The sequence below is a fragment of the Ziziphus jujuba genome, chromosome 4 (assembly GCF_031755915.1).
Source record: "Ziziphus jujuba cultivar Dongzao chromosome 4, ASM3175591v1".
Classification (NCBI taxonomy): Eukaryota; Viridiplantae; Streptophyta; class Magnoliopsida; order Rosales; family Rhamnaceae; genus Ziziphus; species Ziziphus jujuba.
The window spans coordinates 1,763,847-1,835,935 of record NC_083382.1 but is presented as its reverse complement, the minus strand read 5'-3'; the positions used below and the strand labels follow the sequence as shown (position 1 = coordinate 1,835,935).

Here is a 72,089-nt window from a genome sequence, read left to right as displayed (position 1 = left end):
ATAAAATTTTTTTTGCCACTTAGGTGCTTGGTAAACAAATAATTTTGGCTGTTAAGTATTTTATCTTAAAATTAAGATTTGGAAAAAAAAAAATCAAAAATCATATATTGTATATTATTTTTTTAGTATAAAAGTATCATAACATAATTATATATAAATTATTGTATTTTTATAAAAACAATAATAATAATAATAACTTATATATTTTATGTCCATTTAGTTAATTATAAAATTTTTAGCAATTAAATTTTATAAGTTACTAAACATTTATTTTTAACTTTTATATTTTATAATATTTTTATTAATATAGTTAATACTTTATGGATTTTTTTTTTAGCACAGTAAAAGCTAATTCTTTAGTTAGTATAACTAAAACTGATTTTTTTTTTTTTAAATTTAAGTATTACCAAATCAAGCCTTAATGTTACATGTATATCGTGCTGATCCAAACATACCATTCACCTTTGTATGGGTACTGATTAATTCTGATCCGAAGAGAGAACAAAAAAGAGCGGCAAAGTCAAAAAATACTATCAAATTAAAAATAGTCAACCCATGCATGCAGTCAAAAACCACCGATTGGAAAAGTTTATTGATTAATCAAAATTTGTTATAATCTATTTTTAGTTATTCCCCTACTAATCCAACTTTTTTCCACATGATTATTTTTTTAAAAAAATTTTACAGAGAGCTATGGAGATCTTCTCTCTCATTGGCTTAAGATAAATGGTTATTAAAATTCAATTTATTTGTACATGGAATGAGATACACAATAAAGATAAATTAAAATATGATTTGTCAAAGAAAAGTCTCTGATTGTTTTTGTTTCAGAAAAATTGGCATTGATATGATTTCTTCATAAATTATCTTGGTAAAAATTTGAATTGGAATGGTTGCTTACATAAATAATGATTTTTTACCACTAGGTTAAACAGGACTTGCAATGGAAATTGTCTTTCAGGTCACAAGTTAAAGGAACATAGGAATGGTATCAACAACTAGCTCAATACCCATCTTTCTTCAACCCAATAAAAAAAAATTAAAAAAAAAATAAGAAAGAAAAAGAAAAAAAACACCCATCTTCTTGGTATCCTTAGAGAATTTAGAAATAAAATAAAGATAGGATGATACACTTTTCAGATGTGACAACAAAATTTTAAATATTCTTTAAATAAAAATGGGTGAATTTTATTCTTAACTCTTAAAATATATTTTAAAAAAAGGTTATTTCATTTATTTATTTGTTAAAAAAAAAAAGGACAAAACTTTAAGGCTGCGTTTGGAAGCGACCACGTTATTTCTTTTTTCCAACGGTGTTACAAGATTGGTGGTGAAACTGTAAAACGTAAAGAGAGAGCGCGCGCGAGAGAGATAGAGAGAGAGAGAAAGAGAGAGAGAGAAGAAATCAGCGGATGGCAATGGCGAGGCGAGCTGGGAGCAGGAGCAAGAACGAGTCAGCAATCACTAGAGGTGTCAACAAGATTTTCAGATTCGTCAGAGCGGCTGAATTTGAGATCCTCTGCGTTCTCTTCATTGTCATCGCCTTTATCATCTTCAAAGATCTGCTCCGTTTTCTCATCCTTCATTCTTTTTTTCTTTTTTCTTTTTTTTATTTATTAATTTGATACTGCGTTTTAGTTCTTGCTAGGGAAGATTTTTTTTTATTTTTTATTTTTTATTTTTTATTTTTGTTTTTTGTATTGATCTCTCAATGTCAAATGGTAGTGATTCCTTAACGTTGATAATAGCTAAACAATTGTACAAACAAGCTCCAAGAAGGAAACTGAAATCTCTCTCTTTCTTTCTTTTTTTTTTTTTTTTTTTTGGGGTAATAAACTGAAATTTGGATTTGGTAGCTAGCAATGAAAATGTACTTTTTTCTGTCCAACAATTTAATATGAGGATCGAGAGAGCCTGCAAAGTTTGAGAAGAGAATACCCAAGTCCTCTGGAAAGAAAAAGTTCAAAGAGGAAGAACTTGTTACAAAGCACACTATGGACAAAAAGGATGAGATTCTTGGAACCTTAGATTGAATGAATTTAGGAATTTAGAAATCTTATTTTGGTTGGAATTGGATAGAACTACATAGAAGATTTCTTTAGGGGAAAAAGTAGTGCTCATACATATTAAGCTTTGATAGTTGGTTCGAGTTTGATTGCATGAAGGTGGGTGAACCTCAGTGATTACAAGTAGAGCCTAAATTCAATTTTTTTGATTAAGCTTTATCTCAATTATGTTATATCATATATGTCTTGTTTGAAATTATCTAGGTGTCTTTTTGTCCTATTGAAAGCAATATTTTACCAAGTTTCTCAATCATGTGTGTCTTAGCTCTTTTTGTCCTATTGAAAGCAATATTTTACCAAGTTTCTCAATCATGTGTGTCTTAGCTCCTTGGACTTTTTAATTAAAATTTTGTGTTTTTCATTCATTTTGCTCCAAAAAATTCTTTCCATCATGCTCAACTTTCCCTCATCTTTTTCAGTTAGTGCTGCTCCCAACATGGAATAAGCTTGAACGTACTACTTTTGAACCCATCTGTTACTTTGTAGAATAGGGGATGGTTAACTTGATGGTGGTACATAGAACCTTTCTTTACTATTCCTCCACTTCGTCCATCTTGCTTTGTCCAAGGATAACATCCTGCACAATGTAGTAATTCCTAGGAATCTTGATTCTACATATACAAAATAATCATTCTTTCGCAACTATTTAAGTATTCATCATTTATATTATGATCCCATTATCTTTAGTCTTAGTCTAGTTAACGTAGTTCCATTTGTATTTGATCTTAATTTTACTTAGTAATATAGGATATTCCTCAAATTTAGAGTTTGGGAGCATGATCAATGTAGCTTATGGGTGGTTCGTGGTTCAGAATTATATATATGTATAAAGCTTTGAGAGAGAACTTGTAGTTACTAATTCATTTGAACTAAGCATAACTAGCTCAACCCAGCCATGAGGAAGTAGCCCCAAACTAACTGTTATTAGCCTTATCCTATGGCCCTTGGCACAAGTTAACTAAACTATGACGAAGCAACATCAAGTAACTGCTGCTTACCTGGTCCAAGGTCCCTGGTTACAAGAAAGGAAAGAAATCAATAGAGGAAGTTGGGGCCAAAAATCATTGTTTGTTGATTATCGAGTCTTAAATGGAAATTTCCTATCCTAAGTCCTTTTGGCACCAGCACTAAAGTTCAAGAAGTGACATGTTAAATTGGACTTCTTGTCTTTTATGGTACTTTTTTTGTATAGAAGGAACAGGGATCCAAGATGTGAAATGCTTTCAGTTAAGAACTTTGGTCATTTTTCCTTTTCAAACTTTTGCCTGATTCTTACTCCAATGTCCTTTTAATCGTCTCAATTTGTCACTCTGTTTTAGTAGGCTTTGCATCATAGCCATGTAGTAACACTTGGTCATCATGGGCAAAATGAGCATCAAGAATGAGCATCTACTAGAATTGGCTAGTATTCTTCTAAACCATAATTTCTTATAAGTTATTCCATGATTGTTTTTGGGAACTCAGAAAATGTAATTTGTCATCAATAAGTATAAAAAACAAGAAAAAATAGTAATCATGCCTACTGTAAGAGTGTTCATCTCGGTAATTTTCGTTGGCATTGAAGCAATTTCTAGGTCAAAATGTCTTCCTGTAAATTGGTTTACTTTGTGATTATTGAAAAAGAGGCTTACCTTTCTCCATTTGGGATATGTAGGTTTTGAAATATTCTTTAATAAGTTTGTTATTGTATATTCATGTTTTCTTCAACCATATTATAAGTGCTTTGTATAATTGAGAATATTTTATTTAAGCATGTTTTTCACTATTTTGATGATTAAGATAAGCACTTCTTGATTTGAATCCCATCACGCACTTATAATATGGTTCCCTTCTGAGAGAAATGGTTCTTATTTCTTCTTTTAGCTGACAAGTTTGGATAATCTGAATTTTATCAACTTTATTAATTGTTGAATGAATGATTTCGCTTGCAGGCATCAAGGCCAGAGTACAATCAAAGCCTTGTAAAGAGGCAAGAGGGAGGTTTTTGGTCTTACTAGCGAGAAGGAGACTCTTTCTTGGGGTTTCCATGAATATTTTTGTGTATGGTTATTGAATATATTGTGGCTCTAACAGAGTGTTCCTGTTATCCAGATGCTTGTATTTCTAGATGTAGTTATACAATTTAACACCTACCAATTTGAGATATGGATACAAAGTTGACAAATTTTGGATAATATTTGTGAATGTTTCTTTTCTGTTCTCTTGTCTTGGTTTCGAACACAAGTTTATAGTTTAGTAATCTTTTAGTTCAAAATTAATTTTTTCAGATCACTATGGTTTCATAAACAATGGTGTAGACTTTGCGATGTATTGCAAAACAAGCTTTATGGTGATAGATACCATAAATTTAAGCAGAAGTTTGCAAATAGTATTTTTCTTTGCTATTACTTTCATTACTATCTTTCTCATTCTGCAGCAACTCACAATTGCTACTTTTACAGGTTTGGCTGCCAGGTGTTTTGGCTTATATTGTTTTTATAGATTCGGTTCTGACATCGCAGTACGTCCTAATGTTATTAAAGTAGATCAAGTACAGAGATTGCCTGATGTTGATGAGAAAGTATCTTCTACTTATTCGGGCTTCCAACTTATTCAATCCCTAATTGACCTTTTTATAGCATTGCTGATGGCTCATTTGAATTTTCAATTGCTAATAAGAGTAATGTGGTCTGACACTCTTCAACGGCAGTCTGAAACTCCATGAGAGGTCTTAACCCTAGCATGCATCATATTTTTCTACTTGGCAGTATTACAAAAAGTAATATTTAAGAACTTGTTTTCAAACAACAATTATAATTCTCCTCGTTAGATTTTGTGAAAAGGATGTGTTGGTTGATAAATAAATAAAACTGTAACTGTTGTTTATAAAAGAATTTGTTTGTAATATATGGATAAAGCTAAAAGATTAGAAGTGTCATTTTTGACAGAGTTCAAAAATTGTGTTTAGGCTTTGAAGGTTAGTGTTTGGCAAGAAAGAAAGATGAGAGAAAAGTAAGAAAAGGCTGAGAAAAATGAACAAGAAAAACCAGAGAGAATTTCAAAAAGAAAAATCGATAAAATGATTACATTAACTGAAAAGTAGTTTAGGAGCAGTTAATATAGCTCATTACAGTCTAACTAACCAAAACCACTTGCAAGGATTGCTACGAGTTTTTACACAGGTGGAAAGATTAAAACTAGCTTAATAACAACTAACTAACTATGTAAATGAAAGCCACGTGCAATTGTAAAACAAGCACATGATTGTGAACATGACTGTTAAAACAAACTCTAACATTCCCCCTCAGATGCAACCTCATCTTCTTTCTTTAGAAACTTCAATTATTTTTGTTGCAAGGGCAGAATCCTGCTTTTAATATCTTCCACATGCAATTTGTCAGGACTCGTCCAGAATTCCTCCCCGGAACCCTAGACAAGCCCTGATCCCAGGGAAATACCACCGAACCTTCCAACGGAAAATCCGACAGCACTTCCCCTAAGGGTAGGACTTACCAAAAATTACCTGCACTGAAAACACACTTCTATATTCACCCCCTTATTCCTCCCGCAAAACTACAAGTTGTTCTACAAATTACAGCACTTCACAACAATAGCGGTAAACCAGTGCATAAATAAAACATAAGTGTCCAAATAGTATACAGAGCTTTATGTAGTGCTAGTCAACAGAAATACAACAAAGATGAAAGAAATAATACACTGAAATGAATGAGTACAAAGGTACTTCTCGAAACACGATAGCAGCGGAAAATTGGTTTGCTCCGGAAGAACGTCTACCACCTTTTGCACCTAAGGGAACGGAACTTAAAAATGTGAGATGCTAATCATCTCAATGAGTGACCCTAACTACTGAACACTTTTAATGATAATAATAATAATAATAATACAAATAAGGGAATTGAATTAATACCAACAATTAATAAATAAATAATAACAGTTGGAAATGATAATTTTCCCTCAAAACTCTCACCAATCACTCCGTTGGAAATGTTCCCTTTTTAAAACAATTTCACAAAACCCGACATTCGTACTTCCCGAAAACCAAGGGATCAAACCATTTGAGAAACAGTAAATAAATAAATACCCCAATATATAATTAAAATGTAATAAATTATAATAAATAATTTTTGAACACCTTTGGGGTTTGAAACTTTATTTAAAAACTACACTTGAAGCACCACAACATATACCAGTGACGCCCTCCGTTACCCAGCATTTGGAGCACCGACTGGCGGGGAGATTAAAGAGAGGAACTTACAAACGGCACTTCGGCGTCCCAACAGTACCATTGCTGAACCATCATCCCGGCCAAGGAGGGGGGCGGCTATGGCCAATAACAAACTTGCCTGCCCACGGTCCAATGGCAACTCACGGGTGAAATAATAATACTTGCGCTGAACCACATATACATATACCAGAACACCAATACTGTATGAATGCGTCTAAAATAATTATTAAACCAACTGTATCGTTTTCCAAAATCACCGTGGGAAATATACCAAAATTTCTCAATTACCATCCCACATATTTTTATTTAACAACCGGTACGGAAATATCGATAACAGATAAACCATAATTTTCTCGTAACACGAAGTTCAACAATTAAAATACTGCAGGCATAATTTATACAATTTAAACAAATATTTTCATAAAATAATTAACCCAATTATACCCGAAAATAATACTTAAAATCTCGTACGATTATTACCGAAATATACTTTGCTCATGCATAATAAATAAATGAAATCACAATAAAACCATAATTAAATTGTACCACATGAGCATAATTTAAATACCAATTAAACATAATTAATTGCCCAAAATATTTTTGAAGGTGGGTCACTCACCTTAAGTGCGTAAATCAGCTAAGATCCTCCGTAGGATCAACTCCACTACTCGTACGCGCACCTAAAACATCCATAGTATACCAACCAAATATATTAATATTTTATTCGGGTAATTCCCAAATGGGTACCCGGGGAGCGAACACAACAACAACTAAAAGTTACAAGTTATATACCGAATCGAAGCTCGAGTGATGAGGATCACGGATTCGGTCTTAATTTCCGGTGATCGGACCCGAGGTGGCCGGAATCTCGCCGAAAAGCTTTCGGGTTTTGACTCCTCAATTCTCCCAAACCGTCACGAATTGGCAGAAAAGGATGTCGGATTCTGGTTCAGGAGGTCGAACACAGTGGACAAGGACCGGCGGTTCGACTGGGTACTCGCTGGAACAGTAACTTCAGGCGAGCAGCCGCAGTCACCGGCAACCGTCGCCGGCTGCGGCGCGTGCAGTGGCCGTTGGCTGAGATTTTTTTGTAGATTTGTAGATCGAGGGGAGAGGAATCCGACGGGACCGGCGGTAAGGCAAACGGAGGCCGGACAGCGGAGAAATCGGGGTATGAAGAATTTCGGCCCCTCGCCGGAAAAAGCTCCGATCCCGACGCGTCGGAGGTCCGGTGGCCATGAAATTTGGTGGGTAGGCCGGACTTGAGGAGGTGGTGAGGGGTGGTTGGCGCGTGTGGCCTGAAAATGGCCGAAAAGGGGTCAAACGGCGGTGGCCGGCGGTAGAGGGAAAAATCGCCACCGATCTTCGCCGCCTCGATCCGGGCACGTCCCGCGACCAACGGCCGTGAAATTTCAGGGTTTGGCCAGAAATGGGGAGAGGATTCTGTCTGGCCGGTCGGTTTCTCTCTCTCTCTCTCTCTCTCTCCTCTCTCTCTTTCTCTCTCTTCCCCGAGATTTTTGTCAAATAAAAGCAACCGTGTGACACTGTTCATTCCACGTGGACCAATAAGGTGCTGACACGTGGCGTTACTATGCACTTAAGCCAGATATAATAAAATATTACGGTATCCGGTGAATTTCAAACGTCCATAGCTTTTTAACCAAATATCCGATTTAAGCGTGCCGCTAGTCTATGAACTCGTATCGATGAGTACTTTACAACCATATAAGAGTCAAAACAAAATTACACTACAAGAAAAGGTCAACTCCCAGCACCTTTTGGACTGTTTGCACCTCAACTTGTTTTGCCCATAACTTTCAAACCGTAGCTCCGTTTTCGACGTGCTATTAATCTACGAACTCGGGGCATCATGCACTTCGCCACGGTACCCTGGTCAACTAGAAATTCCAACTGGGACAAAAAGTCAACTTTTGACCCGCTCGGTCAACGGTCAACCTCGATCAATGTGCACGGATTCTGGTGTGATTTGGGACAGGGTGTTACACAATTTGCCCCGTAGTAGTTGAAAACGTAGAGTACCAAAAGGTTTAGTGAAGATATCTGGTACTTGGTCAAGTGTTGAAACATAACGCACTTCTAAGCTTTTCTAAAGAACTTTATCTCTCACAAAATGAAGAACAATCTCAATGTGCTTCACTCTTTGATGTAAAACTGGATTGACAGCAAGAGCAGCAGCTCCGGTATTGTCACTCCATACTATAGAACAATCAATATGATGATCAAGTTCTTTTGTTAAATTTTGGAGCCAACAAATTTCTGAGGATATATGTGCTAGAGCACGATACTTTGCTTCTATGCTTGACCTTGCAATCACTTGCTATTTTCTTAAGCTCTAGGATACCAAATTTGAGCCAAAATAAATGCAATGTCCATTTACAGATCTTTGATCATCTATATTTCCTGTTCAATCTGAGTCTGCAAAACCTTGAACTTGAAGAATAGGATTTGCAGTGAGTTTTAAACCATAAGATAAAGTTCCTTTGAGATATCTAAGAACACGTTTGCAAGCTTCCCAGTGCTGAGTTGTAGGAGCTATTAGGAACTGACTTAAAGAGCTTACTGTGAAGGATATATCAGGCTTAGTAAGTGAGAGATATTGAAAAGCACCAACAAGGCTTCGATAAGCAACATGCTCATGGAAATGATCTCCAACATATTTAGAAAGCTTTGTACTTGAGCACATAGGAGTTAAGATTGGTTTTGCACCATCTAAGTTTGACTTCTTTAAAAAATCAGGGATGTACTTAGCTTGACTTAAGAACATTGAAGAATCAGTTCTAGTCACTTCAATGCCCAGAAAATAGTGCAAAGCCCCTAAATCTTTTAGAGAGAAGATATCATGTAATTGATTGATCAGCTAAGTAACAAAGACTGAATTATTTCCAGTGATGAGAATATCATCAACATAAACAAGAAGAAGAACATAAGCTTGAGGTGTCTTGAGAATGAACAACGAAGAATCTGAGACTGAAATCTTAAAACCAAAAATGTAGGAGAACTATTCTTAATTTTTCAAACCAAGCTCGAGGAGCCTGCTTGAGTCCATAAAGAGCTTTTGTAAGCTTGCAAACATAATTGGGTTTCTGCAAGTCTTCAAACCCTTGAGGTTGCTCCATAAAAATAACTTCAGTTAAGTCACCATTAAGGAAGGCACTATTAAAATCAAACTACTTTACTTCCTAATGATTTGACAATGCTAATGATAACACAATAAGAATTGTAGCTGGTTTAATCACAGGACTAAAGGTTTTTGTATAATCTATCCCAAGAGTTTGATGAAAGCCCTTTGCTACAAGTCTTGGCTTTGAGTCTCTTAACAATGCCATCAGCTTTATACTTAGTTCAAAAGACTCATTTATGTCGAACCAAATGCATGCTAGGATCATAAGACACCAATGTCCAAGTATTATTTTGAAGAAGAGCATTATACTCTTGAGTCATAGCTTGTTTCCAAGCAGGAACAGCTAAAGCGTGCTTAACGTTTGAAGGTTCTTGTATGGAAGCAAAAGAAACTAAAGGTAGAGGATACTTAGTAGAGAGAAAAATTTTAGGTTTGAGAGATCCAGTTTTAGATCTAGTAATCATTGGATGAACTGAAGAGTTACTGGTAAAGAAGAAAGATTATGAGGCAAAGGACAAGAAGAAGTAGAAGATAGAACAACAGCTAATTGAACAGGAGAAGAATGAGTAATAGGAGAAGAAGATGTTGGAATGGATTGAGAATATGGTATAAGTGGTAAACTATGAGGTGTAGAAATAGAAGGTCGATGATAAATGAAGAGAGAAGCAGAAAGAGTATTAGTAGTGTTAGAAACTGAAGACGAAGAAGAAGAGTACATTGAAACAAAATTTGGATCAGTAGTAAAAGGAAACACAAATTCATTAAACTTGACACTTTTGGTAATATAAATTCTACCAGTATGATGAAGACATCGATACCCTTTTATGGTCAGGACTATACCCAAGAAAAACACATTTTTGGATATGATACTCAAATTTATGAGCATTATAGAGTCGAAGGAAAGGATAATAAGTGCAGCCAAAAAATCTCAGGAAGTTAAAATCTGGTGGTTCCTTGAATAAAAGTTGGAAAGGGATTTGATTGTTGGGTAGGAAGCCTAGTAATGAGATAAACTGAGCACCTAAAAGCATCCCACCACAGTTTTAAGGGCATATGTGCTTCAGCTAATAAACTCAGACCTACTTCAACAATGTGTCTGTGTTTGCATTCAACTCTCCCATTTTGTGAATGTAAATAAGGAAAAGAATGATGAAAAAGTATGCCTTGAGAAGTAAGGTAAGGTAAAAAGGTTCTAAACTCTCCTCCCCAATCCAATTGAACTAATTTAATTTTATGACCAAAAAGCAATTCAACCATTTTCTAAAACTTAAGAAAAGTGGGAAGAGCTTCAGATTTAAGTTTCAAGGGATAAATCCAAACATATCTAGAAAAGTCATTAATAAACTGAATATAGTATCTAAAGCCTTCTAAGGAAACTACAGGTGAAGGTCCCTATAAGTCTGTGTTAATTAACTCCAATGGAACAGTAGCTCGAGAAGAGGAACTGGGAAAGGAGATCAAGGGTTGTTTACCAAGTTGGCAGGCATCACAAAAATGAAGAGGAACTGAATTGGATTTAAAATTGCATAAAGTAAGAACCTTAGTAAGAACATTAGAGGAAGGATGACCAAGTCTTTTGTGAAGTATATTAACATCTACTGTGTTGGCAGCAACACGAGACAATGAGTTAGATGACAAAGAAGAAAAATTGCTAACTGGTGTGCCTTTATTATTATTAATGACAGAAAAAGTAGGTACAATAGCTGAAGTAGAAGAACTAGGAATACAAACACTGCTATCATGATGCAAATAGGAATCGAAGCTAGAACATTTACAAGTGGAAACTGAAATACAAGGGGATACTGAAGTAGAAATACAAGAAGGAAATACAAGAACACTAAAAGTCTACTTCTAGCACTTAACAGCAGAACTAACTAAATGATCATGAGCTCTTGAAAAAGAAGGCTGCGCCAAAGAATTATGGCTGGAAGAAAAACTTTGTGTATTGGCTGAGTTGAGACCAGTGGCTAAGATGACATTGTGTTTGGAAGCTAGAGAGGAAGGAAGCAACAGCTTATAAAGCCCTCCTTCTCTTAATCCTTTAAGAATTGGCTTCCCTTGATGATCTTTTAGCATGCAATGAAAGGAATAAAATTCAACAGACATATTATTGTCATGAGTCAGTTTCGAAGTACTAAGTAAATTTTTAGCAATATAAGGCACAACTAACACATGTAATAGTTTGCTAGTAGAATGATGGGAATAAAACTTTTACCAATATGTGTAATGTCCATGTGTGCTCCACTTCCAACCATCAATTTATTGGCCCCTTACATTCAACTTGATTAAGTAAAGAGGTACCATCAGCTACAACATGATATATTGCTCCACTATCAAGATACCAGGAAGAATCAGCCAGAGTCATAGGAGTGGCCACTTGACAAGCCCCTGCAAACATCTCAGAAAGAGTGACAACAGGTGAAATTGTATTGTGTTCTTCTGAATTTTGATAGGCATCATTAGTATAGACCAAGTGTCCTTGAATCTGAGAGTTTAAAGGTTGAGAGTAAGCAGGCAAATCCTTGTTATAACCAGAGGAAGCCACTGGAGAAGGATGGTTGCTATTGTTACTATAGGCCTGGGACCAGGGAGTTGGAAGATGTGAAACAGGTAAAGAAAAAGTGGAATTATGAGATTAAACGTCAAACGACTGATTGATAGCTTGCTTTGGTCTATGAAATTGAGAAGGAACAAACAACTGAGTATTAAACTGAAAATTGGAGTTATAACCAGAATTGACATTGGGATTACCCACATATTGACTATCAAATTTTTTGTAGCAGTGAGCAGCATAATGACCATAAGTTTGACATATCTGACAAGTTGGCTTGGAATTTCTACCACCACCTCTAGCAAAATTCCTACCTCTACCTCTTCCTCAACCAAGTATTTGCTGGACAGCATGAAAAGCTTGATTCTCAAATGTTGGTCCTTGAAAACCAAAAGCATGATATTGATTTGGACTCTGAAAGGCTTGACATTGATTATGTAAACCACCATTATTAGGAAAACCACCATTAGATCTAAAGTCATTATCATATCCACGATTAGCACCAGATGGTGTAACAACACAATTTGTGGAGACCAAACTAGAATCACAAGCAATATAAGCAGCCTTATGTGACACTTCATAGTTAAGAGCAATATTTTCCTCCTCAAGTTGAGCTTCAAAAGATAAAAGATGATATTGAATTTCATCCAAGGTGTATTGTTCTGGTCTAACTTGTAAAACTGTGGAGATTGGCTTAAAATCATATCCTAATCCCCAAGGATATACAACACTAGATCTCTCTCAGTGACAGTGCCTCCAGTAGCTACTAGTGTATCAACTAGATTTTTCATTTACAGTATATAAGCATCTACAGCAAGACCATGCTTTTTGGTACTTTGGATCAATTGTCGGTAATGAAAGATTCTAGTGGGAGATTGAGCAGCATACCTATTATCAATAGCATTCCAAAGACTGAATGAGGTATCTTTTCCATGAAATGCCCTAAAACTTCTTTCTCAATTGTGCTTCGTAGCCATCCAACAAGAAATTGGTCCTGAATTTCCTAATCTTCTTTATTCAGTTGAACGGAACTAATCGATGAGCTTGGTGAAATCGCTTCTGGTTGAGTCGAATCAGATCTCTAATCTTTCAAATAATCTTCACAATAAGAGAAGTGCAGGAATTTAAGAAATCTATGACCTTTGATAATAGGTAAAATTTACGTTTTCCAAATGAAGAAATTAGAATCATCAAGCTTGATGATATTATTTGGAATAGGAGAGATAGTTAGGATCGGATTTTGCAATTCCGCCATGGAATAAGGCTCTGATACCACGACAGAGTTCAGAAATTGTGTTTAGGCTTTGAAGGTTAGTGTTTGGTAAGAAAGAAAGATGAAAGAAAAGCAAGAAAAGGCTGAGAAAAATGAACAAGAAAAACCAAAGAGAATTTCAGAAAGAAAAATCGATAAAATGATTGCATTAATTGAAAAGTAGCTTAGGAGCAATTAATATGGCTCATTACAGTCTAACTAACCAAAACCACTTGCCAGAATTGCTACGAGTATTTACACAGGTGGAAAGATTAAAACCAGCTTAATAACAACTAACTAACTGTGTAAATGAAAGCCACGTGCAATTGTAAAACAAGCACATGACTGTGTACATGACTGTTAAAACAAACTCTAACAATTTTTGAGTAAAATACATAAGTGGACTACTATAAGAAAGGAAACAAATGTACATTTCTTCAAATGGAGAGAAGTATAATGAAATTGACCCCTTTTTTAATGAAATGAATTAAATTACTAAATTTTTTGATGTTCAATATCCAGAGGATGCTTTCGAACAACATATATAAGAGGCAAATGAAGCCCGGAGACCACATTTACACATGGAGACGCAACTCCTGCAGTATCTACACCCATCACGGTGATTTCTTCATCTCCATATTTCTTTCTTCTTATATTCAAATTTTAACAAGGATTATATTCATTCTTTACACTGTGCTTTGATTTTGATTCATTAAGGCCATGTTTGGTATTTGTGAACAGATGAGGAGACAAAAGAGAAGGAAAAAATGTATAGATCCTAAGTATGTTTGGCACGGACCTGAAGAAAATCCTATATGAGACAGTGTACCACTTGGTTAAATGGTATATGTTAAAATACTTGCCATGGTTCACCATCCCAAACGTTGTTGCAAAGCTTTTCTTCCTCCATGGCATAGCTTCTCCTTTCTTTATGACCACTGTGAACAAGAGTTTGAAGGTTAAAAAAAAAAAAAAAAAAGGAAAACAAAATCAAAATCAAAAAACGAAAAATAATATTGTAACAAAAGAATGTGAATCACCATGGGAGATTTCAAGCTCTCTTAAAACTCCATTCTAGAAGCATTAGAGATAGAAAGTGTTAGAAAATTGAGATATAGAACACACAATTAAAACTGCTAAAATAGAAATTATAAAAATATTTGAAAAATTCATACAAAATAATTAACAATCCTTAAAAAAATTAATAATTATAAACAACTTTATTACTGTAGAAAAGAATATAATAATTTCTTATTATTTAAAATAAAATATATATAATTGAAAATATCCTCTACTTTATAATTAAAAAAATAAATAAAAAACACTTTTTTTTATAGAATAAAAACACACATTCTCTTTTTTATGCTCTCTCTAATAAACTCTCCTTCTTTCCCTCTGCTTTCTAATTTTTTTTTTCTTTTTTTTTTCTTCTTAAAATGGGATCGGCCTTCCTTCAAATGGAATGGTGAATTGAAGTATGAAAGTAGGTATATATATGTGAACAGTGGCGATGTAGGAGGCGGTGGACTTGTACAGATTGAATTGGTATTCTCCGGTAACTAGTTGTAGATGACAGCTTGATTTAATTGATTTTAATTTTTAACCTTTCACCACCATAGTAAAAGGGAGAGAAAGCTTGCCGCCTACAAGTGGTAGCAATAAATACTTGCACTGCCAATTTGACTTTGTCAACATCATTTATGGCCAAAACGTGGCTTTATCTGCCACGACAGAACGTGAACATCACGATAGATTTCAAATCCAAATCATATGAGCATTGAAGGATGCAGATAGAATGCGTTTATGGTAGTGGACACACTTATGCAAGATCTAGGGTTGGATGCATCCACATCTCAGGCGTTGTTCGTATACTCTGTCCAACTAACTCCAAACACAAATTGGGAATGGTTAAAACTGACGAAGGGTGAGTCCATGAATGAGTATCTATTTCAAAAGTTGGAGCTTTGTGATCCATATTATAGAGTTGCAGAGGAAGAAAGGGTTTCCATGGAAGGAAAGGTCAAAGGTATTCTTTGGAATAAGAGAAGGATTTTCATAAATTTTACTTTTTTGAAAAATGAAAAATCAATTGAAATTATGAGCTGGCAATGACATGGCAAGTTTTTAATATATTACAGTAAGGTTACGTTTGGTATAGAGAATACGTATTTTTTTAAAAATAGAAATAGTTATCCATAGGAATAGAAAATGGAAAAAAGATTCATAATTCCTATTTATATGTTTGGTAAAAATATTGACTTAAAATTAAGGTTTAGATTTTATAAATATTTTTTTTCAAAAAATTTTAATTTGGTAAAAATTAATTAAAAATTAAATTTTATATTTATTTATATATTTTTAGTATGTGATAATCAATTTAAATTTAAATGTAATAAGGATATTTTAAAATTTATCCAAATCAAAATATAAGAACAAGAATTCTAAGATTTTAATAAGGAATTGTTATTATTTTAAATGAAGGCATATCTATTTCTATAGAATAGCTATTGCAAAATTCAAAAACTTACCAAATATAGGAAAAACACAATCTATGAAATATAAATTCTATTGCTATGTTTATTTCATAAACCAAACATGCCATAAGCCATTTAAAGTGGTAAGAGATGAGTTGGTACCAATGTTTCATACAAGTTTTTCGCCATGAGATGAGAAGAGAGTGAGGCCAATCGCCATTAGGTGAGAAGAGAGTGGGGCCAATCAAATTCAAGTGAAAGATGAGAAAGAAGAAGGCGGACCCTGTAATGAAAAAAAAGAAAAAGAAAAAGAAAACAAAGTAGGTGGGCAGCTGTAGTCGCTTTTTGCTTCTTTGAGAATTTTTTCTTTTAAATATTATGAGTTTGTTTATTTATATATATATATATATAATTTCATGAGATAATTTTATAGAATTTTTGTAAATTATTTTATATATTTAGTTAATACATCCTCATAGAATCCACAATCAACCTCAAAGTTGCAACCTTTCTTTAATTGCCATCAATTCAGTGGCTAAGGGAGACAATTGTTTTGTAATTGGCCTTGATAAGGCTTCAAGGCTTCCTAGCAATTCACCACAGCTTTTTCGAATGATAACTCCAATTCTTGACTTATCCTTGTTCCTTATCCACATTAAATCAATATATCCACAGGGGATCAAGCAATTGTGAAATTGTACCAATCCTTTAACCATGCACCATTAAATTCCTTTGCCTCCAAATTTCACAAGCAATAAGTACAAAAAGCTCCATATTGAAAGCGGAAAATAAACAAGTGGCCATTACACAAATGCCTGTAGAAGTGCCAAAGGCAAAATATACTTCATTGAAAATGTGATATCCCACATCGGTTGGAAAGGGGAACGAAGCATGCCTTAAAAGAGGATGTGGATACCTTTCCCTTGCGATGCGTTTTGACAAAACCGTACGGGCTGGACCCAAAGCGGACAATATTGCATGCGGGTGGACTGGGCTGTTACAGATGGTATCAGAGCCAGTACCTAGATCGGTGTGCTAGTGAGTATGCTGGGCCCCAAGGGGGGAGGATTGTGAGATCCCACATCGGTTGGAAAAGGAAACAAAGCGTACCTTAAAAGAGGGTGTGGATATCTTTCCCTTGTGACGCGTTTTGACAAAACCGTGCTGGCTGGGCCCAAAGCGGACAATATCCCATGCGGATGGACTGGGCTGTTACAGAAAATCTGATCAAAATATACGTTTTTCAGTTGCTTTGGAGGCAGGGGTAGATTCTATATTCTAGTTTCAAAATTTAATACGTTTTACCCACTTTGCCCTCACACTACGAGTTTGATAAGTTAATTGTGAAGGTTGAAAGTGTCAAATAAGCTCTAAATTTTTGAATTACTTATAATATACCTATTTTTGCATAGCCAAACTTAAATTCTCTTTAAATAGCACATTAAAAATGCTCTATATATTATCATAATTAATTTATCAAATGATATAGAAAATAATATTGTAATATTTAATTAATTAATTTTTTCATTTGTTTATCCATTTAATATTTAAATAGTATAAATATATACTTATCAATAATATATTAATACATATCATTTGATAAATTTTGATGGATATTTTAGTTCTTATAATATTACTATACTAAAAATAAATATCTTCATTTCTTTTTTTTTTAGCAAAACTCATAATCACAATAAATGATAGCAATAAATGTTAAAAGAATTTAATATATTATTTAATCTCTTTCATTTTCCTTATGTTTACTGTTAAACAAAAGTTCTCTTTAATTGTTTATGATAATATATAACCTTCTCTACTTAAAACAAGTTCTCTTTATTATTTATTTTATACAATTCTTTACTCACAACAAACTTTTAGAAGAATTTTATTAGATTTATATTCAGTTATTTTGAATTTAAACCATATTTCTATTACTAGGTGCCCAAACTTTGAAAAAAAAAAAAGGCTAAAATTTTCATTTTGCTTGAAGCATTTGCTTATCCAAATTAAGTTATAAAGATTTTTTTTCCCCGCTGTAAACTAATTAATTTGTATAGGTACTCTGTATTACTATTTTAAAAAAATATATATATATTATGTAAGTACTGGCGTATGATTAGAATTGATTTATAGTTTATACTCTTTTTATAATTTTTTAAAATTTATAATATTATTGTTATTTTTTCTTTTTCGCCTCCACCATCCTAAAATCTTGGTTCTGCCCTTTGGAGAAGAGATTCCTTGGAGCTAGTTGGGATTGATTTCAGACCTATAAAATCCATGCTCCCATAATTTTAGGAGACATTTATATTTGATAAAACTAATTCCAACCTAATTATTAATAATTTTGGCAATTATGAAGCTGATTTGAAAATCAAATTGATCAGAGCTTCTTTAATAATTATGATTCTTTCATAATCAAGATAAACAATTTTAAATTTATAAAACATCTTTGATTTGTCATCAAAATTACATTTATATTTATGCTTATCCTATATTTTAATATATATATATATAATTATAAATTTCCTTATATGTTTTAATATATAAATTTAATTATGAATTTAATATAGTTGTTGATAATATTTATATATAATTAACAATATATTTGAACCTGTACCCACACAGCTAAAACTGTTATATATATATATATATATTTATAGACATATGAATAAGAATACAAGTATCATGTTTCCAAAAAAAAAAAAAAAAAGAATACTAATATCTATATGTATGCTTTATTGACAAAAAAAAGTGTGTTCAAGGGTGCCATGTGGCTAGTTCTTGTATTTTGATACTCATGGCTATATACTTGAATAAAGTTTATATCTTTGGCTTTTCAAAATATATATATATATATATATAGTCAGATTAATATCACGTAATGGTTTTAATATTGGATTTTCGTTTATTAACCATTTTGATCATATCAATGGTTAATATTAAATTTCAATTAGTAGTTAAATATAAATTTAATGACATATTAAAATCCTATTTAAAAAAATAAATCATGTTAGGATTGATAAATAATAAATTATATTTTTTAAAAATTCAATCTTAATACCATATAAGAATTAAAAAAGAAAGTTATGGTAGGAGAGATCATTTAATAAGCCTATCCTACCATGAAGACCCAGCCAATTAAAAATTGTCATGTCAGTTATTTTTAAATCCACCTAATTAAAACTATCCACCTAATATTCACAGCATTATGCTCACAATATGTAATGGCCTGCCACTCTCTCTCCACTGTTATTGTTCCTTATTATTTATCCAATTAGGATTTAAATTCCAACTTGTAGTCAAATATGAGTTAAAATTGCCATGTCAGCTACTTTTAAATCCACATAATTAAAACTATCCACCTAAATACTCGCACCATAACGTTTATGTTATGTGATGCCCTGCCATTCTCTTTCCAGCACTATTATTCTCCATTTAGCCACTACACTTCAAATAGTATGAGATTTTGTTCAAACTTTCTAAGAATGGAGAGAAGGGGGGAGGGGGGTGCGGGTGGGGGTGGGAAGGGGCGGGGGGTGATAAGAAAAAAAAAGGTATGAAATTTTTTTCTTATTTAAATAGGAAATAATTTTGAAAAAAAAAAAGTAACAATTTTAATTATTTTTGAAAGATAACTAATGACTTTAATTGGAAGATAATTTAATTAAAAAGAATATATATATATATATATATATATATATCCCTTAAACTAATCTCCCTTTTAATCCAAAGTAATTTTTTGAATTAATCCATTCATGGCATGATATTTTTATATTATTTAAATTGGAAAACAATTTAGAAAAAAAATAACAATATTTTTATTTTTTGGATAACTAATAATTTCAATTGCTATTATCTTTCTTTTTATAAAGTAACAATATCCCAAAAAAAAAAACTTTATTTTTAAAATTATAATCCAATGACTCTTTAAAATGTTACAAAATAATATCTTTAATGATATTTAATAAATCAGTGACACTCATAAAAATGACATAAATACTATGTAACTAAAGGGTTTATGAATACATTAGAAAAGAAAAAAAAATTAAAGGATTGATGAATAAATAGACAAATTGAAAATAAAATTTTAGACAAATTGAAAATAAAATTTTAGGAGAAAATATTGAGGTAGAAATAAAATATGTAGAATGCTTGTGACAAAAAATATGAATAATGTATATATGGTCTTATGCTGTTTCATTAGGATTCGACTTACAAACTAAATGTATGAATATTTACTATTTATTCCTTGTATATTTTTACTCATTTTATTTTCCTCCCAAGTGATATTACTCCTTAATTTCTTGTTTAATATATAAATCAATCTAGAGATGAATTATTATCAGTTTTGAAACTTTAAAATTAATGTGGACTCATTTTTTTTGTTGTTGAATAAAAAATTAGTTTGGACTCATTCGTATTTCTTTATGGCTTATGCACCTTAGTTACTAATTATTTAATTTGTGGCATTTTGGATTAAATTGACACTAAAATAAATGTCACTATATTAAAATTTTCTTATATAGTAATTCAATTATAGCAATTTTAACTGTTATGTTAAATATATTCATAGCATTTGAAAATGCTATAAATTTTTATAGCACTTGGAAATGTTATTGAACAGTAAAATTCTATTCAATATATTTTAATATATAAAAAGTTGATTAAAAATACTATTGTTTTATATTAATAATTATATTTTTTTTAATGCTATAACCGTATGCTATAAAATCTTGTATTTGCTGTAGGGGTGCTGCCATATATATGGGCTTCCCCTTCTGTCAGCCAATTCAATCGTTTCTGCATTACTGTCCAAGCCCTTTATTAACCCTGTGTACTGGTTATTAGGGTATTCAGTATTGGCATTGCATCTCTACTGGGGGTTCTCCCATCTTCTAAAACACAAATTTGAAGAGCAGAGAGAGAAACGTATCACAGTTGTAAGATGAATGAGCTGCAGAACAAGATCTGGAAGGTGCTTCTCAAGGAAACAAAGAAAGAAAACCTGCGGCATGGAGATCACATCTACACATGGACACGAGCCAATACAAAAGACCACGGTAACCTTCCTCTTCTTCTCCATTTCTTTTGAATTCATGCCTGACCGTACTTTTGTGCTTCACAGACTTTTTTTTTTCTTTCTTATGAATGAGAATCTGAGTTCTTCACCACCATGAAATTTACTTAATGATTTGCCTGATATATATGACTTCAGGAATATATCTGGATGAATAAAACGTGATCCACTTCACTCAAGGTCGACGAGGAGAAAGGTCAGATGATCGCTATGGTACATGTCCAAATTGCAGCGGCCATGATCAATCAAGTCCTGGTGTGGTCTCTTCCTGCATAGATTGTTTCCTTTCTGGTGGAGATAATCCGTATCTCTTTGAATATGGTGTTAAACCAGATCTCATCCTCACCAAACTCGCAGGAGGTGCAACTCTTGCGCCTGCTGATCCAGCTAAAGATGTGAAGAACCGTGCATCTAGTTTCCTACAAATTAGTAGCAATGACTCCAGCAGCCACTACCGTTTCATAAACAATGGTACAGACTTTGCAATGTATTGCAAAACGGGCTTGCTAGTGATAGATAACATAAATTTCAGCAGAAGTTGGCAAGCTGCAGCATTTTTCTTGTCTGTTACTGTCACATTCTTTCTTTGTCTGCAGCGAATCACAGATGCAACTTTTACTGGTGTGATAGCTACATGTTTTGGCTTATACTGTATTTATAGATTTGGTTCTGATATCGGAGCCCGTCCTAATGTTATTAAAGTGGATCAAGTAGAGACATTGCCTCGTGTTGCAAAGGAATTGTCTTCTGCTGCGTCGGGTGTCCGACCTATTCAATCCTTAATTGACCTGTTCATAGTATTGCTGATGAGTTATTTCAATATTCAGTTGCTATTAACAGTACGAACGTGGTCTGAGCCGCTTCAACTGCTGTCCCAGACTCCTCGAGTGGTCTGGATTCTAGCATATATCATACTTTTCTACCTAGGAATATTACAAAAAGTAATATTTTCAGCATTATTATTATTATTATTATTTATGTGGAAACAAAATAGATACTCGGTGAATAAATTTAGTGATATTTAAATCCTTAAATTAAGTGATATGTAAATCTTGTTTGACAACGCTTGTGAGAAGTTACTTCTAATTTTTAAAGTTTAAAAATTGTTTATAAAAATATTTGGATAATTTTTTAAAAATATTTCATACCTTCAAAGCTTCTGAGAGCTTTTAACCAAAGTCAATAGAAAATAAATTTTTAGTAAGCACTTTTGGAAAAACAAAAACTATGCCAAATGAGACCTTATTATAAGTGTTCTTTTTTTTTTTTTTTTTTAATGTTAATCTTATATGCATTGTTTATAGTAAATTATGTAAGTGGACAACTAACAAAAGGGAACAAATATACATTTCTTCAAGATAAAACACAAAATTGAAGAACTATATATGATGAAATTTACCCTTTTTATTTATGAAATAAATTACTTACTAATCAGACATTCAATGTCCAGAGGCTGCTTTCCAACAAGATACATAAAAAGCAGTTGAAGCTTGGAGATCACATCTATACATGGAGGCACGATGCTGGCTACACCTATGCCCATCATGGTGATGATCTTCTTGATCTCCATATTTCTTTCTTCTTATGTTAAAACTATGGTATTTAACATGGATTCTAACTTATGTGTATTGTTTTTTTACTATTGTGATTTTATTTTGACACCCAAAATCCAATTCTTTTAACTATATATCATTGTCTTTTACCTAACTCAAGTACTTGAACAACGATAAAGTTTTAAGAAATCCATTTATTAAGAAATAGTTTCCACAGAATTATTATTTCTTTCTAGTCTTTATCAGTAGTTGGAAATGTTCAAAAGGAGGGTAAGATTGCCATTTAAATAAATAAAATGTGAAAAAACATCTATATATTTTTATGAAACCACTTTCATCTCAATTTTTTCAAATTAATTTGTCGCAAACCAAACATGGCCATAAGAATCCACTTTAGTTGTTTTAAGGTTATGGCTTAGTAAGTCGACAATCCTAAATTGTTAGTCTTATTAAATTCAGGTGACAACTGAGATTAGCATTACATTATACTTTGGCAAAGAACTACATTCTTTGTTACTTTGTTTGTTCTTTTTCTTTTCATTTCTTCAACTAGTGCTTATTTTTCATGTTTATACAAGGTTGCTTGTTGTGATTTATGCAACAATTAAAAAATAAATATTTGTCAATTGCAATCATTTGCTTTGTTGATATTTTCTGTGTTTGATGTATCATATATAATGTATATAGCTCGGTTGAATACTACTCTATGAATGGCAGTTTTTGACAATCTCGGTTGTAACATCTTCCTTTTATTTCTCTTTCCATTATTGAAAAGAGGAGGGTAAAAAAAAAATGTTTTTATCTATATATATATAATTTGAGTAATTGACTATCTTTGTTTCATTTGTGTTCATGTTTGCATGAGAAACCTCTAAGTTAGTGTAGGAATATTATGTAGTTTTGAACTTTATTGAATAAGAAATCTACCTATTATTTGGAGCAGAGAATTGCTTTTAGAGAATCAATTAGGATTAGGTATTTAGTTTTAAATATAATAGGTAATAAATTTAAATATATATGAATATATGTATTTGCACTTACACATGTGTTGTCTTTTCCTGAAGCAGTTATTGCCTTCCCCTCAAATGTAGGAAGTGTTTGAACAGAATCTGATAGTAATATTTTACAAGTTCTTTAATTAGAAGCTAGACTACTTCACCAAGTTTGGGAAGAAAAAAAAATGTTTGTTGTACATAAGCAAAGTTTATGGTCATATATATCTGTTCAATATCTCTATTTAATTTGTAATTCAATAATATAAATACAATGATCAATATATATATATATACATATTCAAACAACTTAAGCTTGTGGAAGAGTGATAAGCAATTTAACAGCATTTTAGGAAGGTTTTCACTTATACATTCGTTTAATCTCTTGCACTTTGTGACAAATCATGTTTATGATAGGATAAGAATCCTACTTCCTTCTCTTATAGTAAAAAAATTATACAATCATGATCATATCAACATATGCTAACTTTATAAAATTATATATGTCATGGTGAATTTGGCCACCATGGTGTTAGCTTATTCTGCCTGCTATTCATGTGACTTGGCCAGGTATATATGTCGAATGCCGTGTCGTCGAAGTGATCGAACTTGTTCGTGGAGGAGACCCTATTTTACCTAGCTCAGCTTCATCCCATTCATCAGATATTCCTGTAAGCACTAGCTCCACTACCAGTAATCAAGCAAAGACAAGTCGTGTAGGATACCGCAGCCTAGATAGTTTTCTTAATGGTGATGAATTCTATCTCTATAAATATGGTGTTAGTCTTGCTTTCTTTATCGCCAAATTCCTAGGTGGTACGTGTACCCTTGGCTCTACTGATCTGCCCAAAACTATCATCTACCGTTCCCGCCAAGAGCTGAACAATGATTCTGGAACTGGTGCCTACAACCTTCTCAACAACAATTGTGAAGACTTTGCAATATATTGCAAAACGGGGTTGCCCTCGAGAAAAGTAATTATTAACCATGGCAGGAATGGGTAGATAGTAACTTATTTTGGTGTGCTTTTTGCTACCATCATTTTCATAATTGCATTCCGGCCTAGCAATCTTATTGGTGTGGCAGCTACAGTTTATTTCATCTACTCTATGTTTGGATTTGTTGCTGATGCTACACACTGTGGGAAAGCTTATGAAATTAGACTTAAAATATTGCCATCTTGGATGCGTAATGGTCGTTTTCCGATAGTGCCTCAACTCATGCATCATGAGAATTTGGTATTCTGAAAGAGAATCAATGCAAGAAAAATCGTGGATTAATTTATGATTTATGTAGGATTTATATGGCGATATTGGTTGAGTTTTAATTTTTAATTAATGATACTTGCTGTTTTGGATGTTAAACATATAAACTTGAAATTTTGTTGTGATTTAGTATGCAAGTATTTATTCTGAAACAGCCCTGCCTTTTGTTAGGCTCACCTTAAACTAGTATTATATTTTTAGAGGAATTTTGAATTTTTATTTCCGAATGGTAATGAATCTAATTATAAAATCATATGTTTAGAAATTTTAGCATCTTGTTCAATTATACATTTACTAATATATCTAAGCCTTACTTTAGTAATGATTCTGGCAACCCTAGAATCAATTATAAAAGAATTTTTTGCCACTTAGGTGCTTGATAAACAAATAATTTTGGTTATTAAGTATTTTATTTTAAAATAAAGATTTGAAAATAAGAATAAAAAAATCATATATTATGTATATTATATTTTTAATATAAAAATTTCATAACATAATTACATATAAATTATTGTATTCTTGTTATTAAAAAAAAAAAAACACTTATATACATTTATGTCCACTTTAGTAATTTTAAAATTTACAGTAATTAAATTTTATAAGTTATCAAATATTTATTTACAACTTATATGTTTTGTGGCATTTTTATTTATACAAGTTGTTAAACATTTTACTGATATTTTTTCTTCAACATAATAGAAGTTGATCCTTTATTTAGCATAAATACAGCTGATTATTTTAAAATCTATATATTATGAAACCAAGACTAAATGTTGCATGTATAATGTACTAATCCAAACATACCATTCACCTTTGTACGGGCGCTGATAAATTCTAATCCAAAGATAGAACTAAAAAGAGAGGCAAAGTCAAATAATACTATCAAATTAAAAATAGTCAACCTATACACGCAGTCAAAAACCACAACTGGAAAAGTTTATTGATTAATCAAAAATTTTTTATAATCTATCTTTCATTACCCCCCTACTAATCCAATTTTTTTCCACATGATTATTTAAAAAAAAAATTAATTACAGAGAGCTATAGGGGATCCTCTCTCTTTCTGTGGCTTTAGATAAATTTCGTACGATTGTATCAAAATTCAACTTATTTGTATGATGAACGAGATACACAGTCAAGGTAAATTAAAATATTCTCCAAGTTGCCAAAAAGAACTCTTTGGTTGTTTTTGTTTTATAAAAATGGACGTTGATATGATTTCTTCATAAATTATATTGGTAAAAATTTAAATTGGAATCGTTGTTTACATAAACAAATAATTTTTTACCACTACGTTAAACAGAACTTGCAATGGAAATTGTCTTTCAGGTCACAAATTAAAAGAACATAGGAATGGTATCAATAACTAGCTCAATACCCATCTTTCCTCACCCCAACCAAAAAAAAAAAAAAAAAGGCCCACCTTCTTGGTATTATATGTATATATAATAAGCTTTTCTTATCAAGTCAACTTTGATATTCAGGGATATATGTGGGTGATGGAGAGGTGATTCACCTCGATCGAGGAGAAGACCTTATTGGTGGTGGTGGTCAATCAATGGAATGTCGTGTAGAGTCTTGCAGCGTAAATAGTTTTCTTGATGGAGGGGAATTGTATCTGTATAAATATGGTGTTAATCTTGCTTTCTTTATAGCCAAAACTCAAGGGGTACCTGTACCCTTGCCTCTACCAGTCCAACAGAAGATGTCCTGCACCGTGCTCATTTCCTCAGAAAGCATGATGGTTTTGGTGCCTACAAACGTTTCAACAACTGTGAAGACTTTGCAATATATTGCAAAACTGGCTTGCTGGCAAGGAATGTCATTGATCTTGGCACGAACGGGCAGATAGCAACCCCATTTGCTGTTATTTATGCAATCCTTCTTTTTCCACGAGGATTCCCAGCTAGTAATTTTTTTGTTGTGTCAGCCATGTGTTATGTTATATACTCCATCTTGCGATTTATTTATGATGCCAAATATTGTGGGAATGCTTGTAAAGTTTCTGTTGAGAGATTGGCCGCACTTTGGAGAGTTGGTAACTTTTGTGATAGTTGTATTGATTCGTTTTGAAAGGAGATAGATTTTGAGGTTTTGAGTGAGGATTAAGATAAGTAAATGCGTAGCTAAATTTATGATTTACAAGATTGATAACGGTTATTGGTTGAGTTCTTAATTAATGAAAGATCATTGATACATTATTTACATGTTAAAGATAAGTTCTAGAATTTTTGCAGTAGTTGTCTACGATAAGATATTTTCTCAGATACAGTCTGCAAAACAAACTAAATTGATAAGAATTGATAAGTCATTCCCCCTCCCTACAAAATTGGAAAGACTTGAAATATATGATTGCATTCTCAACATAAATGCACCAAAATTGTATGACTACTTAAAAAGAGGATTGTAAAGTAAAATATAAAAAGAAATTGAAAAAAAAAAAGTTTTTAAGTTAGCTCATGATCAAGCAATTGTCCAAATTAATTTAGCTGAACCTAGAGTCACATCAACATGTTGATTTTAGCCTCATCATAGTGCTTTATCATATTCTTAATTCATTTGGACTTTTTTTCTTTCATTTTTACCCCCATTAGTCTTGTGCTTATCATTCATGATTGTGCAAGATTGCTTGTAGGATTTCTTTAACAATAAAAGAAAAAAAAAATTCAATTAAAAAAATTAGACCAATTAAATATATATGTCACTGTAATCGTAGGTATGTTTAAGCATATTGTATTTTTAATAATACTACAATTACTAAAATATTTATTAAATTAATTTCCTAAATAACACATATTAAAAAATTATTAATAAATATATTCATATAATATAAATATAAAAAAAATAAACTTTTAAATTAATAAGTAAATTAAAGAAATAAACTGATTAAATATTAATATATCATCGTCATATCATTTGATAATATTTTGATAACTCTAATATTATTGTTATTTTTTATACCCTACTTTTGAATGAACATTAGCTCTCTTTGTCTCTCCCATATATGCGTAATAATTAAACATATTGTAAAGAGCAATTAAAGGGTCAAAGCTTAACCCTAATTGATATTCATTCACGCATATATATAGTACATCAAGCAATTCTAATTAAAGTAAAACTCTAAGTTTAGGAAACAATCCTAAACAATAGTAACTACGCTCCTAAAACATATCATAATATCTTCCTAAAACATATCATAATATCTTAACACCCTCCCTCAAGTTGGAGCATGGGGTGCAAAAATGCCCAACTTGGCAAGAAGATAATCAAATTGTTTCTTTCCAAGAGCCTTTGTAAGAATATCCGCCAATTGTGTAACAGTAGGAACATATGACGGAGCAATCAAACCATCTGTTATCGCATCCCGAACAAAGTGACAATCAACCTCAATGTGTTTGGTGCGTTCATGAAATATTGGATTTTTGGCCATATGAAGGGCTGACTGACTATCACAAAAGAGCTTGATTGCCTTTGGGTTGTGCACACCCAAGCTCAGAAGCAACCCCTTCAACCATTTGAGCTCACAAGTAACTGCTGCCATAGCTCGGTATTCCGCTTTTGCAAGAAATAGGAGATTGACCAAGAAACACAAGCCATCCGGACAAAGAGCGTCTAGTGACTAGACATGCTGCCCAATCAGAATCACATCAACCATGCAGGGACAGATCACTATCTGCACGTAACAAGATACCCTGACTCAGAGTACCTTTCAAATAACGAACGACTCTCAAAGCCGCCTCCCAATGCTCAATTCTAGGCTCCTGCATAAACTGAGATAATATATGAACCGAGTAGGCCAAATCTGGACGGGTCACTATCAAATAAACGAGTCGACCTACTAATCTGCGATAGGACTCAGGGTTCGACAAGAGCTCCCCATTTACGAGTCCTAATCTGTGATTTTGCTCGATCGGGAAGCCACACGGTTTGGCTCCCAGTAATCCGGCCTCCGATACAATGTCAAGTGTGTACTTAAGTTGACACAAGAACAAACCAGCCAAACTCCTTACCACCTCAATTCCGAGGAAATACTTCAAAGCACCAAGATCTTTCATCTTAAAACAATCACTGAGATAGGCTTTAAAGGTTTTAAGTGCAGCGGAATCATTTCCAGAAATAATAAGATCGTCAACATACACTAGCACATTTATTTGAATATTGCCCTTAGTGTAAGTAAAAAGAGAATAACCAGAGTAGGATTGTAAGAAATCATACCCTTTAAGAGCCATGACCAACTTTGCAAACCAACATCTCGGAGCCTGTTTCAACCCATAAAGAGATTTTCGTAACTTGCAGACCAAGTTCGGATCAGAACGCTCAAATCCTGGGGGTCGCTTCATATACACTTCCTCCTCGAGATCTCCATGCAAAAAGGCATTGTGAACATCCATCTAATGAAGTTCCCAATTTTTTGAAGCCGCAACAGCCAAGAAAACATGCACCGTAGTCATTTTGGCAACTGGAGAAAATGTCTCATTATAATCAATATCGGCTTCTTGATGATTCCCCATAACTACTAATCTGGATTTGAGCCTTTCAATATCACTGTTTGAGAAGTACTTGGTTCTGTAAACCCACTGACTTCCCAAAGCACATTTACCCTTTGGAAGAGGTTCAAAAGTCCACGTACCATTTTCCTCCAAAGCCCGAATCTCCTCCTGCATTGACTTTTGCCAACCCACATCTTTCATGGCCTCTTTAAACGACTTAGGATCATTGCTCGAAATAATAGCGGCAAGAAACTTTCGATAATGTACAGAAAAATTGTCACAATTTATATAATGTGCGATGGGATAAGGAGTACCTGAGGGATGCTGTGGAGACGAAGTGGCGGGAGATGGACTTTCAGCAACCACCATATGAGTAAAAAAATCTCGTAATAAAACCGAAGGAAATTTATCCCTCATGCCCTTTCCCATAGGAGCAGACTGCCCATTGATTGTATTGTCAAGCCCAGGAGAATCGGGTCTAGCTGTGGAAACAACTTCCGGCCCAGGTGAAAGAGGCGCTGAAGAAGCCTCTGTTTGTGGCGCTGATGAAGCCTCGGTGTGGGCCGGCCCACCCTCCCTCAAGCCCAAGTCTAGATCTGTATCAAAATGGGGCACCGGATCTTGGTGGGTTTGGGGTTCAGGTTGGATGAGATTGGGAGTTTGTGTTTGGGCTTGTGGGTTAGGCAAATCAGCATCATCATCAACAAAATCAGCAAAATCACTATCAATTCCAACATTTACCGTAGGCACAATATTGTCCTGAATAATATTCACAGCACCCGGGTTACCAAACGGAAAGACATCCTCAAAGAACCTGACATCACGAGAAACAAAAAATTCCTTTTTGTCCAAATCAAACAACTTCCACCCCTTCTTTCCAAATGGGTAACCCAAAAACACACATTTTCGACTTCGACTCGCAAATTTGTCACCTTTGGATTTTTGATCATGAGTAAAACTAAGACAAACAAAGGTGTGAATTGCCTCATATGAAGGAGGGGTGCCAAATAGGATTTTGAATGGTGTTTTATTGTGTAACAAAGGAGAGGGAGTGCGGTTGATTAAATGAGCGGCGGCAAGAACACGTTCTCCCCAAAAATAAATAGGCAAATTTGCTTGAAAGCGTAATGCCCGCCCCACATTTAAAATATGCTTGTGTTTTCTCTCAACCCTCCCATTTTGTTGCGGGGTTCCCACAAATGAAGTTTGGAATAAAATACCAGTTGCAGAAAAATAGTCAAGTAGGCATTGAAATTCCGTACCATTATCACTTTGAACAACTTTCAATGTTTGAGAAAATTGTCGATCTACCATTGCAATAAAAGACATAAACATCCGAAAAACTTCTGTTTTATCGACCAGCAAATAAATCCACACAGCTCTTGAGAAATCATCAACAATAGTTAAAAACAAAAATGAGCTCCACAAGAAGAAACATGTTTATAAGGACCCCACAAATCACTATGTATTTTCTCAAAAATTCTATTTGCCTTATTGTCACTTAAAGGAAATTTGTCTCTAGGATGCTTAGCATGAAAACATATTTCACAAGCATTATTTAAACTACCCTTAAGATTGCTAACTGGAGGAAGTAACTTCACTACTTTCTCTGAAGGGTGTCCCATCCTTTTGTGCCACAACTCCAAAGTCGATGCTGCGTTGTGGACAGAAACATGTTGTACCAAATCACCTTCAGCTCCGCCGAAGTAGTAAAGTCCATTTCGCCTAACTCTCGTTCCAATCAGCTCCCTGGTGTGGTCCTGTATAGCACATATATAAAAGTTTAATTGGACAATACAATGTAAGTCATCATTCAATTGTGAAACCGAAAGTAAATTGCAATTGAGTTTCGGCACATAAAGAATGTTTTTAAGAGTGATTTTATCCGATAATCGAACTGAACCGGATTGGGTCGCAACAGCAGATTCACCATTAGGAAGTCTAACCGGACACTCAAACAATGCCATAGTATCAAATAACCAAGACAAATCACCGGTCACATGATGAATTGCCCCGGTGTCAATGATCCATGACTTCGTTTCAAACTTACCATTCAACCTGTCATCCGGAACTTAAGCATTACCAATTAAGCCCGCAAGAGCTTGCTATTGTTCGGGTGTGAAGAGTTGATCGGGAGAACTTTTAGTAGAGGATGCTCCAACTGTACTATTGGCCGCATTGGCACGAGCTGAACCACGCCCACGACCATCCTGCTGACGACTACAGCCAGCACCCCCATCAGCCTTGTTTTGATCCGACCACCCCTCGGGATATCCCACTATTTCATAGCAATGATTTTTGTCATGGCCATGCTTGTGACAGTGAGGACAAGCAACAAAGGACCAACAAGTTGAAGACTCATGCCCCGTCTTCCTGCAATGGCTACACACGGGCCTCTCCGTTTTTCCTCGTCCTCGTCCAGCGCCGTTACGGACAGCAAAGCCAAGAACCTCTGCTGGCTTGTCTTTTGTGACTGTCTTGGCAAGCCGCACACGCTCATCCTGTATCACCAGTTGGTATGCTCGATCAAGCGAAGGCAAGGGATCTTGAGAAAGGATATTGGTTCGTAATTGAGCGTACAAATCAGTGTTGAGTCCCATCAAGAAGTCATGTAATTTTCCTTGTTCACGTCTTGCTTGGTGCAGTGATGCGGCAGTACAAGACGAACAAAAATTGCAAGAAATTAGCTGTTCATGCTTAAATAATTCCTCCCATAATACATTCAATTTGCCATAGCAAGTTGTAACAGACATAGATTTTGGTTGCTCACACTTAGCAATTGAAGTTTTAACTGGTGAATTCTTGGGCCATTAACCATAGCATATCGTTGCTTAAGGTGCTCCCATAAGCGTTTCGCATCACGAAATTTAGATAGGGTACTTTTTACCTCTGGATCAATTGTGTTTGTAATCCAAGAAACCAACATTGCATTGACGGTGTTCCAATCAGATTGAGTATATGGAGGTTGCGGTCCGGTGATAGTGCCTTCCAGAAATTCGAACTTGCGGCGTGCCTCCAATGCCAACTGAATATCTGAAGCCCAATCATCATAATTGTCTCCGCGTAAGCGAGTGGGAGTGATGAAGTCCCCTGGTCAGTCTCCTGTGCCAAGAAAAAAAGGTGAATTCATCTCCATTTTAGGTGGTAGCGATGGTGGTTGTTCATCATCGCTGGCCATTGTTTTATTGTGTGTGTATGTCTTGCTCTGATACCATGTAAAGAGTAATTAAAGGGTCAAAGCTTAACCCTAATTGATATTCATTCACGCATATATATAGTACATCAAGCAATTCTAATTAAGGTAAAACTCTAAGTTTAGGAAACAATCCTAAACAATAGCAACTACATTCCTAAAACATATCATAATATCTTCCTAAAACATATCATAATATCTCAACACATATACATAATAGTTTGTGAGGTGTTGCATCAGAATATAATATTATATAGTGGATTAGTAGAAAAATATTAGCAATGATATTTTGGCGTTATCGACTAATTGCTTGACGGGATACAAAATATATAGTATTATATTAAGCAAATCATAGCCATAAATATTACCACTTACAATTCCTCTTATAAATTCCTTATATATATATATATATATATATATCATTAGAGACCTTATTTAAAACGTCCAAAATCTTCTACATGGAGAAGAAGTGTGAACATTGCGATAGGCTATCCCCACATAGAGATTTCTTTATATTTTTTGTTGGTTTAATTATTCTGATCTGTTTAAGAGTTTAGAAATGGATTTACAATAAAATATTTAATTCTCAACAAATCATTTCTACGTCACGGACAAAGCCCAGTATTGACTCCATGCCCCTAATTTAATATATGCAGTTGTCTTACATGACTCTGCTTTGGAGCAAAATCCCTAGGAATGAACTGGAGCCAGCTGGGTCTCACATATACACAAGGAGATGAAGAAAAGAATCCCATCAAGGTGATCTTCTTCTTCTTCCTTCTTTCTTCTTCATCCCTCTGAATGCTTGGCAGTCTTTTTGTGGTTTCACAAACTTCTTTTTTTTCCTTTTTATTTTTTTTAGTAGTATATATAAATAAATTATATATATAGGGATATACTTCGATGATGGAAACGTGATCCACTTCACTCTAGGGGGATTAAGCTCAAATCGTCGTATATGTCAAAACTGCGGTAATCACCCGTGCCGATCCAAATTATGAAAATGTCAGACACCGTGCATTTTGCCTTCTCATGAATGGATTTGTTAGCTACCACCTCTACATAAGAAACAGTTATGACTTTGCAATATATTGCAAAACAGGGCTGACACTGTTCACTCTCATGGACTTGGGCAGGAATGAGTCAGCAGCATCCTTCTGGATTATTGTTGCTTTTGTGTTTTTTGCTTTTGTGTTTTTTGCTTTTCACTGTAGGCTTTGCATCATAGCCATGTAATAACACTTGGTCATCATGGGCAAAATGAGCATCAACAATGAGCATCTATCAAAATTGGCTAGTATTCTTCTTAACCGTAATTTCTTTTAAGTTATTCCATGATTGTGTTTGGGACCTCAGACAATGTAATGTGTCATCATTAAGTATAAAATAAAAAAAAATAGTAATCATGCGTACGATAAGAGTATTCATCTCGGTAATTTTAGTAGGCATTGTCTAAGTCAAAATTTCTTCCTGTAAATTGGCTTACTTTGTGAGTACTGAAAAAGAGGCCTACCTTTCTCCGTTTGGGATATGTAGGCTTTGAAATATTCTTTAATAAGTTTGTTATTGTATATTCATGTTTTCTTCAACCATATTATGAGTGCTTTGTATAATTGAGAATATTTTATTTAAGCATGTTTTTCACTATTTTGATGATTAAGATAAACACTTCTTGATTCGAATCCCAACATGAACTTATAATATGGTTCTCTTCTAAGAGAAATGGTTCTTATTTCTTCTGACAAGTTTGGATAATCTGAATTTTATCAAACTTATTAATAGTTGAATGAATGATTTCATTTGCAAACATCAAGACCAGAGTACAATCAGAACCTTGTAAAGAGGCAAGATGCAGGTTTTTGGCCTTAGTAGCTAGAAGGAGATTCTTTCTTGGGGTTTCCATGAATATTTTTGTGTATGGTTATTGAATATATTGTGGCTCTAACAGAGTGTTCCTGTTATCCATATGCTTGTATTTCTAGATGTAGTTATATAATTTAACACCTGCCAATTTGAGATATGGATACAAAGTTTACAAATTTTGGATAATATTTGTGAATGTTTCTTTTCTGTTCTCTTCTCTTGGTTTCAAAAACAAGTTTAAAGTTTAGTAATCTTTTAGTTCAAAATTAATCTTTTCAGACTATATTTTTTCATTATTTGTTACATTGCTCTTCCATTTCATCTCTCAAAAGACACAATAGTCTTCACATGATCTTAATATTTTATCCCAAAAAAAAAAAAAAAAAAAGGGTCTTCACACTATCTTTAATGATATATATTTTTCATATCATATTATCCAGTCGAACGTTTGATAATGCTTAGTTAAATCGACAGGAATTATCAAATCATATAAAATAAATGACAAAAGATATTCAATTTTGTTTCAAGAAACAAATATATTAAATTAAAACTACGTTTCTCTAAATTTTAATTTTAATTTTATTATAAAAAAATAATATTTAGAATCATTTTCAAAATGTTACTAAAATGTATTATTATTATAATAATAATAATTTAAATCAATATTATGCAGTGAAATTAATTAATAAAAATAATTTCATTTATTTATATGAGATTTCAAATTTTAATTTTAATAATAATTTTATTACTTATTATTAATTTAATTTATAGTACTATTTTTTTTTTAAATGAAAGTTATCTTAAATTTAAAGTTGATAATAGTTAAAACAATAATCACAAAAGTAATATATTTAAAAACAAATAATAAAAATTTAAAACTAATTTCTTTAATAGATTGATATCAACCATTCAAAAATAACGGATGGTACATATGATAATCAAAATTATCTACACATAAAAAGAGCCAAAAAAAAAAAAAGTTTGCACAATCAAATTTCTTTCCTATATTTGCTACAATTACAAAAAGGATCTTTAAATCTTGATCTAGAAACCAAATGACAGCAACAATTCCAAAACCATAATACCCATTCATGATTCCACCTCTTATTGTTCTTGTTCAAAAACCAGCAAGTAACCCAGAAATTTTTTTTTTAAAAAAAATCTCCATTTTAGATTAGTCAACTAATCTATTAATGCATCGTTAAATAGTCAACTCTATTAACGTATAGCTAAATAGGCGATTCTATTAATGCGTCGCTAAATAGTCAACTCTATTAATACGTTGCTAAATAAGCTACTCTATTAATGCGTCGCTAAATAGTCAACTCCACACCATCGGACCAAATGACTTGGATGTAATAATACAACAAAAAGTAGCTAATATAGTGTTAGGCCACGCATTATTTTAAGAATGCATCACCAAATAGATGAAAAGACCACACATTCTTCAACAAATGCGTCGCCTTTTCCTTTTTTTTTCAATTTTTTGTTTAAACATTTAGAAACCCATAAAAAAATAAAATTAAAATAGGACCATAACAAGAATTGAACCCAGGACCTCCTACATTCTCAAAAAATCACCACAACACTAGGCCAAATGACTTGGATATAAAACTACAATGAAAACTAGCTAATATAGTGTTAGGTGACGCACTATTTTAAGAATGCATCACCAAATAGATGAAAAGGCGATGCATTCTTCAACAAATGCAACGCTGTTTCTTTTTTTTTTTTCAATTTTTTTGTTTAAACATTTAGAAACACGTAAAAAAAAAAATCAACGACCTCCTACACTCTTAAGAAATCACCACACCATCAGGTCAAATAACTTGGGTGTAATAATATAATAAGAAATAACTAATATAGTTTTAGGCGAAGCAGTCTTTTAAGAAAGAGTCATTAAATAGACTAGAAGGCGACGCATTTGTCAACAACTGCATTGCAGTTTCACCCAACTAATTTCTAACTTTTTTTCAATTTGAAAGTTGTCTTCAGTAATTTTTTAGTTTTACAAATATGCTTTTTTTTTTTTTAATATTTGTAGATGAGCAATCAACAAAACTAATTAAAGATTGAAAAAAAAATGGAATAGGCGACACGTTTTAATGGAATTGCATCGCCTATTCCTTCAATTTTATTTTTTTTAAAAGAAAAAGCAATTTAATAGACTTTCAATTTCTAAAAACAACTAAACTATCATTAACCACAAACACATGAAAGTTAAGCTCATTTAACATACTTATATAGATAAATTGGTCAATAAATGCTTGTTGAATTAGAATTCTATATTCGCTACCCTATCTCAAATTAGGTCTTGAGATATTTTGTGTCTCGTCTATACACATATATGTGAATAACTGAGAAGACCATTGACAAAACTATTTTCTATTTTCAAATCAATGGAATTTCTGTTCATTGGATTGCTACATGAATATATTTGTAGATGAACAATTAAAAAATTATCTAAAGATTATTATAAAGAAAATATAAAAAATGAAACAAGCGACACTTTCTGATCATAATGCTTCATTTGACCCCACAATTCAAGAACAAGTGACCCTTCTTGAAGAGAATGCATTGCTTGTTCTCTCAATTAAAAAAAAAACAAAAATTATAGAAGACATGCAAATTTTATAAATAATAAAGGTGTACTTGAAAAATAGAATAATAAATAGCAATCTTGGATATTTTGCTTCGTATTTTTTAGAAATATTTTCAGTTTTTATTTGTAAATAAAAAATAAAAAATTAATCAAAGAAAAAAATGCAATTGGGAGAAAAGGCGTGTTTTTATCATTTTTTGAAAATTTTTGGTGCATTTTAAAATTTTTATACGCTCCTTTGAATCCCTTTTTTTTTTTAAAACTACATCAAGTACACTATCTAATAGATATTAGATTTCGATGCAATCTAAGAGAGACTTAAAGAGTAATATTTCGGATTTCATTTTTCATTTGCCTACGTTGTTGTCGGTTGGGAAGTTGGATTTCTCTATGTCGCCCTCGTGATTTTCTGGGTTTCTTTCTTTGTCTCCATCGTTTAGGTTTTCTTTTTTCTTTGTGGTTGGCGGAGACATGAGTGGGTTTTTTTTTTTTTCTTTCGTTTTAACCGTAGGTTAGGTTCGTTGGGTTTTATTAATCTTGTTTTTGTAGAAATTTTGTTTATGATATTGCTTGACATTGTTTTGCTAAGTTCAACAAGTATTTTATGTTTAAGATCAACTTGATTCAAGATGGTCTATTGTTTTAACTTCACCACAACATCGTATTTTTGTGGAAGACAATGTTCTTAGAAATTCTACGATGGCTTACAATCCATTTGTCATATAGTTGCCGAGTATCGATGAAAATGATAACCAGGATGAATGTGAGAGTGACTATGTTTGTAATGACTGTGGGGAGAGAAATGTACCTCACCAAATCTTAAGAACAATTGTAATATTCTTTAAATTTTCATTTACTAAATTACAAATTTAATAATGATTAATATTTTATTTTTTTTGCATAAGTGTTAATAACTTTTTTAATTTTTCCATATGTATTATGAGGGTGTAATATTGTCAACAAGAGAATGTCAACTTCCATCTCAATGAGTATGCATTCATGGAAGCTTAATTAATATTAAATTTGTTATAAAAAATATAATAGTTTACAAATTATGTGAAAATATATCAATGAGATGATATTTAATTTATTTGATAATTAATTTGTTATGACAAAATAGTTATTTTAAATTTTTTATTCTAATTATTTTAGATGAAGCTAATTTTCATTTTTTTGTATTTTAATTATTTTTATATTTTTACTGTTTTAATCACCTTTCACAAAATTTAAAAAAATTATAAAACAAAAGGAGGGGCAACATATTAACAAATAATGCATCGCTAAAAGTGTCGATGCGTCACTAAATACGCGACTATATTAATGCATCGCTAAAGAGGTGACTCTACTAATGCGTCGCTAAATAGTCAACTTTATTAATGTGTCGCTAAATAGACGACTCTATTAATGCATCCCTAAATAGGCGACTCATTAGTGACTAATATATTTAGCGCCGCTATATAAAACAGTTACTAATATATTTTTAGCGACAATGTGGTGAAGCGTTGCCAAATAATGCGTGCTATAAGTGGATTAATAGAATGCGTCGTTAAAAGTCAATATGCGTAGCTAAAAACTAAAAGATTGGCGACTCTCATACTGCGTCCCTTGTTATCTTATGGATTTAGCGACATGACTTTAGACGACGCCATAGGATGCATCGTTGTTTATTTTGTGCGACACATTTATTGCGTTATTTATCAATGCGATTCTAGTAGTGAGCTGACAAGTTTGGATGTTATGAATTTTATCAACTTTATTAATAGTTGAATGAATGATTTCATTTGCAGACATCAAGGCCAGAGTACAATCAGATCCTTGTAAAGAGGCAAGATGGAGGTTTTTGGCCTTACTAGCTAGAAGGAGATTCTTTCTTGGGGTTTCCATGAATATTTTTGTGTATGGTTATTGAATATATTGTGGCTCTAACAAAGTGTTCCTATTATCCATATGTTTGTATTTCTAGATGTAGTTATATAATTTAACACCTACCAATTTAAGATATGGATACGAAGTTTGCAAATTTTGGATAATATTTGTGAATGTTTCTTTTCTGTTCTCTTGTCTTGGTTTCAAAAACAAGTTTATAGGTTAGTAATCTTTTAGTTCAAAATTAATTTTTTCATTATTTGTTACATTGCTCTTTCATTTCATCTCCCAAACGACACAATAGTCTTTGTCAAGACCCGTCTAAAATTACTCATCGGAACCCTAGACAAGCCCTGATCCTAGGAAAACCCTACTGGATCCTCCAATCAAAATCTGGTAGAACCTTCCCTAAAGGTTGGACTTATCACAATTTTCCTGCACTAAAAATACACTTCTATATACACCACCTTATTCCTCCCACATTACTACAATTTAATTCCACAAATTTGCAGCACTCCAAATGAATAATAGGAAACCAGTGCATAATTAATAAATAAATGTCCAAGACAGTATACAGAGCTTCATAGAGTACAATTAAGTATGGAAGTTATACAACAAGGATGAAAGAAATATTACCATAGAAATAAATGAAAATAAAAAGAACTCCTCGAAATACGACAGCAACGAAGATTAAGCTCGCTCCGGACGAACGTCTACCAATCCTTGTACCTAGGTGAATGGAATTTAAAAATATGAGATGCTAATCATCTTAGTGAGTGACCCTATTTACTGTACAATTATAATAGTAATGATAATTATAGTACATTTGATTAATTAAGAATAAATAAGTAAATAAATAATAATTAATTGAAAATAATATTTTCTCTCAAAGCCCCCACCATTCATTCCGTTGGAAAGGTTCCCCTTTTAAAACATTTTCGCAAAATCCAATCTTTTATGCCCCAAAAATCAAGTAATAATTAATTTAATAAAATTTAAATAATCCAAATACGAATAAAATATAATGAAATATAATAAAATAAATTCAGGATACTTGCATTAAAGAAATATAACATAAAAGTGAAATTCAATATATAATTTATAAAATTTGATTTAATAAACTAAAATAAACAGTATCAAAAATATAATTTAAATAATTACAAACAATCCTTTAAAATAAGTGATAAAAATATTATAAAAATTCATTTTAAAATATTCAACCAATCTATATAATAAAAATACGGCAAGATGCATTTTAAAAACATTGATTTAAAATAAGTGACATAAAATATGAATAATTATATTTTAGAAAATACTAATTGGAAATAGATGATAAAACAAATTAAATACATTTAATTTAAATACGCTTTTAAAGCATCTTGGTTTGAAATTCGTATCGAGAAAATAACTTGACGCACCACACTATATACCAGTGATGCTCTATGATACCCAGCGTCCCGAGCACCATTTGGTGGGAGGTTAAAGAAAGAAACTTGCATACGGTCGCTTTAGCGTCCCAATAGCTCCACTGCTTAAACCGTCAACTCGGCCATGGAGGGGGGCAGCTTATGTGCACTAGATAAAACTTGTCTGCCCTCGGTCCGATCGCAACTCACGGGAGACATTATAACTTGTGTACTCATCCACATATACAGTACAGAACACCAGTACTGTATGAGTGTGTCTAAAACAAATAACCAATTTTATTATTAAAATACACAATTTTTTCCAAAATTCACCGTGGAAATTATACCATTTTTCAAACTCACATTCCCACATTTTTCTTCAATCCTCATCATAAATCCATCACTTTAAAATCCATCAAGTTCAAATCCATCAATTTGAATATACAAATTTTTCATTGGCATAAGGTCAAGCCATTAATATTTCAATGCATAAATATTTTTAAAACATAATAATTTAAATTCATATTTTTCTCAATTTCTCAAAAATCAATTTAAATCAGTAATATGAAAACCACATAAATTCCATATATAATGAATTCATATAACTGTGCACAATAATTGAATAATAACCATAGCAATAATTAAAATAAATCAAAACCACAATTTCTTTAAATTCCCAAATATATTCTTTTGGCACCAAAACATATATTAAAAACATTATAAATTGGCAATACAATTCTAGATAGAAATTCTCATAATATTAAACACATAAACATATTTTTGAAATATTCCATTACGAAATATTCCAACAATGAAATTTTTTAATAATTACCAGAATCTTAAATTCCTTAAAACCAAAATATTTTATAATGTACAAATATTTAATTCCATTCAATTTTGGCATCAAAATTCCAAATATAAATTTACTAAATATTCAACACATCAAACATATTTTTCAAATAACCAAATTAACACAAAATATATATATTTTAACATCCCAAGATCTTCTATGGGATCAATTCCACGATGCACACGTGCTCCTAAAACAACAATATTACACAATGTCAAATAAATTAATATTTTATTAGGATAAATAATACCCGGTATCCGGGGGGGTTTAACACAAACATTAACCAAAATTTGTGAGTAATATACAGAAACAAAGCTTATGAAACGAGGATCGCGGATTGAGGCTTACCTCTCGGAGATCGGACCCGTGGTGGCCGGGATGTCACCAGGAATCTCTCGCAACTCAAGTCCTCGATTCTCTCAATCTGTCGCGGATTGGAGGAAAATGACCTCGGATTTGGGTTTAGGGAGGTTGAATTAGTGGGGAAGGATAGGTGGGATGATCGGAAACTCACCGGAATTGGGTTTTCCGATGAGCCGGCATGGTCACCAGAATCCACCACCGCTGGCGGCGCATCCGACGGGACCGGCGGTGAGGCAAACGAAGGTCGGAATAGGGAGAAATCTGGATTTGAAGTAATCTGGGTTTGGCTGGCCAGTCGATTTTCAGGTGGGCTTCAAGCTAGAGTGGCGCCTATACTATTCTGGTGGCCAGAAATGGGTGAACGGCGGTTGGTCGGTTGGGTTTCTCTCTCTAGCTCTCTCTCTCTCTCTCTCTCTCTCCTCCTTCTCCTTCTCTCTCCTCCCTCCCTTTCTCAGCCAGTCAAAACGACCATGGGTGCCACTGTGCACTCACGGGTGGGTCCATTTTTTTGACGTGTGGCACCACTGTTCACACACATACAGATCCATGAATAGTAAATGCTATCTCGGAAAAACCTCACAGCTCCGTAACTTTCAAACCACATGTCCAAATCGGATATGCCGCTAGTCTATAAACTCGTATTGACGATTACTTCACAACTGTGCATGAGTCAAAGCTCAACTTTGCATGAACAAAAAGTCAACTCCGGTACCCCTTGGATAGTTTGGACCTCAACTTGTTTTGCTCATAACTTTCAAACCGTAGCTCCGTTTTCAATGTACTACTAGTCTATGGACTCGTGACAACGTGTACTTTTTAACGATACCTCTGTCAATGTGAAATTCCATCGGGAGCAAAAAGTCAACATTTGATCCCTTCTCGGTCAACGACTGTCAAACCCGGTCAACCTTGGTCAAATTTTAGAAATTTCCGGTGTACTTCGGGATGGGGTGTTACAGTCTTCACATGATCTTAATATTTTATCCAAAAAAAAAAAAAAAAAAAGTCTTCACACTATCTTTAATGATATATATTTTTCATATCATATTATGATCACTAAAGTAATGCTCAGAAATCCATAGAAGTTTATATCACAGGATTTCATGCTTTTATCAAAAGTACGAAATAAAAATCACATGATTACATCGGACATGCGCTGCAAGTTCTTCTACTGTTCATATTTATACCTTGTGATGCATATCATGCAGGTTTTATTTTGTTCCACTAATTTGCTGGAACTGCTCCTAGAAGACCTCTCAAGTGAATCATCCCCTTCAGGACAAAATTTCATCAATTGGTTAGTAAGGAGGACATTTTGTGGATGATGGTTCCCATGCGTAGCTGCTCAACTATTGCAAATACTCTCCTGATTTGGATTTTAATTTACTGTTATTCTATTTTTGTGTTTATGTTGGCTTAGTTTAGGTGGTTGGGTCATTTTTCTTAAAATTTTAAACTTTAGGACGCCGGTGGCAACTTAATGTCGTATTAGAATTTAAAGTTATCTCCGTGGTTTTCTGTTCAAATCTTAATTTATTGTCAGCACATGTCAGCTCAATGTTATTTCTGGTTATTAAGCATGCCTATATGTGAGGGATTGTTAGATGTGTTTTGCTGATTGGATTTACACGGTTGTTCCACTTTTAAATCTCTCAATTTTTAGTATTATATGTGTATTAATGTCCATGTTAACTTGATATTTACAATTAGCCTCAATTCCTATCATCTTAATCTTTTAGGATAGATTTATAATTCACCATGTATTTGATTTGGTCATCTTTCTGTGTTGTATTCAAAATTTTTACTCCCATTTTTGGTAATTTATTGTTCTGCACGTATAAGACCATCTTTATGTACTATTATTTCAAATCTACATGTGAGGAGGGAACATTGGTTTGTGCTTGCATTGAATTTCTTAACATGGAGCCACTTTTTCATAGGTTCTTCAAAAAAAAAAAAAAAAAAAACACCATGTTGATGATATGTCGGGGTCCTATTTTATCTTTATTTCCTTCAATAAAATTAGGTGCTATGATTGGAAGCATAGCACTGGCTATCCTGACTTCATTATACTGGCATCAGCACACGTTATGTTATGACCGCAACTGTAATATACGAGTAATATATATATATATATATATATATATATTTAAAGAAAAAAAAAAGGAAAAGGTTTTATAACTATTTATTTTTTAAAGAAAAAAAAAAGAGTTTTTATCCTAATAGGCTTGGTTATAAGTATATTTCAATTTTATTCGGAAATTAAAAAAAAAGTATTTATTCTATTTTTGGTTTTATAAAAAGGAAAGAAAAATGCATTTTACTTTTACGTTATTTTCAATTTTGTGCCACTATGATATCGGGTAAGTCTCCTTCTTCTTTTCTTCTTCTTCTTCTAGACCTAAAAGCTATTAGGGTTAATATTAAGGGCTCTTGATCTTAATTTAAGATTTTGGTTTTCCATTAAGGTTGTTAGGGATCCAGTATTTTTGGATATTTTAAAATTTCTGAACAAATTTTTTAGCATAGGAAGGAAGATCCTAAATCTTTCAAGTGATCAAGGTTGGTTTTCTGATCTGTTTCTGTTATATGATATTATTTCAGAAGTTTTTGGATTATAGAAGTATTGATTAAGGTTGAATTGAAGAGTTGTTGAAACCTAATCTGAAATTTATTTGGGATCTGTACAGAGTGATTGTTTGAATTTCTTTAAAATATTTGAAGGTTTATTTTGGCATTAAAATTTTTATGGATGAAAATATATATGTTTATGAATCTGTAGAAATTTATTTGGGGCAATTTGGATCTGTTTTCAATTTATTACGAAATTCTGAATTTATGCATTCTGTCTGGTTTTTCCGTTCGACTATAATATGGTTTGTATGGAAAAATTTCAAAACAGATCCAAACGAAATTATTTTTGCCTGAAACTTTGTATATTTTATGATATATATGTCTAATATTATTATAAAAATACTTAGCTCCAAATTATTTATATTTTGAACGTGGTGATTTTCTGAGTTATCTACATCCAGCTGTCTGAATATATTTTCTGGTACATTTAGTAAAGAATAAAATTCAATTTAAAATAGTTTTCGATCTCTATTTGACCTAATAATTTTTATATATCATTATTCCTATATATAGTTAAAATCTGTAAAATATTACTACTTTTCGAAAGGTATTTTATTTTTAATGATTTTTTTTTGTATAGACAGGTTTCCCTATGAAATGCTTATTTACAGTTTCTGTCAATTAGTTAATAAATTTAATTTGACCATGTTTTCGACATTTGTTTGGTTTTTAAAATTTTATGAGTACATGCAAGTGTCTAGTTTTAATCTGTAAAATTTCAAATGCATACAAAATTTCATGAAAGATAAACAAATTGAATATTAATTGAAGGTTTCTGAAAATCTAATAGTTTCAATATTTCTTTGTTAATTTTTGAATGAGTTTTGAATAGTTTTTCATTATTATTTTATGAAATGGTTTTAATCACAATCACTTATGCATGTGTACAGGACCCCCATAACTATCGTTTGAATAAGGAATTAATTTCTTGTTGAGAAACTGTTTATGGATTAATAGGTTTTTATTCGGCTTCTGGTGAATTGATCTTGTTCTAAGCTTATGATTTTAAGATTTGGGACTTAGGCTATGATGATCTTATGGGTTTCAACTCTTATTCATTTAGTTCGAATTTAAGAGCTCGATTATGGGATTTATACGAAAGATATTTATGATATATGATGGTTCTATTTTATACTGATGAGAGACTATTGATATTATTCATAGGTTGTTAATCTTTTGTGGATTTTGTTGCTCAAGATAAGTTACTGGACTTTTTAAAACTGAAACTATAGCAAATATGTACTTATGTTATTGATTTGTTATGTTTTCTTATAAGTTTATGTTTTATAAAATATATATGTATTGTACAAAGAAATAATTGAATTATTTATATATTTGTTTTTGCTCTGGTTGTTGGTATTTAGCAGGCATTTATGGATATGTTATGATCTATTTTCGGATGTTGAGATGAATCGTGTAAGGATATTTTCTAATGATTTATGGTTCTTTAATTTCGAATTTGGACGTATTATTTCATGTGGGAGGACCTATTGATGATCACAGTAGGGGTATGGGTCATACTTTCGGGTATGAGTGTTTGTTTTTAAAATTTATGTTTTCCCAGTTGTTACATGCCTCACACATGAGTTTATTTGGATTTTGGATTTCGGATTACCAACAGGTAATATTATGTTATGGAAAGTTCTACTAAGTACTTAACAATTAGAATTTATATGAAAATCATGTTTGTATTGTTAAAGATTGTTTTCGGATATTTATTTGTTATGATTTTAAGTATTTTCTTATTTTATATTTATAAAAAATCCAGTAGCTTGCTGAGTTGTATACTCATTATTTATTGTTATGGTTTCAAGTGCACCATAGTTTCGAGGTAGCTGGATTTGGCATAGCATAATGGCGTTTAGTTGTTTTATTTTTATATCAGTTGGCTTGAAAGACCTTTTGGGTGTAGGAGTTTATTTTGGTTTATTTTCTTTGGAGATATTTTTTTTAGATATTATTTATTAACGATGTTTGGAGATTTTTTATGTTCCGCATTATAAGTTTTATTAAGTGTTATAAGTATGACTTTTATTACATTTCGAGTATATAGGCTTGGGGTGTGACAGTTTTGATATCAGATCTAAGGTTTATATAGGGTCTTGTAGACAATTAGATAGAGCTTTAGAGACAATAAATTAAATGCCAAATTCATAGGACTATCTATTTATTTTATGATCTTAGGAAATTTATGCTTAGGAAATTTATGCTTATCTTTCTATATATATATGCTTTATTTTGTAGTATGCCTCCTTTTAGAATAGACATTAACAATCTTGGAAATGTTTCGGATGTTAATCAAGAGAATGCACCTCCGCCACAAGGAAATGCACAGGCACCTTAAGCAAATGATTTTATGGCCTTGTTTCAGAACTTTATGCAGGCAATGACAAATGCAGTTGAACACAACCTCGTGCTGGCAATGCAACTATTGTTGAGCAATTTCGAAAGTTGCAACCACCATTTTTTGAAGGATCAACTAACCCTTTGGTAGCTGAAGATTGGATCAGAGAGAGAGAAAATTTTGAATTTTATGGAGTGCACTGATGCACAGAAGGTCACATGTGCTGTTTACATGTTGAAGCAAGGTGCTAGCCATTGGTGGGAGATGATTAGTAGAGCTTGGGATGTGCAAAGGAACCCAATTACTTTGGTTAGATTCAAGGTTAAAGCAAGGTAAGATGACATTAGCCCAGTATGAGAGGAAGTTTGATGAACTTTTCAGATATGCACCTCATCTTGTTGATACTGATGAAAGAAAGGCTCAAAAATTTGAGAGAGGCCTTATGGATGGGTTAAGAAGGCCAATTTCAGTGCTGCGGTTGCAAACTTATGGTGAGGTTCTTCAGAGAGCCCAGATATTAGAGAATGATGATGAGATGTCTATGAAAGCTGAGTCTAAAAAGCGAGGTAGAAGCCCATCACGGAAAGAGACTTACGATAAGAACATCAAATAGAGATCTGATGGGAGAAGAGGAGACCTAAAGAAAGTAAAGAATGAACAGTTTGGAAAGATGGAATATCCTACATGTGAGACTTGCAGAAAGAAACACCCAGGTGAATGTTATAGGAAGACTGGTGCATGTTTCAAGTGTGGAAAGCATGGACATCTCTTCAAGAATTGCCCTAACGTTGGGAATGCAACTCAAAAGGTTAAAAGGGACCAACTTACTCAAGGATGTGTTTACGTGCTTATTAGACATGATGCAGAGGTTTCACCTTCTATGGTGGCAGGTACTATTCCTATTTTTGGACAATCAGCTTTTGTATTGATGGATTCTGGCTCGACACATTGTTTTGTATCTTGTAGCTTTGCATGTAAACTTGATTTGAAACTTATGAAATTGGATTGTGAGATGTGTGTAGCTACCCCTTCTGGGGAGATATTGTGTGCTAGTCAAGTTTTGAAGTCTTGCATTGTTAGTATTGATGATAGAGATCTAGTTGTGGATTTGATAATCTTGGAGATGCAAGAATTTGATGTAATTCTAGGCATGGATTGGCTGGCAGCTTATCATGCTAGTGTGAAATGTCTTGAGAAGGAGGTTGTGTTTCAACCTGAAGGAGAAGATGAGTTTAAATTTGTAGATGTTAAACTATATCATTTTTCTCGAGTAATTTCAGCTTTGCAAGCACGAAGATGTTTGAGAAAAGGTTGTGTAGGTTTCTTGGCTAGTGTTGTGGATATTTCAAAGGAAGACTTGACAATATCTGATGTAAAAATTGTTAATGAGTTCGCTAATGTTTTTCCAGATGAATTGCCTGGAATTCTACCTGAGCGAGAGGTAGAGTTTAAGATCGATCTAGCACCAGATACAAGATCAATATCTAAAGCACTTTATTGAATGGCACCTTCAGATCTTAAGGAGTGAAAGAGCAATTGCAGGATTTATTGGAAAAAGGGTTCATTAGACCAAGTGTTTCGCCTTGGGGAGCTCCAATGTTATTCGTTAAGAAGAAGGATGGGACTATGAGGTTATGCATTGATTATCGGGAGCTCAACAAGGTAACTATAAATAATAAATACCCACTGCCAAGAATTGAAGATTTATTTGACAAACTACAAGAAGCTTGTGTATTCTTAAAGATTGACTTGCGATATGGGTATCCTCAATTATGTATCAAAAAGGAAGACATTCCAAAGTCAGCCTTTTGAACATGATATGGTCACTATCAGTTTTTAGTAATGCCATTCGGGTTGACTAATGCTCCTGCAATTTTTATGGATCTAATGAATCGAGTTTTCAAAGACTACTTGGATAAATTTGTTATTGTGTTTATTGACGACATATTAGTTTATTCAAAGACTCGTGAGCAACATGAAGATCATTTAAGGAAGGTGTTAGAGGTGTTAAGAACCAACCAATTGTATGCAAAATTCAAGAAATGCGAATTTTGGGTGGTGTCCAAAGAAGGAATTTCTGTTGATCCTAGTAAAGTAGAAGCAGTGATGAATTTATGCATTCTGTCTAGTTTTTCTGTTCGACTGTAATATGGTTTGTATGGAAAATTTTCAAAATAGATCCAAAAGAAATTATTTTTGCCTGAAAATTTGTATACTTTATCCTATATATGTCTAATATTATTATAAAAATAATTAGCTCCAAATTCTTTATATTTTGGCCGTGGTGATTTTCTGAGTTATCTACATCTAGCTGTCTGAATTTATTTTCTGGTCCGTTTAGTAAAGAATAAAATTCCATTTAAAATAGTTTTTGATCTCTATTTGACCTAATAATTTTTATATATCATTATTACTATATATAGTTAAAATCTGTAAGATATTACTGCTTTTGGAAAAGTATTTTATTTTTAATGAATTTTTTTTGTATAGACAGGTTTCCCTATGAAATGCTTATTTACAGTTTCTGTCAATTAGTTAATAAATTTAATTTCACCATGTTTTTGACCTTTGTTTGGCTTTTAAAATTTTATATGAGTATATGCAAGTGTCTAGTTTAATCTGTAAAATTTCAAATGCATACAAAATTTCATGAAAGAGAAAAAAATTGAATATTAATTGAAGGTTTCTGAAAATCTAATAGTTTCAATATTTCTTTGTTAATTTTTGAATGAGTTTTGAATAGTTTTTCATTATTATTTTATGAAATGGTTTTAATCACAGTCACTTATGCATATGTACAGTACCCCCATAACTTTTCAGACTTAGATGATATCGTTTGAATAATGAATTAATTTCTTGCTGAGAGACTGTTTATGGATTAATAGGTTTTTATTCGGCTTCTGGTGATTTGATCTTGTTCTAAGCTTATATTTTTAAGATTTGGGGCTTAGGCTATGATGATCTTATGGGTATCAACTCTTATTTATTTAGTTTGAATTTAAGAGCTTGATTATGGGATTTATACGAAAGATATTTATGATATATGATTGTTCTGTTTTAAACTGATGAGAGACTATTGGTATTATTCATAGATTGTTAATCTTTTGTGGATTTTGCTGATCAAGGTAAGTTACTAGACTTTTTAAAACTGAAACCATGGGAAATATATACTTATGTTATTGATTTATTATGTTTTTCTATAAGTTTATGTTTTATGAAATATATATGTATCGTACAAAGAAATTATTGGATTATTGATATATGTGTTTTTGCTTTGGTGTTGGTATTTAGTAGGCATTTATAAATATGTTATGATATGTTTTCGGATGTTGAGATGAATCGTGTAAGGATATTTCCTAATGATTTATGGTTCTTTACCTTCGGGTTTAGAAGTATTGTTTCATGTGGGAGGACCTATTGATGATCACAGTAAGGGTATGGCTCATACCTTAGGGTGTGAGTGTTTGTTTTTAAATTTTCTATTGCCCCACTTGTTGCATGCCTCACACACGAGTTTATTCGGATTTCGGATTTCGGATTACCGACGGGTAATATTATATTATGGAAAGCCCTACTAAATGCTTAACAATTAAAGTTTATATGAAAATCATGTTTATATTGTTAAAGATTGTTTTCGGATTTTTATTTGTTATGATTTTAAGTATTTTCTTATTTTATATTTATAAAAAAATCCAGTAGCTTGCTGAGTTTTATACGCATTATTTATTATTATGATTTCAGGTACACAATAGTTTCAAGGTAGCTGGATTTGGCATAGGATAATGGCGTTTAGTTGTTTTATTTTTATATCAGTTGGCTTGAAAGATCTTTTGGGTGTTGGGGTTTATTTTGGTTCATTTTGTTTGGAGATATATTTTTAAATATTATTTATTAATAATGTTTGGAGACTTTTTATGTTCCGCATTATAAATTTCATTAAGTGTTATAAATATGATTTTTATCACATTTTGAGTATATAGACTTGGGGTGTGACAGCAACCAGTGATGAAAATATTGGTATCAACAGAAATGTCGAGAGTATAATTTTATGGAGATATCGAAAAAAATATCGATATCGATGGAAATATCGATAGAATTACGTAATTATATATTTAATTTATAATATAATTTTTTACAAATAAAATAATTAATATAGTAAAATAATATAAAAAATATATAATGATACTAAAATAGTTTATAAATAATGTAAAAGAATATAATATTTATAATTAAATTGAATATGTTATATGATATTTGAAAAATGCATGTGAGATAAAAGTTAGAAAAGAGAAAACAAAAAAAAAAAAAAAAAAAAAAAAAAAAAAAGAAGCTTGATCCAATGGCAATATGATAATAAGCTGCAAAATTAATGGGTAATCTTTTATATAAATTCAATAATGATTTTGGAAAAGTTAACGACACGTGTTAAAAGAAGAAGTGGGTGAGTGAATTGGGCGAGCACTGCTAGCATTTCTCAAAAAATAATAATAATTGTAGTTAAAAAAAAAAGATTTTTCTTTTCTTTTTTTTTTTTTTTAAAGAAAAGGGTATGGATTAAAAAAAAGGATTTTCCCCCCCCTAAAGAAAAGGGTATGGATGATCTTACGCCAAAGAAAATTTCAGAAGCTAAGTCTTCTGGTCTTATGGTTATATTGTTTTTCAATCTTAGCTGAGGTCTTCTATTCTACCATTGATAATTCATTGCTCAGTCTAAAAGTCTTGATTTTCTTTGTCCTTTGAATCCTCATAGCAAAAAGGTCGGTCTGCATGGTTTTGAGATAATTTTCTTTCTTACCTTCCACACGATTTCTCTGTTTCAGTTGGAATTTGGAGAGATCAGCCTCTGTTTTGTGTAGCAAGCAGGATTATTGGACATGGCATCGTCATAAATCTGTCATTTCCTTCTCTAGATTTATGATTTGCAGTTGATTTGAGTCTTTTTGTGGAGTACTCAGTACGCAAAACTCCTACATGTCCTTTGGTGGCATGTGCATTATTTTTATGTGAGATAACTTATCAGCCCTCTCTCGTCTCTGTCAAAACCGGCTCTTTCTCTTTCCTCTTTCTTCTTTCTTCTCCTTCTTTTCTCCTCTTCCTCACAAAACAAATCTCTAGCAGAAGATTTTTCTTCTTGAAACCACCAAGTCCCTTTATCACCAAACTATGAAATCACGAACTCCCTTCATCAATAAAAATTGCAAAGATTGTTCTTTTTTACTCTTTCTCCTCGGCTGCTTGTTACAAAATGTGGGCCCATCTCTCATGAACAACTTTTGGCATGTATATATACTTTTTTCCATTAGTACACAGTTGGCTTTCATTGCTAGAAATGATAGTGATTTTTACCCAAAAAAACAAAGGAATAAAAATTATAATTTAGGATAAAAAATTATAATCAATTAAACCTAAAAAACGAGTTTATTATTGGAGTTTTTTTTTTTTTTTCAAATTTTTTTAAAAAACGAATTCATTTGGGGTCCATTTGCTTATTCTGTTTTGCTATTTTGTGAATGAATAACTTGAACCCAAGGTTCCATTTTGCCATTATTGAAAGATTGAAGATATGGTTTTTGACACTGATTTTTTGTGCAAAGAGAAGGGTTCATAGGTGTGGCTTTTGGGAAAGAAAGAGAAGAAAAAGAAAACGAAAGAGAAAGGCAAGTGAAATAGCCAGTAGCCGGTTGTGAGGGAGAAAAGAGAGTAATATGACGTGGAAAGTAATCCACATGGCATGAAATGATATGCAGGAGTTCTGAATCTTGTCATAATTATTTCTTGAAGAGTATAGAAATATGGACTGACCCTTCTGTCTGCCAATCTAGTCCTTCCATATTTCCGTTCTGTTAGCCTATCCTTCAATATATATATATATATATATATCTAACAAGTGCTGCTGCAATCATTATTCGTATATATATATATATATATATATATGTGTATCTAACAAGTGCTGCTGCAATCATTATTTGTTGAAGAATATAGAGAATGCTGCCATTATTATTTGTTGAAGAATATAGAAATATTGACTTACCCGTCTGTCAGCCAATCTAATTTTTCCATATTACCCTTTTGTCAGTTAATCCTTCAATATTTATATGTATATCTAACTTAAAAATGCTATCGCCATAATTATTTGTTGAAGAATATAGAAAATGCTGTCATAATTTTTTGTTGAAATACAGAAAATGCTGCCATAAGTATTTGTTGAAGAATGTAGAAATGTTGACTTACCGTCCTGTCCAAGGCCTTTATTGTCCCCATGTACGGGTTATTCACCGTATTGGAGCATCTCTAGTGGGGTTGAATTCAATTTCGCATTTCCTAAAACACAAATTTGAAGAGCAGAGAGAGAAACATATCACAGTTCTAAGATGAGTGAACTGCAGAACAAGATCTGGAAGGCGCTTCTCAAGGAAACCAAGAAGGAAAACCTGCAGCCTGGAGATCACATCTACACAAGGATACAAGCCAATACAGAAGACCATGGTAACCTTCCTCTTCTTCTCCATTTCTTTTGAATTCATGCCTGACAGTACTTTTGTTCTTCACAGACTTTTTTTTTTTTTTTTTTTCCCCACTTTCTTATGAATGAGAATCTGAGTTCTTCACCACCATGAAATTTACTTAATAATTTTCCTGATATATATGACTCCAGGAATATATTTGGATGAAAAAAACGTGATCCACTTTACTCAAGGTCGACGAGGAGCAAGGTCAGATGATCATTATAGTACATGTCCAAATTGCAGCGACCATGATCAATCAAGTTTTCATGGTGTGGTATCTTCCTGCATGTATTGTTTCCTTTCTGGTGGAGATCATCCGTATCTCTTTGAATATGGTGTTAAACCAGCTCTCATCCTCACCAAACTCGCAGGAGCTGCAACTCTTGCGCCTGCTGATCCAGCTGAAGTTGTACAGAACCGTGCATTTAGTTTCCCAAAAAATAATAGCATTCACTCCAGCAGCCACTACCGTTTCATAAACAATGGTAAAGACTATGCAATGTATTGCAAAACGGGCTTGCTAGTGATAGATAACATAAATTTCAGCAGAAGTTGGCAAGCTGCAGCATTTTTCGTGGCTGTTACTCTCACTTTCTTTCTTTTTCTGCAGCAAAGCACAGCTGCAACTTTTATTGGTGTGATAGCTACATGTTTTGGCTTATACTGTATTTATAGATTTGGTTCTGATATTGGAGCCCGTCCTAATGTTATTAAAGTGGATCAAGTAGAGAAATTGCCCGATGTCGATAGGAAATTGTCTTCTGCTGCATCGGGCTTCAGACCTATTCAATCCTTAATTGACCTGTTCATAGTATTGCTGATGACTCAGTTCAATATTCAGTTGCTATTAACAGTACAAACGTGGTCTGAGCCCCTTCAACTGCTGTCCGAGGCTCTTCGAGTGGTCTGGATTCTAGCGTGTATCATACTTTTCTACCTAGCAATATTACAAAAAGTAATATTTTCAGCATCATCATCATCATTATTATTATTATTATTTATGTAGAAACAAAATAAATATTCAGTAAATAAATTTAGTGATACTTAAGTCATGTTTTGGCAACACTTATGAGAAGCTCCTTCTGACTTTTGAAGCTCAAAAAATTGCTTCTAGAAATATTTGGATTTTTTTTAAAAGTATTTCATACCTTCAAGGCTTCTAGGAGCTTTCAATCAAAACCAATAAAAAATAAATTTTTAGCAAGAGTTTTTGGAAAAGAAAAAACTATACCAAGTGAGACCTTATTATTAGCGCTTTTTTTTTTTTTTTTTCTTATAAGTATTGTTTAGAGTAAATTATGTAAGTGCACTACTAAGAAAAGGGAACAAATATAAATTTTTCAAAATAATACACAAAATTGAAGAACTATATATGATGAAATTTACTTTCTTTTTTTATTTATGAAATAAAATTACTTACTAAATCATTAAACGTTCAATATCCAGAGATTGATTTCGAACAAGATACATAAAAGGCAGTTGAAGCCTGGAGATCACATCTACACATGGAGGCACAACTCTTGCAGTACCTATGCCTATCATGGTGATGATCATCTTTATCTCCATATTTCTTTCTTCTTATGTTAAAATTATGGTATTTAACATGGATTCTAACTTATGTGTATTTTTTTCTTTATTATTGTGATTTTATTTTGACACCCAAAACCCAATTCTTTTAGCTATATATCATTATCTTTTATCTAACTCTTGTAATGGAACCATGATAAAGTTTTAAGAAATCCATTTACTAAAAAATAATTTCCATAGAATTATTATTTCTTTTTAGTCATTATTAGTAGTTGGAATTGTTCAAAAGAAAGGTAATGCTACCATTTAAATAAATATGTGAAACTAACTCCGGATAGAATGTGAAAAAACATCTATATATTTTGATGAAACCACTTTAATCTCAACTTTTCAAATTAATTTGTCAGAAGAATCCACTTTAGTTATTTTAAGGTTGTGGCTTAATAAGCTGACTATCCAAAAATTATTAGTCTTATTAAATTCAAGGACAACTGAGATTAATATTACATCATAATTTGGCAAAGAAATACATTCTTTGTTAATTTGTTTGTTCTTTTTTCTTTTTATTTCTTTAACTAGTGCTTATTTTTCATGTTTATGCAAGGTTGCTCCATGTGATTTATATAACAATTTAAAAAAGAAAAAAAAAATTATCAATAGGAACATTTGCTTTGCTGATATTTTCTATGTTTGTTGTGTCCTATACAATGTACATAGCTCGATTGAATACTAGACTTTGACTGGCATTTTTTTACAGTCTCTATTGTAACATTTTCCTTTCATTTCTTTTTCCATTATTGAAAAGAAGAGGATCAAAATGAAAAAAAGAAAAAAAAAATCTGTTTATCTCTGTATATATAATTTGAGTAATTGACTATCTCTGTTTCACTTGTGTTCATGATTGCATGAGAAACCCTAAGTTAGTGAAGAAAGCTTATGTAGTTTTGAATTATATTGAATAAGAAATCTGCCTATCATTTGGAGCATAGAATTGCTTAGAGAATCAATTAGAGGATTAGGTAATTAATTTAAATACATATGAGTATATGTATTTGTACTTACACATACGCTCTGTCTTTTCCCTGAAGCAGCTATTTCCTTCCCCTCAAGCGTAGGAAGTGTTTGAATAGAATCTGATAGTAATATTTGACGTGTTCCTTAATTAGAAACTAGGCTACTTCACCAAGTTAGGAAAAAAAAATGTTTGTTCTACTTAAGCAAAGTTTATGGTCATAATATCTTTTCAATATCTATATTTGTAATTCAATAATATAAATACAATGATCAATATAAATATATATATATATATATATATATATTCAAACAACTTAACCTCTTGGAAGGGTGATAATCAATCTAACACCATTTTAGGAAGGTTTTCACTTTTCCATTAGTTTAATCTCTTTCACTTTGTGACAAACCATGTTTATGATAGGATAATAATCCAAATTCCTTCTCTTATAGTAAAAAAAATTATACAATCGTGATCATATCAATATATACTAACTTTATGAAATTATATATGTCATGGTGAATTGGCCACCATGGTGTTAGTTTATTATGCCTGCTATTCATGTAACTTGGCTAGGTATATATGTCGGTGACAGTGACGGAGAAGTGATCAGCCTCATTCGTGGAGTAGACCCTATTTTACCCAGCTCAGCTTCATCCCATTCATCAGACATTCCCATAAGCACTAGCTCCTCCACTGCTAGTAATCAAGCAAAGAAAAGTTGTGTAGAATATTGCAGCCTAGATAGTTTTCTTAATGGTGATGAACTCTATGTCTATAAATATGGTGTTAGTCTTGCTTTCTTTCTAGCCAAAATTCTAGGTGGTACTTGTACCATTTGCTCTACTGATCGGCCTGAAACTGTTATTTACCGTTCCCGCCGGGAGCTGAACAAGGGTTCTGGAACTGGTGCCTACAACCTTTTCAACAACAGTTGCGAAGACTTTGCAATATATTGCAAAACAGGGTTGCGTTCGAGAAATAGAATTATTAACCTTGGCAGGAATGGGCAGAGAGCATCTTACTTTGGTATGCTTTGTGCTATTGCCATTTTTAAGTTTACATTCCGGCCTAGCAATCCTATTGGTGTGGCAGCTACGGTTTATTTCATCTACTCTATGTTTAGATTTGTTGCTGATGCTACACATTGTGGGAAAGCTTATGAAATTAGACTTAAGATATTGCCATCTTGGATGCGTAGTGGTCGTTTTCCGATAGTGCCTCAACTCATGCATCACGAAGGCGAGAATTTACTATTCTAAAAGAGAATCAAAGCAAGAAAAATCGTGGATTAATTTATAATTTATGTAGGATTTATATGGCGATATTGGTTGAGTTTTAATTTTTAATCAATGATACTTGCTATTTTGGATGTTAAACATATAAACTTGAAACTTTTGTTGTGGTTTAGCATGCAAGTATTTATTCTCAAATAGCCCTGCCTTTTCTTACGCTCATCTTAAACTGGTATTATATTTTTAGTGGAATTTCGAATTTGTGTTTCCAATCTGTAATAATCTAATGATAAAATCATATATCATGAAATTTTAACATCTTGTTAAATTATACATTTATTAATATATCCAAGGTTTAGTTTGGTAATAATTATGACAATTCTAAAATTAATTATAAAATAATTTTTTACCACTGTGGCGCTTGGTAAACAAATAATTTTGGTTGTTAAGTATTTTATTTTAAAATTAAGATTTGAAAAAAAAAATCAAAAATCATATATTATGTATTATTTTTTTAGTATATAAGTATCATAACATAATTACACACATATTATTGTATTTTTGTATAAAAAAGAAAAAACTTTTATACATTATATCCATTTTAATAATTATAAAATTTACAGCAATTAAATTTTATAAATTACTAAATATTTATCTGTAACTTTTACACATTATAGCATTTTTTTTATTATAAGTTATTAAATAATTTATTAATTTTTCTCTCAAAACAGTAAAAGCTGATTCTTTATTCAATATAACTACGATTGATTCTTTTATAATCTAAGTATTACCAAACCATACCTAAATGTTGCAACACACTGTTCACCTTTGTATGGATACTGATCAATTCAAATCCAAAGAGAGAACCAAAAAGAGAGGCAAAGTCAGAAAATACTATCAAATTAAAAATAGTCAACCTATACATGCAGCCAAAAACCACAATTGGAAAAGTTTATTGATTAATAAAAAATTTGTCATAATCTATTTTTAATTATTCCCCTACTAATCCAACTTTTTTCCACATGATTATCTAAAAAATAAAAAATTACGAAGAGCTACAAAGGAGCTTTTCTCTCTCTGTCTCAAGATAAAAGATTTCATACAATTGTATTAAAATTCAATTTATTTGTACAATGAATTGAATACATGGTAAAAATAAGTTAAAATATTCTCCAAAATGCCAAAATGAACTCTTTAACTGTTTTTGTTTCAGAAAAATTAGCAGAAAAATTGATGCTGATATGATTTTTTCATAAATTATCGTGGTAGAAATTTGAATTGGAATCATTGCTTCTTAAACAATGATTTTTATACCACTAGATCAAACAGGACTTGCAATGGAAATTGTCTTTCGGGTCACAAATTACAAATAATATCAGCGCCATGTTTCTTCACCCCAATAAAAAATAAAAATAAAAAAAAATTAAGAAAAAAAAAATCCATCTTCTTGGTATCATTAAAAAATTTAGATATAAAATAAAGGTAGGAAGAAACACTTTCGAGACATGACAACAAAATTTTAAATATTTTTTTAAATAAAAATAGGTAAATTTTACTCTTAACACTCAAAATATATTTAAAAAAAAGGTTATTTCATTTATTTATTTGTTTAAAAAAAAAAAAAAAAAAAAAAGGGACAAAACTTTAAGGCTGCGTTCGGAAGCGACCACGTTATTTCTTTTTTCCAACGGTGTTATAAGATTGGCGGTGAAGCTATAAACCGAATTCGTAAAGAGAAAGAAACAAGAAATCAGCGGATGGCAATGGCGAGGCGAGCTGGGAGCAGGAGCAAGAACGAGTCAGCAATCACTAGAGGCGTCAACAAGGTTTTCGGATTCGTCAGAGCGGCCGAATTTGAGATCCTCTGCGTTCTCTTCATTATCATCGCCTTTGTCATCTTCAAAGATCTGGTCCGTTTTCTCTTCCTTCATTTTTTATTTATTAATTTGATACTGCGTTTTAGTTCTTGCAATGGAATATATATATATATATATATATATTGATCTCTTAATGTTAAATGGTAGTGATTTCTGAACGTTGTTGCCTGAAAAACAATAGAAAAAAACAAAAAAAAAAAAAAGTCTTTTTTGCGTATCTGATTTGAGACATTTGAATAATAGCTAAACAATTATACAAGCAAGCTCCAAGAAGGAAACTGAAATCTTTTTTATTTTTTTATTTTTTATTTTTATTTTTATTTTTTTGGGGGTAATAAACTGAAATTTGGATTTGGTAGGTAGCAATGAAAATGCACTTTTTTCTTCCAACAATTTAATATGAGGATCGAGAGAGCCGGCAAAGTTTGATAAGAAAATACCCAAGTTCTCTGGAAACAAAAAATTCTAAGAGGACGAACTTGTTACAAAGAACACTATGGACAAAACGGATGAGGTTCTTGGAACCTTTGTTTGAATGAATTTAGGAATTTAGAAATCTTATTTTCGTTGGAATTGGATAGAACTAGAGGGAAGATTTCTTTAGGGGAAAAAAGTAGTGCTCATACATATTAAGCTTTATCGTTGGTTCGAGTTTGATTGCATGAAGGTGGTTGAATCTGAGTGCTTGGAATAGAGCCTAATTTCAATTTTTTTATTAAGCTTTATCTCGATTATGTTATATCATATATGTCTTATGTGAAATTATCTGAGTTCCTCGACATGTATTCTTTTCTGTCTTTTTGTCCTATTGAAAGCAATATTTTACTAAGTTTCTCAATCATGTGAGTCTTAGCTCCTTCCACTTGGAATTTTTAATTAAAATTTTGTGTTTTTTCATTCATTTTGCTCGAAAAAATTCATCCCATCATGCTCAACTTTCCCTCCTCTTTTTCTGTTAGTGCTGCTTCCACCATCAAATAAGCTTGACCATACTGCTTTTGAACCCATCTGTTACTTTGTAGAATAGAGCATGGCTAACCTGATGGTGGTACATAGAAACTTCGCTTTACCATTCCTCCGCTTTGTCCATCTTGCTTGGTCCATGGATAACATCCTGCACAATGTAGTTATTCCTAGGAATCCAGATTCTACATATACCAAATAATCATTCTTTCACAACTAATCAAGTATTCATCATTTATGTGACGATTCCATTATCTTTAGTCTTTGTCTAATTAACATAGTTCCATTTGTATTTGATCTTAATTTTACATAGTAATACAGGATATTCCTCAATTTTAGACTTTAGAAGCATGGTCAGTGTAGCTTATAGGTTATGCATGGTTCAGAATTATATATATATATGTAAAGCTTTGATAGAGAACCTGTAGTTTGCCCTAAACTTGACTAAAGTATAAGAGCACAAGTGCACATCAAGTAACTAATTCATCTGAATTAAGCATAACTAGCTCAACCCAACCATGAGGAAGTAGCCCCAAAATAACTGTTGTTAGCCTAAGATTTGGTTTAAGATTTTTACCACTGATACGTGATTATATAGCTTTAAGATTTGGTTTCAGGTAATCGAAAAACAATTCAGCTTATTCATATAATGAACTAGTTGGGCAATAGAGTAGGCCATACAAGCTTCTTGAGAGAGAGCACAAATGTTTTGACTTCGGAAAATTGATTTTGATATGATGTCTGCATGAATCATCTTGTTCCAAAATTACACAAAATAAACGGGGCTTAGCAATAGAAGTCGTCATTCAGGTTTACAAATTATATGTAAAGGGATAGAGAAAGAGAGCTAGTTAGGTTAGCTTGATCTATGGTGTCAAGAAATACATAAAAAATAAAAAAATAAAAAATAAATAAAGAAAAAGACTATTGAAACTAAACACCACTATTACCCCAGTGCTTATTATTCTTTTCTATGCAGGCTAGACAAATGATGATTGTTTAGCAATTTACTTTTTGTATATGTCTGATATGAAACCAAAGGTGGGGCCAAAAGTATACCCGTGAAGGGTTCCAAAATGAAACTTTTGTATGCTAAGAACAGAGTCCAACGTGAATTTAGTGAAGCTAGCTTTGTCTCTTTTCCATTTGCTTTTGCTCTACCAAAAACCATCAGTTACTGTCTTATATAATATCCATTCCAGGGCTTCCTTTGCTGAAACAACAGTCATCACAATTTTAAACAGAATAACTTCGCTGTCACATTAGATGTCAAAATTATTTTTATAGCCCATTATTCTGGATGAATATTACGTCTCTTTCTCTCCCTCTCCTGCTTGTATATATATATATATATATGCATGATAAATTTCATAAGAAATTGTATATTTATTAGTTTCAGGGAGGTCTCCCATGAAACAATATTGTATGGCAAGTGGATTAGCAGAACACGCTTAATTACTACTAATATATATATCCTGCCCTTGTTGACTAATAGGATTGATAATTGGTTAGGTTATTTGTTGCCATAGTTATTTGTTTAAGAATAGAGAAATGGACTTAAAAAACTTTCGTTGGCCAATCCTTTTCTGCATTATAGTCCAAGTCCAAAACGAGTACTGACCACATGCGCTGCCCATTTTTCTTCACATAATCCTAGGCAGTATTGGTAGTTTGGTATGTTATCTGTGGTTGAATTCAACTATATCCATTCTCCAAAGCACAAATTTTGAAGAGCTGAGTAGGGAGAATTCCCAAAGTATAAGATGAGAGGAGAGCTATGGATGAAGATTCAGAGCGTACTTTCAAACAAACTCTGGAGGAAACTGGAGCCTGGAGATCACATCTACACATGGAAGGGAGGCAATACAAAATCTTATCATGGTGATTTTTTGACACTTGTCCCATTTCTTCTTCTAAAGATACTATAGTGGTCTTTTTTTTTTTTTTTTTTTTTTAATTTTATTTTCTTCATATGATTGGGATTTGGAATCTGTATGTATAGCATATAAACACTATTCATGGGATATTATTTGCCTGCTTGTATGAGACCCCAGGGATATATATTTTCGATGAGAAGGTGATCCACTTTGATTGTCATGGTGTGGCCTTTTCATCCATAGAAGATTTTCTTTCTTGTGGAGATGTCTATCTCTTTGAATATGGTGTCAATCCAGCTCTCTTCCTCACCAAATTCCAGGAACATACTTCCACCCTTGCCTTTGCCGATCCACCTCAAGTTGTTCAGGACTGTACGGCCTTCCTTCTCAACTATGGCGCCTCCAGTGACTATTACCACTTCATAAACAACGATGAAGACTTTGCAATGTATTGCAAAACAGGATTGCTAGTAGTAGACAGCATTGTTTTCAGTAGAAGTTGGCAAACAGCATTTTTCTTGGCTGTTACTACTGCTGTCTTTCTTTCCCTACTGCAACTTGCCCCTGCTACTTTAACTGGTCTGGCAGCTAGATGTCTCGGCGTTTACTATGTTTGTAGATTGGTTTCTGATATCGGAGCTTGTCCTAATGTTATCAAAATTGAAGCAGAGAGATTGCCAGTGGTTGATGAGATATTGGCTTCTGGTGGTTTGGGCCGTATTGAATTCTTAATTGACCTGTTTTTAAGAATACTAATGTGTGCTTTTGCCTTTTTTTGTTTGCTATTAAGTTTGTGGTCTTAGACTCTTCCAGTGCTCTGGACTCTAGCATGCTTCATACTTTTCTACTGGGCAGTATTTGGAAAAGTATCCATATGATTGAGTTAATATATATATATATATATATATATTTAAATTTTAATTAATGTAGTTTTTCGCATTGTTATTTATTTATAAGTTAATTAAACTATTACTAAATATTGATCTAATAGTTTACATATTATCATTTAATATCCAGAGGCTGCTTTCTAATAAGATAAATAAGAAGCAAATGAAGCCTAAGGATCACATCCTCGCATGGAGGCGGAACTGAAGGTATACCTATGCCCGTCATGGTGATCTTCTTCTTCTCTGTTTCTTTCCTCCAAAGAGTGTGTCAAACATGTGTTTCAAACAAAGTGTTCATTTTTTTTTTTAATTTTTTTTTTATTTTATTTTATCAGTCATAACACACCTAGAGAATTCATTTCATCTGTGTTAAAGGTTTTTGCTTGACTATACCCTGAATCGTTAATCCTTATTGAGTTTAAGAATTCATGGGACTAGCTTATTTGGCATTCTATATATGTATATACAATAAGCTTTTCTTATCAAGTCAACTTTGATATTCAGGGATATATGTGGGTGATGGAGAGGTGATTCACCTCGATCGCGGAGAAGACCCTATTGGTGGTGGTGGTCCATCAATGGAATGTCGTGTAGAGTCTTGCAGCATAAATAGTTTTCTTGATGGAGGGGAATTGTATCTGTATAAATATGGTGTTAATCTTGCTTTCTTTATAGCCAAAACTCAAGGAGGTACCTGTACCCTTGCCTCTACCAGTCCAACAGAAGATGTCCTGCACCGTGCTCATTTCCTCGGAAAGCATGATGGTTTTGGTGCCTACAAACTTTTCAACAACTGTGAAGACATTGCAATATATTGCAAAACTGGCTTGCTGGCAAGGAATGTCATTGATCTTGGCACGAACGGGCAGATAGCAACCCCATTTGCTGTTATTTATGCAATCCTTCTTTTTCCACGAGGATTCCCAGCTAGTAATTTTATTGTTGTGTCAGCCATGTGTTATGTTATATACTCCATCTTGCGATTTATTTATGATGCCAAATATTGTGGGAATGCTTGTAAAGTTTCTGTTGAGAGATTGGCCGCACTTTGGAGAGTTGGTAACTTTTGTGATAGTTGTATTGATTCGTTTTGGAAGGAGATAGATTTATAGATTTTGAGGTTTTGAGTGAGGATTAAGATAAGTAAATGCGTAGCTAAATTTATGATTTACAAGATTGACAACGGTTATTGGTTGAGTTCTTAATTAATGAAAGATCATTGATACATTAGTTACATGTTAAAGACAAGTTCTAGAATTTTTGCAGTAGTTGTCTACGATAAGATATTTTCTCAGATTTGTGAAAACAAAGGACATTGAAATCCCATGCAATGAGAAGAAATGAGAAAAGCAGATACAGTCTGAAAAACAAACTAAATTGATGAGAATTGATAAGTCATTCCCCCTCCCTACAAAATTGGAAAGACTTGAAATGTATCAGAGTACGTGATTGCATTCTCAACATAAATGCATCAAAATTGTATTACTACTTAAAAAGAGGATTGTAATGTAAAATATAAAAAGAAATTGAAAAAAAAAAAGTTTTTAAGTTAGCTCATGATCAAGCGATTGTCCAAATTAATTTAGCTCAACCTAGAGTCACATCAACATGTTGATTTTAGCCTCATCATAGCGCTTTATCATATTCTTAATTCATTTGGACTTTTTTGCTTTCATTTTTACCCCCATTAGTCCTGTGCTTATCATTCATGATTGTGTGCTGGTAGGATTTCTTTAACAATAAAAGAAAAAAAATTCAATTAAAAAAATTAGACGAATTAAATATATATGTCACTGTAATAGTAGGTATGTTTAAGCATATTGTTTTTTTAATAATACTACAATTATTAAAATATTTATTAAATTGATTTACTAAATAACACATATTAAAAAATTATTAATAGATATATTCATATAATATAAATATGAAAAAAATAAAATTTTAGATGGATAAGTAAATTAAAAAAATAAACTAATTAAATATTAATACATCATCTTTATATCATTTGATAATATTTTGATAACTCTAATATTTTGTTATTTTTTATACCCTACTTTTGAATGAACATTAGCTTTCTTTGTCTCTCCTATATATGCGTAATAATTAAACATATACATAATAGTTTGTGAAGTGTTGCATCAGATATATAATATTATATAGTGGATTAGTAGAAAAAATATTAGCAATGATATTTTGGCGTTATCGACTAATTGCTTGGCGGGATACAAAATATATAGTATTATATTAAGCAAATCATAGCCATAAATATTACCACTTACAATTCCTCTTATAAATTCCTTATATATATATATATATATATATATCATTAGAGACCTTATTTAAAACGTCCAAAATCTTCTACATGGAGAAGAAGTGTGAACATTGCGATAGGCTATCCCCACATAGACATTTCTTTATATTTTTTTTTTGGTTTAATTATTCTGATCTGTTTAAGAGTTAAGAAATGGATTTACAATAAATTATTTAATTCTCAACAAATCATTACTACGTCACGGACAAAGCCCAGTATTGACTCCATGCACCTAATTTAATATATGCAGTTGTCTTACATGACTCTGCTTTGGAACAAAATCCCTAGGAATGAACTGGAGCCTGCTGGGTCTCACATATACACAAGGAGATGAAGAAAAGAAGCCCATCAAGGTGATCTTCTTCTTCTTCCTTCTTTCTTCTTCATTCCTCTGAATATTTGGCAGTCTTTTTGTGGTTTCACAAACTTCTTTTTTTTCCTTTTTATTTTTTTTAGTAGTATATATAAATAAATTATATTGATAGGGATATACTTCGATGATGGAAACGTGATCCACTTCACTCAAGGGGGATTAAGCTCAAATCGTCGTATATGTCAAAACTGCGGTAATCACCCGTGCCGATCCAAATTATGAAAATGTCAGACACCGTGCGTTTTTCCTTCTCATGAATGGATTTGTTAGCTACCACCTCTACATAAGAAACAGTTATGACTTTGTAATATATTGCAAAACAGGGCTGATACTGTTCACTCTCATGGACTTGGCCAGGAATGAGTCAGCAGCATCCTTCTGGATTATTGTTGCTTTTGTGTTTTTTGCTCTTCTTAAAAGCATGCCTCCTAGTTTTACTGATCTCACAGCTGCAGTTTCCATTTTCCCTTCTCAAAGTTTTGCCTGATTCTTACTCCAGTGTCCGTTTGATCTTCTCAGTTTTTCACTGTAGGCTTTGCATCATAGCCATGTAATAACACTCGGTCATCATGGGCAAAATGAGCATCAACAATGAGCATCTATCAGAATTGGCTAGTATTCTTCTTAACCATAATTTCTTTTAAGTTATTCCATGATTGTGTTTGGGACCTCAGACAATGTAATGTGTCATCATTAAGTATAAAAATAAAAAATAGTAATCATGCGTACTATAAGAGTATTCATCTCGGTAATTTTAGTAGGCATTGTCTAAGTCAAAATTTCTTCCTGTAAATTGGTTTACTTTGTGAGTATTGAAAAAGAGGCCTATTGTCAGGATCCGTCCAAAATTGCTCATCGAAACCCTACATAAACCCTGATCCCAGGGAAACCCTATCGGACCCTCCAATGGAAAATCCAGCAGAATCTCCCCTAAAGGTTGGACTTACTACAAATTTCCTGCACTGAAAACACATTTCTAGAAACATCCCCTTATTCTTCCTACATTACTACAATTTGATTCCATAAATTTACAGCACCCCAAATGAATAACAGTAAATCAGTGCATAATTAACAACTAAATGTCTAATACACTATACAGAGCATTATACAAATAAATGTGGAATTAATACAATGTCAGATAAATAAGCAATACAAGATGAAAGGGGAAAAAGGGAGAAAATGTTTCTTGGACTTTCAGCAATGAACTGAGACGTCGGGCTCGCCCCGGACAATCAATGTCTCCCAACCTGGACCTAAGGGAACAAAATTAAAAAAATATGAGATGCTAATCATCTCAGTGAGTGACCCTATCTACTGTACACTTTTAATATTAATAATATAACAATAAAAGAAATTTAATTACTCAATACCAAACAATTAAATAAATAAATAAATAATAATCATTTGAAAGTAATATTTTCTCTCAAAACCCTCTCTATTCACTCTGTTGGAAATGTTCCCCTTTTAAAACATTTTCGCAAAACCCGATTATTCTTATGCCCAAAAATCAAGGAATCGTTAATTTAATAAATAATAATTAAATGATCCAAATATAAATAAAATGTAATAAAATATAATAAATAATTCTAGAACATTTTAGGGTTTGAAATTTCTATCTGAAAATTTATACTTGATGCACTACACCATATACCAGTGATGCCCTCCGATACCCAGCGTCCCGAGCACCGACTGGCGGGGGGGTTAAAGAGAGAAACTTGCATACGGTCGCTTCGGCGTCCTGACAGTGCCGCTGCTAAAACCGTCATCCCGGCCACGGAGGGGGGCGGCTGATGCCCATTATATAAGACTTGCCTACCCTCGGTCCAATGGCAACTCATGGGAGACATTATAACTTTCGCACTCATCCACATATATAGTCCAGAACACCAATACTGTATGAGTTAGTCTAAAATGAATAACCAAATTTTCCAAAAATTTACCGTGGGAATTATACCAGTTTTCGAACTCAATCTCCCACATTTTTCTTTAATATTTCCAGTACAAATCCACCGATAACCATATACAAATAATTTTTGTCGTATCACAAAGTCCATCACGGGCATAATTACAAAATTTGAAACCACCAATTTAAACCAATATTTTCCTTGAAATATTTAAAAATCAAATCATGCCCAAAAATATTCTTAAAATCCAGATACAATTAACTAATGAAAATACCTTGCTCATGCGTAATAAATACAATTAAATCACAATAATATTAATCGAAAATTTCTTAATAACCCAAACTTTCATTTAGCATCAATGGGTATATATATATATATATAAAATAATACTTTTTTCCACAATTATATTTAAATTCCACCACATGAGCATAATTCTAGATATCAAATTAACACAAAATAAACATAATGAATCACCCGAAAATAGTTTTGAAGGTGGGTCACTCCCTAGAGCACGCAATTAATCCAAGATCCTCCATGGGATCAATTCCACGATGCATCCGTGCTCTTAAAACAACAATATTACACAGCTCAAATAAATTAATATTTTATTCAGGTAAATAATACCCCTTACCCAGAGGGTTAAACACAAACGTTAACCAAAATTGACGAGTAATATAATGAAACAAAGCTTATGGAACGAGGATCGCATTACCGGCCTCCATTGACCCCATTTCCGCCGGTGGTGGTCGGAATTTGCCCGGGAAGTACCGGCCGAATTTCATCTTGAGAGATCTCTCAAATGGTGGGGGTTTTGGGCAATCTAATCACGAAAATGGACTTAGAGGGGTCGAAAATGGTGGGATAGAGGTATGGGTCGAGCTGGGTTGGCCGGAAAACACAAGAAAAGAGGAGAGAGAAAATTTTAGGCCATTGGACTTCTCCGGCCCGATCTGGGCACGTCCGGCTACTGGTGGCTGTAAAATTTTGTGGCCGAGCTCGCCTCCGTCCCCCACTCCTCTCTGGCCGGCGTGTGTAGCAAGATGGTTGCCAGAATTAAAAAAAAGGGCAAGAACCCCGAGAGGGAGAAAGGAAGGGAAAGGAAGAAGAAGGAGGAAGAAGAAGAAGAAAGAAGAAGGCTTCGGGTGGCTGGGTGTTTTTCCCACGTGGGGGAAAAGAAAAAAAAAGAAAAAAGAAAAGAAAAAGAAAGAAAAAGAAATAAAAAGAAATAAAAAGAAAATAAAATAAAATAATTAAATAATATTAAAAATAATATTATTATATAAAATAACAATAATAAGATAATATGGTATTAAGCATGGTTGGCATGTGGCATCTCATCATGGTGACACATGGTCACATTTATTAAGTCACACGTGGCACATTGTTACATGTTTAAAAATAATATTAAAATAATACGGTATTTTAAAACTTTGCAGGTCCATAACTTTTTAACCAGATGTCCAAATTAGACGTGTTGCTAGTCTGTAGACTCGTATCGACGAGCACTTTACAACCATTTATGAGTCAAAGCTCATTTCCCCATAAATAAAAAGTCAACTCCGGCATCCTTGGACAGTTTGAACCCTAATCTTGTTTTGCCCATATCTTTTAAACCGTAGCTCTGTTTTTAACGTGCTACTAGTCTATGAACTCATGCCAACGTGTACTTCATAACGGTACCTCAGTCAACCTAGAATTCCATTCGAGTCAAAAAGTCAACTTTTGACCCATTCGGTCAACGGTAAAACATCGGTCAAAGTTGGAAAATTTCCGTTATACTTTGGGATGGGGTGTTACACCTACCTTTCTCTATTTGGGATATGTAGGTTTTGAAATATTCTTTAATAAGTTTGTTATTGTATATTCATGTTTTCTTCAACCATATTATGAGTGCTTTGTATAATTGAGAATATTTTATTTAAGCATGTTTTTCACTATTTTGATGATTAAGATAAACACTTCTTGATTCGAATCCCAATATGCACTTATAATATGGTTCTCTTCTAAGAGAAATGGTTCTTATTTATTCTTTTAGCTGACAAGTTTGGATAATCTGAATTTTATCAACGTTATTAATAGTTGAATGAATGACTTCCTTTGCAGACATTAAGGCCAGAGTACAATTAGATCCTTGTAAAGAGGCAAGATGGAGGTTTTTGGCCTTACTAGCTAGAAGGAGATTCTTTCTTGGGGTTTCCATGAATATTTTCGTGTATGGTTATTGAATGTATTGTGGCTCTAACAGAGTGTTCCTGTTATCCATATGCTTGTATTTCTAGATGTAGTTATATAATTTAACACCTGCCAATTTGAGATATGGATACAAAGTTTACAAATTTTGGATAATATTTGTGAATGTTTCTTTTCCATTCTCTTGTCTTGGTTTCAAAAACAAGTTTATAGTTTAGTAATCTTTTAGTTCAAAATTAATTTTCAGACTATATTTTTTCATTATTTGTTACATTGCTCTTCCATTTCATCTCTCAAACGACAAAATAGTCTTCACATGATCTTAATATTTTATCCCAAAAAAAAAAAAAAAAAAGTCTTCACATTATCTTTAATGATATATATTTTTCATATCATATTATCCAGTTGATCGTTTGATAATGCTTAGTTAAATCGACAGGAATTATCAAATCATATAAAATAAATGACGAAAGATATTCAATTTTGTTTCCAGAAACAAATATATTAAATTAAAACTACGTTTCTGTAATTGGTGCTGGAAGATTTCAAATGTAGTAACTTCTGTTGAAAGTGACGTGATCTCGGTCATTTTTCTACTTTTTTTATTTATTTCTAATCTCCTTTTAGAGTTCTAGCAATGGCTTGATGGAACTTAAAAGATTGATGAGAATTTTTGTGGGATGGTAGTAAGGAGGGTTTAAAAGGGCATTTGGTTTCCTGGAAAGTAATATGTAAAAATATTCAAAAGAGGGTTTAGGAGTGACTAACACTAAAAAGAAAAATATTGCCTTTTTACTCAAATAGCTCTGGAGGTCCCCTACAGAGCATGGATTCTTATGGTGCAAGGTTATCAAAAAAAGCAAGGATGGTCGCTAATCTAACAATTGGAACTTGGTTATGATCACTAGAGTAATATCATAGGATTTCTTAGGGGAAAGCATGCATAAAAGAACTCCCTAACAAGTATCATCACCATGGGCAATTGGCCGCCGTTACATATTCGAATACTCTCTGGAGGAGTTATAATTTATAGGTCCTTAAGGATATTTTCATTCTTAGAGCCATAAGGATGAACCACTCTGTTGGAAATTGTTATAACTGGGGTGATTACATAGCAGCTTATCATGAACTCTGATGATATCCTCTTAGAACTGTAAATATCTCTAAAGCTTGTTTCTTTAAATACTTTTTGTATTTGCTTGATGGAACCTGGAGACTGACTAGAGAATGTGAACTTTCTTTTGTTAGTTTGACTGTAATATATGGCCAAAGTGACTTTCTGCGTGCCTTTCTGTCTCAACTCTTCTTGCAGCTTGCTCGATTCTCTCTCTCTTTCTCTCATGTCATCCTTTACAAGTTTTGTATATAGTTCCTTATGGTGCATATCATTTTCTATTTCATGAACCTCAGCAACATATTTTTCCTTTTAGTTGAAGAAAGAGTTTAAGCAAGCTCACCTATATTTAGCTTCTTCTTCTTTATTTATTTATTTTTTTTATGCTTTAACTTTTTAGCATACTAATTCTTGTAAACATTTTAGTTATTTATTGAATGCTGGTAAAATATTTTACTCACATATTTTATCTATGGGAATGTGTTGGTAAAATGTTAGTTAACTCTAACATTCCTTCTACTTATTTCAATTTTGGAACTTAATGCACATATAAACATGCATAATTCTTCCATTGTGTGTAGTTGATTTCTATGTGTACTGGTTTTTATCTTTTGAATTCATATATTTGAGATGAATTGTTCTATTTTATTTTTGTGATTGTTCGATATCGTTTACTGCTATTTAACAAGGTATGCGTCATATGATAGGTGACTATGAATGCTATATATTTCAAAGGGGGTTGTAGAAAGTGGGTTGAAAAGGTACTCACCTTATGCCTTTTTTGTAAAATGCCATCCATTTTATAGTTGTAATTACTTATTTGTAAGTATCTATATGCTTGGTGCTCGTTACTTGGTTCAAAACAGATTGACATTAATCGTAATTGATTCTCTTTTTGTATATATATATATATACATATAAGTATAAATGATATTGAATTCTTTATGTAATTGTTTATTATACGAAGGAAAGGCAGGAACTAGCAATGTTTTTTTTTACATACATTTTCATGAAGTTTATTCTTATGAGTAAATGAATTTCTTGAACATGTCTAAGGAATGAGTAATGACTTAAATTAAATCATAGAAATCCTAAGGGTGTAACTGTCATTGACTCATTGTTCATATAATGGTCAAATTCATCATTATTTTAAGGTCTGCTGATTCAAGTGACTACATGTTGCATGCAAAGCAACAAGTTATACCATTAAAAACTTAGCAGAAAACTGAATATAGGTGTCAAAACCCGTTCAAGATTCCTCACTAAAACTCTAGACAAGTTTTGATCCTAGGAAAAGCCTACTAGACCCTCCAATGGAAAATCCGGCAGAACCTCCCCTATGGGTTGAACTTACCACAAATTCCCTGTACTGAAAACATACTCCTTTATATACTACCTTATTCCTCCCACCTTACTACAATTTAATTCTACAAATTTACAAAACTTCAAATGAATAACAGGAAATCAATGCATAATTAAATATATAAACGTCCAAAATAGTATACAGAGCTTTACTAAGATACAATTAAATACGAAATTTAATACAACAAAAGATAAAAGGAATAATACAAGGTAGGGAGCAAAAGAAGGGAAAGCTTCTTGGACTTTTAGCAACGAACAAAGACGTCGAGCTCGCCTCCGGACGATCAATGTCTATCAACCTAGGCTTAGGGGAATAGAATTTAAAAACATGAGATGCTAATCATCTCAGTGAGTGACCCTTACTACGACACAATTATTTAATGATAAGATGAACTTGATAAGTAAATAATAAATAATCAAATAAATGATAAGTAATTGAAATATTGCTTTCTCTTAAAACCCTCACAATTCACTCAGTTGGAAAAGTTTTCCTTTGAAAATATTTTCACAAAACCCAATAATTGTATCCCAAAAATCAAAGAATAATTAATTAAATAAAATACAATAATTTAGAATGCACATAAAATACAAATATTAATTTAGAACTCAATATATACATTGAATACATTTTATAAAAAAAATCCAATTATTAAATTTAGAATAAGATATCATTAGATAAAATAAATAAAATCAGAAATAAACTTGATTTGAATGAATTTGGCATAAAACAAAAATAAACT

At 32.5% G+C, this 72,089-nt stretch overlaps 1 protein-coding gene and 1 long non-coding RNA gene across 5 annotated transcripts; both read left to right on the top strand.

Moving 5' to 3' along the window:
• The first annotated feature begins 50,797 nt into the window (after window positions 1-50,797).
• LOC112491340 (uncharacterized) lies at window positions 50,798-56,642 on the top strand. Of its 2 annotated transcripts, XM_048471423.2 has the most exons (5): window positions 50,798-52,697; window positions 52,867-52,986; window positions 53,089-53,672; window positions 54,164-54,260; window positions 55,833-56,642. In XM_048471423.2, exons 1-5 carry the CDS (start codon window positions 52,583-52,585, stop codon window positions 56,516-56,518), a joined length of 1,602 nt encoding a protein of 533 aa, XP_048327380.2. In that variant the 5' UTR covers window positions 50,798-52,582; the 3' UTR covers window positions 56,519-56,642. The 2 variants fall into 2 exon arrangements, with proteins under 2 accessions (XP_048327380.2, XP_048327379.2); XM_048471422.2 differs by having other exon boundaries at window positions 50,804-52,697; window positions 52,867-53,672; window positions 55,833-56,640.
• A 1,462-nt stretch (window positions 56,643-58,104) lies between these two features.
• On the top strand, window positions 58,105-63,343 carry LOC107415863 (uncharacterized). Of its 3 annotated transcripts, none has more exons than XR_007240161.2 (5): window positions 58,105-58,401; window positions 61,064-61,212; window positions 61,386-62,074; window positions 62,226-62,302; window positions 62,600-63,343. It is a non-coding gene; the product is annotated as an uncharacterized LOC107415863 (long non-coding RNA). The 3 variants fall into 3 exon arrangements; XR_007240163.2 differs by having other exon boundaries at window positions 60,993-61,212; XR_007240162.2 differs by having other exon boundaries at window positions 60,989-61,212.
• The last annotated feature ends 8,746 nt before the right edge of the window (window positions 63,344-72,089 follow it).

Bases quoted from the DNA above. Each gene is read 5' to 3' on its own strand.
- LOC112491340 (XM_048471422.2), top strand. From the start codon at position 52,583: ATGAGTGAACTGCAGAACAAGATCTGGAAGGCGCTTCTCAAGGAAACC. The intron at 53,673-54,163 runs GTAATATTTTCA...TTCAATATCCAG, and splicing joins ACCTAGCAATATTACAAAAA to AGATTGATTTCGAACAAGAT. The intron at 54,261-55,832 runs GTGATGATCATC...TAACTTGGCTAG, and splicing joins CAGTACCTATGCCTATCATG to GTATATATGTCGGTGACAGT.